The sequence below is a fragment of the Pseudophryne corroboree genome, unplaced genomic scaffold (assembly GCF_028390025.1).
Source record: "Pseudophryne corroboree isolate aPseCor3 unplaced genomic scaffold, aPseCor3.hap2 scaffold_1814, whole genome shotgun sequence".
Classification (NCBI taxonomy): Eukaryota; Metazoa; Chordata; class Amphibia; order Anura; family Myobatrachidae; genus Pseudophryne; species Pseudophryne corroboree.
In genome coordinates, this window is record NW_026968451.1 from 6,176 (window position 1) to 76,871 (window position 70,696).

The following is a 70,696-nucleotide window of genomic DNA, read 5'->3' on the forward strand; positions in this document are numbered from 1 at the left end:
TTCGAAAACCCCTGTTATGGTGTAGGGTACCTGGCCTTCTCTGATGTAATCAGAGTTAGATTTGATTCAGTGATTTTATAAAAACAGCTAGGAAGCACAATTTAGCAGTGGGTTGCAGAGAAAAAGAAATATGCTATCAAAAAAATCCAATTGAGTGATTAAACAGCTCTTCATTTTCTGGCTTTATTTTTATGCTAACAAATTTGTTCTCTGAAAAGTGTCCACAAAGCCAAGTCTCTGATTAACACCTTTGTAGGGATGGTTTTTCACCTATTACTAAATTAAACTTGCTTCATTGGAAAGGCAGCAAGATGCATCCTCATTTCAATATCTACTGAAATAATACAGGTTGACACCAGGAAACATTAACGCCACTGCATCCTTGCTGCTTTCTCATGTGGAAGTCTGTTTAATGTGAAAACAAGGTGATATCTAATTAGCAAACAGGTAAGGAATTAAGAAAATCTTTATTTAAGGGTGAAGATGTTTCTCACAAAATCGTTGCCCCAATGCATCATTGAAATTCAAGCTGGAAAGATGATTTTAATATATCACTTGTACATTTTGTATTGCTCTTCTGGTGACAATGTAGTTTGTTTTTGTCAGTTACCATTTTAATAATCGGGTAAAGAAAATTAATTGGATTTTTGAAAGAAAACAATACTGTCAATATACTATTAAAACAAATTAAAATGGTAAAAGTTATTGTACTTTAAGTAAAAATAAAAGCTAAAATATCAATCCCAGTTTTGGATTACTTTAATGAACAAAAAAAAATGCATATAGCAGAGGATAGTTTCAATCTGCCTACCTCTGGGTTATGGACCCAGCATGCTTCCATTACAGTACTCTGCTGCACATGTAAGTGCAAGAGATCCTGAAGCACTCACTCATCATGGGAAAGTACCAATGTGTTTCTTCATTGGTTGATGGAAGAAACATCTTACAAAAACTCTCCACATTATTGACTTTTTAAAATGTTTCTAGGAATCGTTCTAGATGAATGCTTATTAGCCTTTGTCAGTAAGTACTTTTGCAAAGTGTCGCTGTGGCGCAATCAGTTAGTGTGTAAGGCTATTAACCAAAAGGTTGGTGGTTCAATCCCACCCAGGGACTTAATTGACCTTGTTATCAGATTTTGGTGATCTTTAAGCAGACAAGTCAAAATTTCAAACCCCCTGTTATGGTGTAGGGCAGGCCTGGCCAACCTGTGGCTCTCCAGATGTAGTGAAACTACACATCCCAGCATGCCCTGCCACAGTTTTAGCATTCCCTAATAGCAAAACTGTGGCAAGGCATGATGGGAAGTGTAGTTTTACAACAGCTGGAGAGCCACAGGTTGGCCAGGCCTGGTGTAGGGTACCTGGCCTTCTCTGATGTAATCAGAGTTAGATTTGATTCAGTGATTTTATAAAAACAGCTAGGAAGCACAATTTAGCAGTGGGTTGCAGAGAAAAAGAAATATGCTGGCAGAAAAATCCAATTGAGTGATTAAACAGCTCTTCATTTTCTGGCTTTATTTTTATGCTAACTAATTTGTTCTCTGAAAAGTGTCCACAAAGCCAAGTATCTGATTAACATATTTGTAGGGATGGTTTTTCACCTATTACTAAATTAAACTTGCTTCATTGGAAAGGCAGCAAGATGCATCCTCATTTCAATATCTACTGAAATAATACAGGTTGACACCAGGAAACATTAACGCCACTGCATCCTTGCTGCTTTCTCATGTGGAAGTCTGTTTAATGTGAAAACAAGGTGATATCTAATTAGCACACAGGTAAGGAATTAAGAAAATCTTTATTTAAGGGTGAAGATGTTTCTCACATAATCGTTGCCCCAATGCATCATTGAAATTCAAGCTGGAAAGATGATTTTAATGTATCACTTGTACATTTTGTATTGCTCTTCTGGTGACAATGTAGTTTGTTTTTGTCAATTACCATTTTAATAATAGGGTAAAGAAAATTAAGTGGATTTTTGAAAGAAAACAATACTGTCAATATACTATTAAAACAAATTAAAATGGTAAAAGTTATTGTACTTTAAGTAAAAATAAAAGCTAAAATATCAATCCCAGTTTTGGATTACTTTAATGAACAAAAAAAAATGCATATAGCAAAGGATAGTTTCAATCTGCCTACCTCTGGGTTATGGGCCCAGCATGCTTCCATTGCAGTACTCTGCTGCACATTTAAGTGCAAGAGATCCTGAAGCACTCACTCATCATGCGAAAGTACCAATGTGTTTCTTCATTGGTTGCTGGAAGAAACATCTTACAAAAACTCTCCAGATTATTGACTTTTTAAAGTTTTTCTAGGAAACGTTCTAGATGAATGCTTATTAGTCTTTGTCAGTATGGACTTTTTGCAAAGTGTCTCTGTGGCGCAATCTGTTAGTGTGTTCAGCTATTAATCAAAAGGTTGGTGGTTCAATCCCACCCAGGGACGTAATTGACCTTGTGATCAGATTTTGGTGATATTTAAGTAGACAAGTCAAAATTGCAAACCCTCTCTTATGGTGTAGGGTACCTGGCCTTCTCTGATGTAATCAGAGTTAGATTTGATTAAGTGATTTTATAAAAAAAACAGCTAGGAAGCACAATTTAGCAGTGGGTTGCAGAGAAAAAGAAAAATGCTGGCAGAAAAATCCAATTGAGTGATTAAACAGCTCTTCATTTTCTGGCTTTATTTTTATGATAACAAATTTGTTCTCTGAAAAGTGTCCACAAAGCCAAGTATCTGATTAACATCTTTGTAGGGATGGTTTTTCACCTATTACTAAATTAAACTTGCTTCATTGGAAAGGCAGCAAGATGCATCCTCATTTCAATATCTACGGAAATAATACAGGTTGACACCAGGAAACATTAACGCCACTGCATCTTTGCTGTTTTCTCATGTGGAAGTCTGTTTAATGTGAAAACAAGGTGATATCTAATTAGCACACAGGTAAGGAATTAAGAAAATCTTTATTTAAGGGTGAAGATGTTTCTCACAAAATCGTTGCCCCAATGCATCATTGAAATTCAAGCTGGAAAGATGATTTTAATATATCACTTGTACATTTTGTATTGCTCTTCTGGTGACAATGTAGTTTGTTTTTGTCAATTACCATTTTAAAAATCGGGTAAAGAAAATTAATTGGATTTTTGAAAGAAAACAATACTGTCAATATACTATTAAAACAAATTAAAATGGTAAAAGTTATTGTACTTTAAGTAAAAATAAAAGCTAAAATATCAATCCCAGTTTTGGATTACTTTAATGAACAAAAAAAAAAATGCATATAGCAAAGGATAGTTTCAATCTGCCTACCTCTGGGTTATGGGCCCAGCATGCTTCCAGTGCAGTACTCTGCTGCACATGTAAGTGCAAGAGATCCTGAAGCACTCACTCATCATGCGAAAGTACCAATGTGTTTCTTCATTGGTTGCTGGAAGAAACATCTTACAAAAACTCTCCAGATTATTGACTTTTTAAAGTTTTTCTAGGAAACGTTCTAGATGAATGCTTATTAGTCTTTGTCAGTATGTACTTTTTGCAAAGTGTCTCTGTGGCGCAATCGGTTAGTGTGTTCAGCTATTAATCAGAAGGTTGGTGGTTCAATCCCACCCAGGGACGTAATTGACATTGTGATCAGATTTTGGTAATATTTAAGTAGACAAGTCAAAATTGCAAAACCCCTCTTATGGTGTAGGGTACCTGGCCTTCTCTGATGTAATCAGAGTTAGATTTGATTAAGTGATTTTATAAAAAAAACAGCTAGGAAGCACAATTTAGCAGTGGGTTGCAGAGAAAAAGAAAAATGCTGGCAGAAAAATCCAATTGAGTGATTAAACAGCTCTTCATTTTCTGGCTTTATTTTTATGATAACAAATTTGTTCTCTGAAAAGTGTCCACAAAGCCAAGTATCTGATTAACATCTTTGTAGGGATGGTTTTTCACCTATTACTAAATTAAACTTGCTTCATTGGAAAGGCAGCAAGATGCATCCTCATTTCAATATCTACGGAAATAATACAGGTTGACACCAGGAAACATTAACGCCACTGCATCTTTGCTGTTTTCTCATGTGGAAGTCTGTTTAATGTGAAAACAAAGTGATATCTAATTAGCACACAGGTAAGGAATTAAGAAAATCTTTATTTAAGGGTGAAGATGTTTCTCACAAAATCGTTGCCCCAATGCATCATTGAAATTCAAGCTGGAAAGATGATTTTAATATATCACTTGTACATTTTGTATTGCTCTTCTGGTGACAATGTAGTTTGTTTTTGTCAATTACCATTTTAATAATCGGGTAAAGAAAATTAATTGGATTTTTGAAAGAAAACAATACTGTCAATATACTATTAAAACAAATTAAAATGGTAAAAGTTATTGTACTTTAAGTAAAAATAAAAGAGCAAAAATATCAATCCCAGTTTTGGATTACTTTAATTAACAAAAAAAAAATGCATATAGCAGAGGATAGTTTCAATCTGCCTACCTCTGGGTTATGGACCCAGCATGCTTTCATAACAGTACTCTGCTGCACATGTAAATGCAAGAGATCCTGAAGCACTCACTCATCATGGGAAAGTACCAATGTGTTTCTTCATTGGTTGATGGAAGAAACATCTTACAAAAACTCTCCAGATTATTGACTATTTAAAGTTTTTATAGGAAACGTTCTAGATGAATGCTTATTAGCCTTTGTCAGTATGTACTTTTGCAAAGTGTCGCTGTGGCGCAATCAGTTAGTGTGTACAGCTATTAACCAAAAGGTTGGTGGTTCAATCCCACCCAGGGACATTATTGACCTTGTTATCAGATTTTGTTGATCTTTAAGTAGACAAGTCAAAATTTCGAAAACCCCTGTTATGGTGTAGGGTACCTGGCCTTCTCTGATGTAATCAGAGTTAGATTTGATTCAGTGATTTTATAAAAACAGCTAGGAAGCACAATTTAGCAGTGGGTTGCAGAGAAAAAGAAATATGCTATCAAAAAAATCCAATTGAGTGATTAAACAGCTCTTCATTTTCTGGCTTTATTTTTATGCTAACAAATTTGTTCTCTGAAAAGTGTCCACAAAGCCAAGTCTCTGATTAACACCTTTGTAGGGATGGTTTTTCACCTATTACTAAATTAAACTTGCTTCATTGGAAAGGCAGCAAGATGCATCCTCATTTCAATATCTACTGAAATAATACAGGTTGACACCAGGAAACATTAACGCCACTGCATCCTTGCTGCTTTCTCATGTGGAAGTCTGTTTAATGTGAAAACAAGGTGATATCTAATTAGCAAACAGGTAAGGAATTAAGAAAATCTTTATTTAAGGGTGAAGATGTTTCTCACAAAATCGTTGCCCCAATGCATCATTGAAATTCAAGCTGGAAAGATGATTTTAATATATCACTTGTACATTTTGTATTGCTCTTCTGGTGACAATGTAGTTTGTTTTTGTCAATTACCATTTTAATAATAGGGTAAAGAAAATTAAGTGGATTTTTGAAAGAAAACAATACTGTCAATATACTATTAAAACAAATTAAAATGGTAAAAGTTATTGTACTTTAAGTAAAAATAAAAGCTAAAATATCAATCCCAGTTTTGGATTACTTTAATGAACAAAAAAAAAATGCATATAGCAAAGGATAGTTTCAATCTGCCTACCTCTGGGTTATGGGCCCAGCATGCTTCCATTGCAGTACTCTGCTGCACATGTAAGTGCAAGAGATCCTGAAGCACTCACTCATCATGCGAAAGTACCAATGTGTTTCTTCATTGGTTGCTGGAAGAAACATCTTACAAAAACTCTCCAGATTATTGACTTTTTAAAGTTTTTCTAGGAAACGTTCTAGATGAATGCTTATTAGTCTTTGTCAGTATATTCTTTTTGCAAAGTGTCTCTGTGGCGCAATCGGTTAGTGTGTTCAGCTATTAATCAAAAGGTTGGTGGTTCAATCCCACCCAGGGATGTAATTGACCTTGTGATCAGATTTTGGTGATATTTAAGTAGACAAGTCAAAATTGCAAACCCCCTCTTATGGTGTAGGGTACCTGGCCTTCTCTGATGTAATCAGAGTTAGATTTGATTAAGTGATTTTATAAAAAAACAGCTAGGAAGCACAATTTAGCAGTGGGTTGCAGAGAAAAAGAAAAATGCTGGCAGAAAAATACAATTGAGTGATTAAACAGCTCTTCATTTTCTGGCTTTATTTTTATGATAACAAATTTGTTCTCTGAAAAGTGTCCACAAAGCCAAGTATCTGATTAACATATTTGTAGGGATGGTTTTTCACCTATTACTAAATTAAACTTGCTTCATTGGAAAGGCAGCAAGATGCATCCTCATTTCAATATCTACTGAAATAATACAGGTTGACACCAGGAAACATTAACGCCACTGCATCCTTGCTGCTTTCTCATGTGGAAGTCTGTTTAATGTGAAAACAAGGTGATATCTAATTAGCACACAGGTAAGGAATTAAGAAAATCTTTATTTAAGGGTAAAGATGTTTCTCACAAAATCATTGCCCCAATGCATCATTGAAATTCAAGCTGGAAAGATGATTTTAATATATCACTTGTACATTTTGTATTGCTCTTCTGGTGACAATGTAGTTTATTTTTGTCAATTACCATTTTAATAATAGGGTAAAGAAAATTAAGTGGATTTTTGAAAGAAAACAATACTGTCAATATACTATTAAAACAAATTAAAATGGTAAAAGTTATTGTACTTTAAGTAAAAATAAAAGCTAAAATATCAATCCCAGTTTTGGATTACTTTAATGAACAAAAAAAAAATGCATATAGCAAAGGATAGTTTCAATCTGCCTACCTCTGGGTTATGGGCCCAGCATGCTTCCATTGCAGTACTCTGCTGCACATGTAAGTGCAAGAGATCCTGAAGCACTCACTCATCATGCGGAAGTACCAATGTGTTTCTTCATTGGTTGCTGGAAGAAACATCTTACAAAAACTCTCCAGATTATTGACTTTTTAAAGTTTTTCTAGGAAACGTTCTAGATGAATGCTTATTAGTCTTTGTCAGTATATTCTTTTTGCAAAGTGTCTCTGTGGCGCAATCGGTTAGTGTGTTCAGCTATTAATCAAAAGGTTGGTGGTTCAATCCCACCCAGGGACGTAATTGACCTTGTGATCAGATTTTGGTGATATTTAAGTAGACAAGTCAAAATTGCAAACCCCCTCTTATGGTGTAGGGTACCTGGCCTTCTCTGATGTAATCAGAGTTAGATTTGATTAAGTGATTTTATAAAAAAACAGCTAGGAAGCACAATTTAGCAGTGGGTTGCAGAGAAAAAGAAAAATGCTGGCAGAAAAATACAATTGAGTGATTAAACAGCTCTTCATTTTCTGGCTTTATTTTTATGATAACAAATTTGTTCTCTGAAAAGTGTCCACAAAGCCAAGTATCTGATTAACATCTTTGTAGGGATGGTTTTTCACCTATTACTAAATTAAACTTGCTTCATTGGAAAGGCAGCAAGATGCATCCTCATTTCAATATCTACGGAAATAATACAGGTTGACACCATGAAACATTAACGCCACTGCATCTTTGCTGTTTTCTCATGTGGAAGTCTGTTTAATGTGAAAACAAGGTGATATCTAATTAGCACACATGTAAGGAATTAAGAAAATCTTTATTTAAGGGTGAAGATGTTTCTCACAAAATCGTTGCCCCAATGCATCATTGAAATCCAAGCTGGAAAGATGATTTTAATATATCACTTGTACATTTTGTATTGCTCTTCTGGTGACAATGTAGTTTGTTTTTGTCAATTACCATTTTAATAATCGGGTAAAGAAAATTAAGTGGATTTTTGAAAGAAAACAATACTGTCAATATACTATTAAAACAAATTAAAATGGTAAAAGTTATTGTACTTTAAGTAAAAATAAAAGAGCAAAAATATCAATCCCAGTTTTGGTTTACTTTAATTAACAAAAAAAAATGCATATAGCAGAGGATAGTTTCAATCTGCCTACCTCTGGGTTATGGACCCAGCGAGCTTCCATTACAGTACTCTGCTGCACATGTAATTGCAAGAGATCCTGAAGCACTCACTCATCATGGGAAAGTACCAATGTGTTTCTTCATTGGTTGATGGAAGAAACATCTTACAAAAACTCTCCAGATTATTGACTATTTAAAGTTTTTCTAGGAAACGTTCTAGATGAATGCTTATTAGCCTTTGTCAGTATGTACTTTTGCAAAGTGTCGCTGTGGCGCAATCAGTTAGTGTGTACGGCTATTAACCAAAAGGTTGGTGGTTCAATCCCACCCAGGGACGTAATTGACCTTGTTATCAGATTTTGGTGATCTTTAAGTAGACAAGTAAAAATTTCAAAAACCCCTGTTATGGTGTAGGGTACCTGGCCTTCTCTGATGTAATCAGAGTTAGATTTGATTCAGTGATTTTATAAAAACAGCTAGGAAGCACAATTTAGCAGTGGTTTGCAGAGAAAAAGAAATATGCTGGCAAAAAAATCCAATTGAGTGATTTAACAGCTCTTCATTTTCTGGCTTTATTTTTATGCTAACAAATTTGTTCTCTGAAAAGTGTCCACAAAGCCAAGTATCTGATTAACATCTTTGTAGGGATGGTTTTTCACCTATTACTAAATTAAACTTGCTTCATTGGAAAGGCAGCAAGATGCATCCTCATTTCAATATCTACTGAAATAATACAGGTTGACACCAGGAAACATTAACGCCACTGCATCCTTGCTGCTTTCTCATGTGGAAGTCTGTTTAATGTGAAAACAAGGTGATATCTAATTAGCACACAGGTAAGGAATTAAGAAAATCTTTATTTAAGGGTGAAGATGTTTCTCACAAAATCGTTGCCCCAATGCATCATTGAAATTCAAGCTGGAAAGATGATTTTAATATATCACTTGTACATTTTGTATTGCTCTTCTGGTGACAATGTAGTTTGTTTTTGTCAATTACCATTTTAATAATAGGGTAAAGAAAATTAAGTGGATTTTTGAAAGAAAACAATACTGTCAATATACTATTAAAACAAATTAAAATGGTAAAAGTTATTGTACTTTAAGTAAAAATAAAAGAGCAAAAATATCAATCCCAGTTTTGGATTACTTTAATTAACAAAAAAAAATGCATATAGCAGAGGATAGTTTCAATCTGCCTACCTCTGGGTTATGGGCCCAGCATGCTTCCATTGCAGTACTCTGCTGCACATGTAAGTGCAAGAGATCCTGAAGCACTCACTCATCATGGGAAAGTACCAATGCGTTTCTTCATTGGTTGATGGAAGAAACATCTTACAAAATCTCTCCAGATTATTGACTTTTTAAAGTTTTCTAGGAAACGTTCTAGATGAATGCTTATTAGCCTTTGTCAGTATGTACTTTTGCAAAGTGTCTCTGTGGTGCAATCGGTTAGTGTGTTTGGTTATTAACCAAAGGGTTGGTGGTTCAATCCCACCCAGGGATGTTATTGACCTTGTCATCAGATTTTGGTGATCTTTAAGTAGACAAGTCAAAATTTCAAACCCCCTCTTATGGTGTAGGGTACCTGGCCTACTCTGATGTAATCAGAGTTAGATTTGATTAAGTGATTTTATCAAAAAACAGCTAGGAAGCACAATTTAGCAGTGGGTTGCAGAGAAAATGAAATATGCTGGCAGAAAAATCCAATTGAGTGATTAAACAGCTCTTCATTTTCTGGCTTTATTTTTATGCTAACAAATTTGTTCTCTGAAAAGTGTCCACAAAGCCAAGTATCGGATTAACATCTTTGTAGGGATGGTTTTTCACCTATTACTAAATTAAACTTGCTTCATTGGAAAGGCAGCAAGATGCATCCTCATTTCAATATCTACTGAAATAATACAGGTTGACACCAGGAAACATTAACGCCACTGCATCCTTGCTGCTTTCTCATGTGGAAGTCTGTTTAATGTGAAAACAAGGTGATATCTAATTAGCACACAGGTAAGGAATTAAGAAAATCTTTATTTAAGGGTGAAGATGTTTCTCACAAAATCGTTGCCCCAATGCATCATTGAAATTCAAGCTGGAAAGATGATTTTAATATATCACTTGTACATTTTGTATTGCTCTTCTGGTGACAATGTAGTTTGTTTTTGTCAATTACCATTTTAATAATCGGGTAAAGAAAATTAAGTGGATTTTTGAAAGAAAACAATACTGTCAATATACTATTAAAACATATTAAAATGGTAAAAGTTATTGTACTTTAAGTAAAAATAAAAGAGAAAAAATATCAATCCCAGTTTTGGATTACTTTAATTAACAAAAAAAAAATGCATATAGCAGAGGATAGTTTCAATCTGCCTACCTCTGGGTTATGAACCCAGCATGCTTTCATTACAGTACTCTGCTGCACATGTAAGTGCAAGAGATCTTGAAGCACTCACTCATCATGGGAAAGTAACAATGTGTTTCTTCGTTGGTTGATGGAAGAAACATCTTACAAAAACTCTCCAGATTATTGACTTTTTAAAGTTTTTCTAGGAAACGTTCTAGATGAATGCTTATTAGCCTTTGTCAGTATGGACTTTTGCAAAGTGTCTCTGTGGCGCAATTGGTTAGTGTGATTGGTTATTAACCAAAGGGTTGGTGGTTCAATCCCACCCAGGGATGTAATTGACCTTGTTATCAGATTTTGGTGATCTTTAAGTAGACAAGTCAAAATTTCAAAAACCCCTGTTATGGTGTAGGGTACCTGGCCTTCTCTGATGTAATCAGAGTTAGATTTGATTCAGTGATTTTATAAAAACAGCTAGGAAGCACAATTTAGCAGTGGTTTGCAGAGAAAAAGAAATATGCTGGCAAAAAAATCCAATTGAGTGATTAAACAGCTCTTCATTTTCTGGCTTTATTTTTATGCTAACAAATTTGTTCTCTGAAAAGTGTCCACAAAGCCAAGTATCTGATTAACATCTTTGTAGGGATGGTTTTTCACCTATTACTAAATTAAACTTGCTTCATTGGAAAGGCAGCAAGATGCATCCTCATTTCAATATCTACTGAAATAATACAGGTTGACACCAGGAAACATTAACGCCACTGCATCCTTGCCGATGATAACCTCAAGTTGGGTCATTCGGTGCTGCAGAGTCGTACGCACTCTTCCACCCGTTCAAGAGCTTTGGTATAACCCCATGGTTCTTAATGTGACCCCAGCATCCTCTAGGTCGTATGAGAAAATAGGATTTTAATACCTACCGGTAAATCCTTTTCTCTTAGTCTGTAGAGGATGCTGGAGTTCCCTTGTGCTGCCTCAGTTGAATCTCCTTTACTTGACAGAGATGTGCCTGAGCAGCGGCCCTCCCCAGCCCTATCCCAAATCATACTTATTTTGCATAGGAGATACCATGGTCATGAAGATTATTCTCCCAGGGTGAGGTTCATTCATTGCATTCTGGGTATGCTGACCCCTGTGATTTCCCCAAATGTGGGTAACTCGACTGCATTATTTGTGGTAGTGGGGGACTGTGTTTGTGTTTTCCTCTGGTCAGCTCTGGTAAAAGTCAGATTTCTTTGTTTCAGATCTTCCTCTAGCCTTGTTCTTCTTTCGAGAGTTCCCTTGTGCTGCCTCAGTTGGATCTCCTTCACTTGACAGGGGGGTGCCCGAGCAGCGACCCTCCCCAGCTCAAGCCCAACTCCTACTTACCTGCCAGGTGAGATACTATGATCATGAAGGTGCTTCTCCCAGGGCAAGGCTCACCCATTGCACTCTGGGTGTGCTGCCCCTGCGATTTCCCCAAATGTGGGAAACTTGACTGCATAATTTGTGTTTCCCCTGGTCGGCTCTCGTATAATTCAGATCTCTTTGTCTCAGGTCTCTCTCCAGCCTAGTTTGCTGTCTGTTTCCACTTCTTTTTTCTTGAGCCCCTCCCTTTTATACCCTTGTGCACTATCCTGACTTCTCCTCCTGTCTGCTTACTTTGTGCCTTCCAATGCACAATGCAAACTACACACCCTTTTACTTGCCTTACAGAGCAGCTCTGGAGCTGTTACAGTGCCAAGCTGCTGTAAGAAATCAGCTTGAATGCTTCAGGGGCTGGGGCATTGTCAACATGAGCCCCACACCGAAGGAGGGTGGGGGTGTTTAATGCGAACTAAGGGTCATCCAAGCGCCGCAAAAGGCCGCCATGCCCTGCATACCCCTTTTCTCTTTTCATATGCAGATGAGGGTTCCAGCCAACTTTGGCCCACTGCTTGGATGACATCACCGTATGCAAATCCATCTTCTGCAGAACTTCCCCCAGGAATGCTTGTACTAGTTGTTGCATTTGGTTTGTTGTTTGGGGGTGCTTCAGTATTAGGCAGCCTTCTGCCCTCCCATGTTCATCTGAAAATATGTGTTCTCCCTGCAGTTGTTGTCTCCAGATGAGAGTTCCCTTGTGCTGCCTCAGTTGAATCTCCTTTACTTGACAGAGATGTGCCTGAGCAGCGGCCCTCCCCAGCCCTATCCCAAATCATACTTATTTTGCATAGGCGATACCATGGTCATGAAGATTGTTCTCCCAGGGTGAGGTTCATTCATTGCATTCTGGGTATGCTGACCCCTGTGATTTCCCCAAATGTGGGAAACTCGACTGCATTATTTGTGGTAGTGGGGGACTGTGTTTGTGCTTTCCTCTGGTCAGCTCTGGTAAAAGTCAGATTTCTTTGTCTCAGATCTTCCTCTAGCCTTGTTCTTCTTTCGAGAGTTCCCTTGTGCTGCCTCAGTTGGATCTCCTTCACTTGACAGGGGGTGCCCGAGCAGCAATCCTCCACAGCTCTGGCCCAACTCCTACTTACCTGCCAGGAGAGATACTATGATCTTCACTGTTAGGGCAATCAGGATGTGGAATTCCCTGCCAGGGAAGGTGGTAATGGCGGACTCTGTAATTGGATTTAAAAAAGGAATGGATACATTTCTGAATGAAAAAGCTATCCAAGGTTATAATACTTAAAATATCAACATGGTTAATCCGGGGGTAACATGAGTTGTAGTAGCTAACTAGTCATAAAACATTATTCAGCAAGTATGTAGAATCATCACAACTTAAAACAGGTTGAACACGATGGGCAATTTGCCTCTATTCAACCTCAAAAACTATGTTACTATATGTTACTATATTACTATGTTACTGTAGTATACAGAACACCACAATGCAATGAGCAGTGATAGTGAGCACTGATGAGGATACTAGAACTGACACTGAGCAGCAAGATGCAGCACTGGACTATTAGTAATGTACTGTAGTATGCTGAGCACAACAATGCAGCACAAGACAATGAGCAGTGATACTGAGCACTGATGAGGATACTACTGAGAACTGACACTGAGCAGGAGAGACACACTACTAGTATTACTGAGCAGCAATAAGTATCCACTGATACTGAGCACTGATATTGAGATTTCCACTGAGAGAACATAGCCACGTCCTCTCCGCTCTCTCTTCAATGCACGAGTAAAAATGGCGGCAACGCGCAGCTCTTTATATGGAATCCGAATCTCGCGAGAATCCGACAGCGGGATGATGACATTTTCCCTTGTTCAGGTTTTCCGAGTCAGGCGGGAACAACCGAGCCTGCCTCGTACCAGTGTAAACCACGTGGAGTTCGTGGGGAATTCGGTTCTCGGAGAACCGAACCCGCTCCTCTCTACCTTATACCCATCAATTTTTTTTATTTTCAATCTAAGCCCCTGCAGTTTTCTGTAAGCATCTGCTTTGCTATGATGATCAACAAGTCACAAGGGCAAACACTCAGGGCTTGAGGCGTAGATCTTAGGACCAGCTGCTACAAGCATGGCAGAGGTGTCACTATCACTGGTGACACCCAGAGAGGTGGCGAGGGAGATTGTAATGCAGTGCGCGCAGATAAGCAGCGCAATGGTAAAAAGGAGGCATGGTTTCATAGGTAGGGGCGTGGCCTGGTGGCCTGAATCTACATTTTGTTGCTCCGGGTGTCCCGGGGGTTGGGGGCTGCACCGGGGACTAGTGTGTGAGCGGTGCTGGCTCCTGCACAGTGACATGGCATGGCCACTAGAGATGTGCACCGGAAATTTTTCGGGTTTTGTGTTTTGGTTTTGGGTTCGGTTCCGCGGCCGTGTTTTGGGTTCGAACGCGTTTTGGCTAAACCTCACCGAATTTTTTTTGTCGGATTCGGGTGTGTTTTGGATTCGGGTGTTTTTTTCAAAAAACCCTAAAAAACAGCTTAAATCATAGAATTTGGGAGTCATTTTGATCCCAAAGTATTATTAACCTCAATAACCATAATTTCCACTCATTTTCAGTCTATTCTTAACACCTCACACCTCACAATATTATTTTTAGTCCTAAAATTTGCACCGAGGTCGCTGGATGACTAAGCTCAGTGACCCAAGTGGCCGACACAAACACCTGGCCCATCTAGGAGTGGCACTGCAGTGTCACGCATGATGGCCCTTCCAAAAAACACTCCCCAAACAGCACATGACGCAAAGAAAAAAAGAGGCGCAATGAGGTAGCTGTGTGACTAAGCTCAGCGACCCAAGTGGCCGACACAAACACCTGGCCCATCTAGGAGTGGCACTGCAGTGTCACGCAGGATGGCCCTTCCAAAAAACACTCCCCAAACAGCACATGACGCAAAGAAAAAAAGAGGCGCAATGAGGTAGCTGTGTGACTAAGCTCAGCGACCCAAGTGGACGACACAAACACCTGGCCCATCTAGGAGTGTCACTGCAGTGTCACACAGGATGGCCCTTCCAAAAAACACTCCCCAAACAGCACATGACGCAAAGAAAAAAAGAGGCGCAATGAGGTAGCTGTGTGACTAAGCTCAGCGACCCAAGTGGCCGACACAAACACCTGGCCCATCTAGGAGTGGCACTGCAGTGTCACGCAGGATGGCCCTTCCAAAAAACACTCCCCAAACAGCACATGACGCAAAGAAAAATAAAAGAAAAAAGAGGTGCAAGGTGGAATTGCCTTGGGCCCTCCCACCCACCCTTATGTTGTATAAACAGGACATGCACACTTTAACCAACCCATCATTTCAGTGACAGGGTCTGCCACACGACTGTGACTGAAATGACGGGTTGGTTTGGACCCCCACCAAAAAAGAAGCAATTAATCTCTCCTTGCACAAACTGGCTCTATAGAGGCAAGATGTCCACCTCATCATCCTCCGATTCATCACCGTGTACATCCCCCTCCTTACAGATTATCAATTCGTCCCCACTGGAATCCACCATCTCAGCTCCCTGTATACTTTGTGGAGGCAATTGCTGCTGGTCAATGTCTCCACGGAGAAATTGATTATAATTCATTTTAATGAACATCATCTTCTCCACATTTTCTGGAAGTAACCTCGTACGCCGATTGCTGACAAGGTGAGCGGCGGCACTAAACACTCTTTCGGAGTACACACTTGTGGGAGGGCAACTTAGGTAGAATAAAGCCAGTTTGTGCAAGGGCCTCCAAATTGCCTCTTTTTCCTGCCAGTATACGTACGGACTGTCTGACGTGCCTACTTGGATGCGGTCACTCATATAATCCTCCACCATTCTTTCAATGGTGAGAGAATCATATGCAGTGACAGTAGACGACATGTCCGTAATCGTTGGCAGGTCCTTCAGTCCGGACCAGATGTCAGCATCAGCAGTCGCTCCAGACTGCCCTGCATCACCGCCAGCGGGTGGGCTCGGAATTCTGAGCCTTTTCCTCGCACCCCCAATTGCGGGAGAATGTGAAGGAGGAGCTGTTGACCGATCAAGTTCCGCTTGACTTGATAATTTTCTCACCAGCAGGTCTTTGAACCCCTGCAGACTTGTGTCTGCCGGAAAGAGAGATACAACGTAGGTTTTAAATCTAGGATCGAGCACGGTGGCCAAAATGTAGTGCTCTGATTTCAACAGATTGACCACCCGTGAATCCTGGTTAAGCGAATGAAGGGCTCCATCCACAAGTCCCACATGCCTAGCGGAATCGCTCTGTCTTAGCTCCTCCTTCAATGTCTCCAGCTTCTTCTGCAAAAGCCTGATGACGGGAATGACCTGACTCAGGCTGGCAGTGTCTGAACTGACTTCACGTGTGGCAAGTTCAAAAGGTTGCAGAACCTTGCACAACGTTGAAATCATTCTCCACTGCGCTTGAGACAGGTGCATTCCACCTCCTATATCGTGGTCAGATGTATAGGCTTGAATGGCCTTTTGCTGCTCCTCCATCCTCTGAAGCATATAGAGGGTTGAATTCCACCTCGTTACCACTTCTTGCTTCAGATGATGGCAGGGCAGGTTCAGGCGTTTTTGGTGTTGCTCCAGTCTTCTGTACGTGGTGCCTGTACGCCGAAAGTGTCCCGCAATTCTTGTGGCCACCGACAGCATCTCTTGCACGCCCCTGTCGTTTTTTAAATAATTCTGCACCACCAAATTCAAGGTATGTGCAAAACATGGGACGTGCTGGAATTTGCCCAGATATAATGCACGCACAATATTGCTGGCGTTGTCCGATGCCACAAATCCACAGGAGAGTCCAATTGGGGTAAGCCATTCTGTGATGATCTTCCTTAGTTGCCGTAAGAGGTTTTCAGCTGTGTGCGTATTCTGGAAAGCGGTGATACAAAGCGTAGCCTGCCTAGGAAAGAGTTGGCGTTTGCGAGATGCTGCTACTGGTGCCGCCGCTGCTGTTCTTGCGGCGGGAGTCAATACATCTACCCAGTGGGCTGTCACAGTCATATAGTCCTGAGTCTGCCCTGCTCCACTTGTCCACATGTCCGTGGTTAAGTGGACATTGGGTACAACTGCATTTTTTAGGACACTGGTGAGTCTTTTTCTGAGGTCTGTGTACATTTTCGGTATCGCCTGCCTAGAGAAATGGAACCTAGATGGTATTTGGTACCGGGGACACAGTACCTCAATCAAGTCTATAGTTGGCTCTGAAGTAATGATGGATACCGGAACCACGTTTCTCACTGCCCAGGATGCCAAGGCCTCAGTTATCCGCTTTGCAGCAGGATGACTGCTGTGATATTTCATCTTCCTTGCAAAAGACTGTTGGACAGTCAATTGCTTGGTGGAAGTAGTAAAAGTGGTCTTACGACTTCCCCTCTGGGATGACCATCGACTCCCAGCAGCAACAACAGCAGCGCCAGCAGCAGTAGGCGTTACACTCAAGGATGCATCGGAGGAATCCCAGGCAGGAGAGAACTCGTCAGAATTGTCAGTGACATGGCCTGCAGGACTATTGGCATTCCTGGGGAAGGAGGAAATTGACACTGAGGGAGTTGGTGGGGTGGTTTGCGTGAGCTTGGTTACAAGAGGAAGGGATTTACTGGTCAGTGGACTGCTTCCGCTGTCGCCCAAAGTTTTTGAACTTGTCACTGACTTATGATGAATGCGCTGCAGGTGACGTATAAGGGAGGATGTTCCGAGGTGGTTAACGTCCTTACCCCTACTTATTACAGCTTGACAAAGGCAACACACGGCTTGACACCTGTTGTCCGCATTTCTGTTGAAATACTTCCACACCGAAGAGCTGATTTTTTTGGTATTTTCACCAGGCATGTCAATGGCCATATTCCTCCCACGGACAACAGGTGTCTCGCCGGGTGCCTGACTTAAACAAACCACCTCACCATCAGAATCCTCCTTGTCAATTTCCTCCCCAGCGCCAGCAACACCCATATCCTCCTCATCCTGGTGTACTTCAACACTGACATCTTCAATCTGACTATCAGGAACTGGACTGCGGGTGCTCCTTCCAGCACTTGCAGGGGGCGTGCAAATGGTGGAAGGTGCATGCTCTTCACGTCCAGTGTTGGGAAGGTCAGGCATCGCAACCGACACAATTGGACTCTCCTTGTGGATTTGTGATTTTGAAGAACGCACAGTTCTTTGCTGTGCTTTTGCCAGCTTAAGTCTTTTCATTTTTCTAGCGAGAGGCTGAGTGCTTCCATCCTCATGTGAAGCTGAACCACTAGCCATGAACATAGGCCAGGGCCTCAGCCGTTCCTTGCCACTCCGTGTGGTAAATGGCATATTGGCAAGTTTACGCTTCTCCTCTGACGATTTTTATTTAGATTTTTGAGTCCTTTTTTTACTGATCTTTTGTGTTTTGGATTTTACATGCTCTGTACTATGACATTGGGCATCGGCCTTGGCAGACGACGTTGATGGAATTTCATCGTCTCGGCCATGACTAGTGGCAGCAGCTTCAGCACGAGGTGGAAGTGGATCTTGATCTTTCCCTATTTTTGGAACCTCAACATTTTTGTTCTCCATATTTTAATAGGCACAACTAAAAGGCACCTCAGGTAAACAATGGAGATGGATGGATACTAGTATACTTATGGATGACGAGTGACTGACGACACAGAGGTAGCTACAGCCGTGGACTACCGTACTGCGTCTGCTAGTATAGAGATGATAATTAATGATATAAAAAAAAAATATATATAACTACTGTAGGTATATATAATATAATGACGGACCTGGTGGACACTGTCAGCAGACTGCTAAACTACTAGTATGAAGAAGATAGAAAAAAACTTCCACCACAGGTAGGTAGGTATACAATTATGGACGAGCACTGACGACACAGAGATAGCCACAGCCGTGGACTACCGTACTGCGTCTGCTAGTATAGAGATGATAATTAATGATATAAAAAAAAATATATATAACTACTGTTGGTATATATAATATAATGACGGACCTGGTGTAATTCAGATCTCTTTGTCTCAGGTCTCTCTCCAGCCTAGTTTGCTGTCTGTTTCCACTTCTCTTTTCTTGAGCCGCTGCCTTCTATGCCCTTGTGCACTCTCCTGACTTCTCCTGTCTGCTTACTTTGTGCCTTCCAACGCACAATGCAAACTACAGGTAGTGCTGCAGGGCCCACACCCTTTTACCTTGCCTTACAGAGCAGCTCTGGAGCTGTTACAGTGCCCAGCTGCAGCAAGAAATCAGCTTGAATGCTTCAGGTGCTGGGGCATAGCCAACAAGAGCCCCACACCGACGGAGGGTGGAGGTGTTTAATGCAAACTAGGGGTCAGCCAAGCGCCGCAAAAGGCCGCCATGCCCTGCATGCCCCTTTTCTCTTTTCATATGCAGACGAGGGTTGAAGCCAACTTTGACCCACTGCTTGGATGACATCACCATATGCAAATCCATCTGCGGCAGGCCTTCCCCCAGGAATGCTTGCACTAGTTGTTGCATTTGGTTTGTTGTTTGGGGGTGCTTCAGTATTAGGCAGCCTTCTGCCCTCCCATGTTCATCTGAAAATATGTGTTCTCCCTGCAGTTGTTGTCCCCAGATGAGAGTTCCCTTGTGCTGCCTCAGTTGAATCTCCTTTACTTGACAGAGATGTGCCTGAGCAGCGGCCCTCCCCAGCCCTATCCCAAATCATACTTATTTTGCATAGGAGATAACATGGTCATGAAGATTGTTCTCCCAGGGTTAGGTTCATTCATTGCATTCTGGGTATGCTGACCTCTGTGATTTCCCCAAATGTGGGAAACTCAACTGCATTATTTGTGGTAGTGGGGGACTGTGTTTGTGCTTTCCTCTGGTCAGCTCTGGTAAAAGTCAGATTTCTTTGTCTCAGATCTTCCTCTAGCCTTGTTCTTCTTTCAAGAGTTCCCTTGTGCTGCCTCAGTTGGATCTCCTTCACTTGACAGGGGGGTGCCCGAGCAGCGACCCTCCCCAGCTCTAGCCCAACTCCTACTTACCTGCCAGGTTAGATACTATGATCATGAAGTTGCTTCTCCCAGGGCAAGGCTCACCCATTGCACTCTGGGTGTGCTGCCCCTGCGATTTCCCCAAATGTGGGAAACTTGACTGCATAATTTGTGTTTCCCCTAGTCGGCTCTCATATAATTCAGATCTCTTTGTCTCAGGTCTCTCTCCAGCCTAGTTTGCTGTCTGTTTCCACTTCTTTTTTCTTGAGCCCCTCCCTTCTACACCCTTGTGCACTATCCTGACTTCTCCTCCTGTCTGCTTACTTTGTGCCTTCCGATGCACAATGCAAACTACAGGTAGTGCTGCAGGGCCCACACCCTTTTACTTGCCTTACAGAGCAGCTCTGGAGCTGTTACAGTGCCAAGCTGCTGAAAGAAATCAGCTTGAATGCTTCAGGGGCTGGGGCATGGCCAACATGAGCCCCACACCGAAGGAGGGTGGGGGTGTTTAATGCGAACTAAGGGTCATCCAAGCGCCGCAAAAGGCCGCCCTGCCCTGCATACCCCTTTTCTCTTTTCATATGCAGATGAGGGTTCCAGCCAACTTTGGCCCACTGCTTGGATGACATCACTGTATGCAAATCCGTCTTCTGCAGACCTTCCCCCAGGAATGCTTGAACTAGTTGTTGCATTTGGTTTGTTGTTTGGGGGTGCTTCAGTATTAGGCAGCCTTCTGCCCTCCCATGTTCATCTGAAAATATGTGTTCTCCCGGCAGTTGTTGTCCCCAGATGAGAGTTCCTTTGTGCTGCCTCAGTTGAATCTCCTTTACTTGACAGAGATGTGCCTGAGCAGCGGCCCTCCCCAGCCCTTTCCCAAATCATACTTATTTTGCATAGGAGATACCATGGTCATAAAGATTGTTCTCCCAGGGTGAGGTTCATTCATTGCATTCTGGGTATGCTGACCCCTGTGATTTCCCCAAATGTGGGAAACTCAACTGCATTATTTGTGGTAGTGGGGGACTGTGTTTGTGTTTTCCTCTGGTCAGCTCTGGTAAAAGTCAGATTTCTTTGTCTCAGATCTTCCTCTAGCCTTGTTCTTCTTTCGAGAGTTCCATTGTGCTGCCTCAGTTTGATCTCCTTCACTTGACAGGGGGGTACCCAAGCAGCGACCCTCCCCAGCTCTAGCCCAACTCCTACATACCTGCCAGGTGAGATACTATGATCATGAAGGTGCTTCTCCCAGGGCAAGGCTCACCCATTGCACTCTGGGTGTGCTGCTCCTGCGATTTCCCCAAATGTGGGAAACTTGACTGCATAATTTGTGTTTCCCCTGGTCGGCTCTCGTATAATTCAGATCTCTTTGTCTCAGGTCTCTCTCCAGCCTAGTTTGCTGTCTGTTTCCACTTCTCTTTTCTTGAGCCGCTGCCTTCTATGCCCTTGTGCACTCTCCTGACTTCTCCTGTCTGCTTACTTTGTGCCTTCCAACGCACAATGCATACTACAGGTAGTGCTGCAGGGCCCACACCCTTTTACTTGCCTTTCAGAGCAGCTCTGGAGCTGTTACAGTGCCCAGCTGCTGCAAGAAATCAGCTTGAATGCTTCAGGGGCTGGGGCATAGCCAACATGAGCCCCACACCGACGGAGGGTGGAGGTGTTTAATGCGAACTAAGGGTCATCCAAGCGCCGCAAAAGGCCGCCATGCCCTGCATACCCCTTTTCTCTTTTCATATGCAGATGAGGGTTCCAGCCAACTTTGGCCCACTGCTTGGATGACATCACCGTATGCAAATCCGTCTTCTGCAGACCTTTTCCCAGGAATGCTTGTACTAGTTGTTGCATTTGGTTTGTTGTTTGGGGGTGCTTCAGTATTAGGCAGCCTTCTGCTCTCCCATGTTCATCTGAAAATATGTGTTCTCCCTGCAGTTGTTGTCCCCAGATGAGAGTTCCCTTGTGCTGCCTCAGTTGAATCTCCTTTACTTGACAGAGATGTGCCTGAGCAGCGGCCCTCCCCAGCCCTATCCCAAATCATACTTATTTTGCATAGGAGATACCATTGTCATGAAGATTGTTCTCCCAGGGTGAGGTTCATTCATTGCATTCTGGGTATACTGACCCCTGTGATTTCCCCAAATGTGGGAAACTCGACTGCATTATTTGTGGTAGTGGGGGACTGTGTTTGTGCTTTCCTCTGGTCAGCTCTGGTAAAAGTCAGATTTCTTTGTCTCAGATCTTCCTCTAGCCTTGTTCTTTTTTCGAGAGTTTCCTTGTGCTGCCTCAGTTGGAGCTCCTTCACTTGACAGGGGGGTGCCCGAACAGCGACCCTCCCCAGCTCTAGCCCAACTCCTACTTACCTGCCAGGTGAGATACTATGATCAGGAAGGTGCTTCTCCCAGGGCAAGGCTCACCCAATGCACTCTGGGTGTGCTGCTCCTACGATTTCCCCAAATGTGGGACACTTGATTACATAATTTGTGTTTCCTCTGGTCGGCTCTCGTATAATTCAGATCTCTTTGTCTCAGGTCTCTCTCCAGCCTAGTTTGCTGTCTGTTTCCACTTCTCTTTTCTTGAGCCGCTCCCTTCTATGCCCTTGTGCACTATCCTGACTTCTCCCGTCTGCTTACTTTGTGCCTTCCAAAGCACAATGCAAACTACAGGTAGTGCTGCAGGGCCCACACCCTTTTACTTGCTTTACAGAGCAGCTCTGGAGCTGTTACAGTGCCCAGCTGCTGCAAGAAATCAGCTTGAATGCTTCAGGGGCTGGGGCATAGCCAACATGAGCCCCACACCGAAGGAAGGTGGAGGTGTTTAATGCGAACTAGGGGTCATCCAAGCGCCGCAAAAGGCCGCCATGCCCTGCACACCCCATTTTTATTTTCATATGCAGACGAGGGTTGAAGCCAACTTTGACCCACTGCTTGGATGACATCACCATATGCAAATCCATCTGCTGCAGGCCTTCCCCCAGGAATGCTTGCACTAGTAGTTGCATTTGGTTTGTTGTTTGGGGGTGCTTCAGTATTAGGCAGCCTTCTGCCCTCCCATGTTCATCTGAAAATATGTGTTCTCCCTGCAGTTGTTGTCCCCAGATGAGAGTTCCCTTGTGTTGCCTCAGTTGAATCTCCTTTACTTGACAGAGATGTGCCTGAGCAGCGGCCCTCCCCAGCCCTATCCCAAATCATACTTATTTTGCATAGGAGATACCATGGTCATGAAGATTGTTCTCCCAGGGTGAGGTTCATTCATTGCACTCTGGGTATGCTGACCCCTGTGATTTCCCCAAATGTGGGAAACTCGACTGCATTATTTGTGGTAGTGGGGGACTGTGTTTGTGCTTTCCTCTGGTCAGCTCTGGTAAAAGTCAGATTTCTTTGTCTCAGATCTTCCTCTAGCCTTGTTCTTCTTTCGAGAGTTCCCTTGTGCTGCCTCAGTTGGATCTCCTTCACTTGACAGGGGGTGCCCGAGCAGCAATCCTCCACAGCTCTAGCCCAACTCCTACTTACTTGCCAGGTGAGATACTATGATCTTCACTGTTAGGGCAATCAGGATGTGGAATTCCCTGCCAGGGAAGGTGGTAATGGCGGACTCTGTAATTGGATTTAAAAAAGGAATGGATACATTTCTGAATGAAAAAGCTATCCAAGGTTATAATACTTAAAATATCAACATGGTTATTCCGGGGGTAACATGAGTTATAGTAGTTAACTAGTCATAAAACATTATTCAGCAAGTATGTAGAATCATCACAACTTAAAACAGGTTGAACACGATGGGCAATTTGCCTCTATTCAACCTCAAAAACTATGTTACTATATGTTACTATATTACTATGTTACTGTAGTATACAGAACACCACAATGTAATGAGCAGTGATAGTGAGCACTGATGAGGATACTAGAACTGACACTGAGCAGCAAGATGCAGCACTGGACTATTAGTAATGTACTGTAGTATGCTGAGCACCACAATGCAGCACAAGACAATGAGCAGTGATACTGAGCACTGATGAGGATACTACTGAGAACTGACACTGAGCAGGAGAGACACACTACTAGTATTACTGAGCAGCAATAAGTAACCACTGATACTGAGCACTGATATTGAGATTTCCACTGAGAGAACATAGCCACGTCCTCTCCGCTCTCTCTTCAATGCACGAGTAAAAATGGCGGCAACGCGCAGCTCTTTATATGGAATCCGAATCTCGCGAGAATCCGACAGCGGGATGATGACATTTTCCCTTGTTCAGGTTTTCCGAGTCAGGCGGGAACAACCGAGCCTGCCTCGGACCAGTGTAAACCACGTGGAGTTCGTCGGGAATTCGGTTCTCGGAGAACCGAACCCGCTCCTCTCTACCTTATACCCATCAATTTTTTTATTTTCAATCTAAGCCCCTGCAGTTTTCTGTAAGCATCTGCTTCGCTATGATGATCAACAAGTCACAAGGGCAAACACTCAGGGCTTGAGGCGTAGATCTTAGGACCAGCTGCTACAAGCATGGCAGAGGTGTCACTATCACTGGTGACACCCAGAGAGGTGGCGAGGGAGATTGTAATGCAGTGCGCGCAGATAAGCAGTGCAATGGTAAAAAAGAGGCATGGTTTCATAGGTAGGGACGTGGCCTGGTGGCCTGAATCTACATTTTGTTGCTCCGGGTGTCCCGGGGGTTGGGGGCTGCACCCGGGGACTAGTGTGTGTGCGGTGCTGGCTCCTGCACAGTGACAGTGCATGGCCACCGAGCATGACGCCTCCATTCTTGACCATGCTGTAATTGCAGTCGCACTGCAGTTCAGCGTGATCATATAAAATGGTGTAGCCTCCTGCTGGTGCAGACTGTATGTGCGCGCAGGAAGCCGCCACCATTTTTGTGATCACAGCGGCTGAATGTGATGTCATACAGCCGCTGTGACCACGCCCCCTGTGTCTCCTCCGTTGCAGACCCCATTTTGAAGCCTTGCCCCCGCACCGCTCCATCCCTGACTTGGAAATGGAGTGTTGCTGACCCCCCTCTCCCCCCCCCCCCGCCCCGATTGACAGGCAGAGGCGATCGCATTCTCTGCGGGGTGCCGCAGAAAATGTAGGCACATGCGTATGCTCTTAGCAATTTTTGCAGTTGGATCGCTTATTGTGATTGCAATCCAACCTGAATCAGGCCCTATTACCTATCACAATGCGCTGCGGGCAGTACAAAATTGGGTTAATATAGGAGTAAAACTCCCAGACCTGTGCTCCTTAACTGTACCTGGTGGCTAGTGGAGCGGCTGCCCAGTAATCAGTGTCCACGCCAGTGCGCACACGGTCCACCCCCTACGGCCACGCTCCCCTTCATCAGCGGCCTCGTGATCCGGAAGGGCGGTGTGTGTGTGACTGACCTTAGGAAGAAACTGGAGCCTCCGCTGCAGTGACCCAGCAACCAGGGCACGGGAGTATACAGCGCCGCTGGGAGTGATGAAGCTGCAGTAAAGATGTCTATTAGACCTAGCCTGCTGCAGCCCTTGTAGATTCTCATAAAACAAGTTCTTCTTTTCTTGTCAAAATTAATAGCTAAGAATAGGCTGCTTGAGGCAGGCCCCTGTTAAGAGGCCTGCTACTGAAGGCACCAACTACAAACTGAGCTCCCTGTTCATGGAAGCGGGGTTATAGAGGAGAATGCACTGAGCATCTTGGGAACAGTCAAAAGCTTTGAGCCGGTTGGTGCCTCAGATCAAGATCCTACTCTACACCCCAATGTGAATCCTTGTGGAGTCCAGTGTACCCCACAGAAGAAATTAATGTGTCACACCCATTGGCAGCAACCTTAGAATAGCTGCTGACGGGCACAATTGAGAAAGGAAGGGGGGGGGGGACATTTGAATCCAGCACATAGATGCAATTCAAATATGTAATTTGTACCTTCCTATTTTAAAATATAATGGATGAACCTCACCCTGTGAGAACAATCTTCATGATCAAGAGATCTCATATGCAAAATAAGTATGAGTTGGGATAGGGCTGGGGAGGGTGGCTGCTCGGGCAGCCCCTCCCCCGTCAAGTTAAGGAGATTCAACTGAGGACGCACAAGGGAACTCTCGTCTGGGGACAACAACTGCAGGGAGACCACATCTGTTCAGATGAACATGGGAGGGTGGAAGGCTGCCTAATATTGAAGCACCATCAAATATCAAACCATATGCAACAACTAGTACAAGCATTCCAGGGGGAAGGTCTGCAGAAGACGGATTTGCATACGGTGATGTCATCCAAGCAGTGGACCAAAGTTGGCTGGAACCCTCATCTGCATATGAAAAGAGAAAAGGGGCATGCAGGGCATGGCGGCCTTTTGCGGTGCTTGGATGACCCCTAGTTCGCATTAAACACCCCCACCCTCCTTTGGTGTGGGGCTCATGTTGGCCATGCCCCATCCCCTGAAGCATTCAAGCTGATTTCTTGCAGCAGCTGGGCACTGTAACAGCTCCAGAGCTGTTCTGTAAGGCAAGTAAAAGGGTGTGGGCCCTGCAGCACCACCTGTAGTTCGCATTGTGCGTTGGAAGGCACAAAGTAAGCAGACGGGAGGAGAAGTCAGGATAGTGCGCAAGGGCATCCTTTTCTCTTAGTCCGTAGAGGATGCTGGGGTCACATTAAGAACCATGGGGTATAGACGGGATCCGCAAGAGACATGGGCACTTTAAGACTTTCAAAGGGTGTGAACTGGCTCCTCCCTCTATGCCCCTCCTCCAGACTCCAGTTATAGGAACTGAGCCCAGGGAGACGGACATTTCGAGGAAAGGATTTATTGTTAAACTAAGGTGAGCATCTTACCAGCTCACACCTTAAGCATGCCGCAGAATGTGGCATTCAACAGAACACAAGCCAACGGCATGAACAATTGCAGCAAAAAGCTGACCAGAACCATAACACAACATGTGTATAACCACAAGTAATAACTGCAGACACAGTATGGACTGGGACGGGTGCCCAGCATCCTCTACGGACTAAGAGAAAAGGATTTACCGGTAGGTATTAAAATCCTATTTTCTCATACGACCTAGAGGATGCTGGGGTCACATTAAGAACCATGGGGTTATACCAAAGCTCTTGAACGGGTGGGAGAGTGCGTACGACTCTGCAGCACCGAATGACCCAACTTGAGGTTATCATCAGCCAAGGTATCAAACTTGTAAAACTTAGCAAAAGTGTTTACTAAATAGCTGCTCGGCAAAATTGCAATGCCGAGACTCCCCGACCAGCTGCCCAGGATGAACCCACCTTTCTAGTAGAATGGGTCTTCACCTATTTCAGTAACGGCAATCCTGCCGTGGAATGAGCATGCTGAATCTTACCACAGATCCAGCGCATAATGGTCTACATGGAAGCAGGACACCCAATCCTGTTGGGAGCATACAGGACAAACAGAGCCTCTGTTTTCCTAATCTGAACCGTTCTGGTGACATAAATTTTCAAAGTTCTGACCACAGCCAGAGACTTTGACTCAACGAAGGTGTCAGTGGCCAAAGGCACCATGTGGAAAGATGAACCACCTTCGGCAGAAATTGTTGACGTGTCCTCAATTCTGCTCTATCTTCATGAAAGATCAAATAAAGGATCTTGTGATACTGCATGGTTTGTACTGTTTTCCATGTGCTCCCAGATCTTTCAAGCAAGTAGCATGGTCAAGAAAGTTCTGTTTGAAAAGTAACAACATTTACTGTCATTGTTATAGAATTTGGGAGAAAAAACAAGAAGAAATCTGCACTGTTGACGCACTGGACAGAATGAATGAATCATAAAATATAACCTTTATTAAGTATGTATTAAAATTGGATAAATATTAATATTATTATCCCAAACTGCAGTGAAACATAAAGGTTAAAATCACAGAACTAACATACATGTGCATAAGAAGAATAAAGAGATGTGAAAAAAAGGTTTAAAAAGCGTGTCCGTGTGTGATTATTTTTGAAGGCACAACCCTGGCGGGGTTGTTTATATAGATATATATGTTGCTAATAATCACTTTCTAGCGTAATGTTATTAAATAGCTGTTAGTATCTATGTCGTCAGGTACCACTGGGTCGTATCCTATATACTCCCTTCACTCAATAGGGGTTACCTCCCGGGAAGCCATCCCCATTGGCGAATTTGTGGGGGTGATTGAGTATAACCGGTAAGCTAACCTCCAATTTGTGGGGTGCTTAGGTAGATGGGGATCACTTATTTCTCTGTGTCCCCTAAGACTATATTCCTAAATTCAATACCATAGGGGGATAGCTTTCTATATCGGATAAGAAATCACTTGATAGGGAAATCTCTATGCATCATGGAAAGATCATATTTATTAATATCCAAACTAAAAAAATGATGAATAGCTTTAATTTAGCTGTTTAGATATAGTTAATTGGCGAGATATACCAACAGGTGCGGTTGCCTTAAGGAATATGGCAATTCCAATATAAATAGCAGCCCTCCTTCATATAATCAGCCAGATCTTATTAAATCTGGTCCAGATATAGCCGTTCAGATATACTTAATTGACAACATATATCAATCGGTGGGGTTGCCTTAAGGAATATAGCAATTCCAATTCTCATATAAATAGCAACCTTCCTTCATATATTCAGCCAGATCTTATTTAATCTGATCTAGGCGTAGGCAATAATGCTTTCCTTAGAGGTATAGCCACCTCAATTCTTATTAGGAAGCAAAGTGTCTGTCATAATGGTTTATCCAATTCATCTAAGAAATAATATATTCCATGTGTCAGAGATTCATTACTCTCTATTTACACTGTTAAAGAGTTAATTCTTATTATGTTACAGTGTAATGAAATTATCATATAGGGAGATGTGGCAATTCCATGTGCTATATATATAATAACCCTTAGTGGTCCAGATTCCACAATGAGGAATTTTCTTATAAACCGCTGAAACACACAGCTGTTTGACTGACTTCCAAATATATCTATCTCACTTTGTAACAGTCTTATGATAGAGAAACTGTTACATATTCGGTCACTTAGTTATCTAAAGGTAAACAGACTCAGTGTGAGGGTAATATAATATATCAAATGCGCTGTCAATAATCGTGGTAACTGGTGTAATAATGTGGTATATTGAGTATGCTAGTAAGGCATATAACTGCTCTCCAGCCTTTAAGTGTTACCAATCAATTTGTTACACTGTAAAGGATTTATGGTGTCCTGTTAGGACATGCAGCTGCTAGGCTGACTCAAAGATTTATCCATTTGTAACAATTATGTAACAGTTATATACATGTTACTGGTATTACATAGAAATAGTATGACACAGGCCAGCAGTCCCATGTGTCTAGATTCCACAATAGGAGATTTTCTTTGTCTTATAAACTGCTGAAACACACAGCTGCTAGACTGACTTCAAATATATATATTACTTTGTAACAGTCTTATAGTAAAGAGACTGTTACACACTGTCATTTAGTTATCTCAAGGTTAGCAGATTCTGTGTGAGGATAGTGTTCTGTTAGAACATGCAGCTGCTAGGCTGACTCATAGAAAATGTATCCATTTGTAACAAATGACACATACAGCATTAAATTAATATCTATAGCAGCCCATGTGACATCTCTACTCTTATCATAATTGTCTGGTTATTGCCAATCTGGACAGCAGGAGTGATATATATTCACTAGTCCCAATATCCCATCATATAAATATACCCACACTGATATACTTTCTTATCAAGAGTTATTAGTAGCTATCTGTATGCACTTTAGACATTGTAATTGCTAAGTGACATCATATCTAGTGTATTCCTTTCTTATAGCTCAGCTTCTATTCCCTATTAGTGGAGACTAACAGCTAACATCATAATCATATATTTTTGTTTTATAACATTTCACATGAGTCAAATACACGAGGACACGCCGTGCCCTACACGCGTGTTTCACTGCATCTATGGCAACTTACATTAAAGCTAACAAGAAAGCACACTCGTTCTGTCTTTAAACAGATAAAAGAAACCCCAATAATATGGGGCATGCAAAAATTTAGATAAAACTCAGTTTTGCTCCTCTCCACGGAAATCTTTAGTAAAAGGCGAAAGATTTGTTCGTTCTGAAGAGAAACCAGAGCATGACCAAGATTCCACCTGTCGCCTGAGTGCCATGCCAGCAGTCCTCATTCAGCTCAAAGTGAGCACCCAATATGAAAGAAAGAAAGCAGATTTCTCACCAGGCTTCCCCTTGCTATAAGCATGGTTTGTACTCTTTTCCATGTGCTCCCAGATCTTTCAAGCAATTAGTATGGTCAAGAAAGTTCTGCTTGAAAAGAAACAGACATTTACTGTCATTGTTATACAAATAAACTTACATTAAAGCCAACAAGAAAGCTCACTCGTTCTGTCTTTAAACTGATAAAAGAAACCCCAATAATATGGGGCATGCAAAAATTGAGATAAAACTCAGTTTTGCTCCTCTCCACGGATAATCTTTAATAAAAGGCGAAAGATTTGTTCATTCTGAAGAGAAACCAGAGCATGACCAAGATTCCACCTGTCGCCTGAGTGCCATGCCAGCAGTCCTCATTCAGATCAAAGTGAGCGCCCAATTTGAAAGAAAGCAGATTTCTCACCTGGCTTCTCCTTGCTATAAGCATGGTTTGTACTGTATTCCATGTGCTCCCAGATCTTTCAAGTAAGTAGCATGGTCAAGAAAGTTCTGTTTGAAAAGAAACAAACATTTACTGTAATTTCTATGCAAATGAGCTTTCATTAAAGCACACTCATTCTATCTTTAAACCGATAAAAGAAACCCCAAAAAGATGGGGCATGCAAAAATTGAGGTAAAACTCAGTTTTGCTCCTCTCCACGGAAATCTTTAGTAAAAGGCGAAAGATTTGTTCGTTCTGAAGAGAAACCAGAGCATGACCAAGATTTTCATCTGAAAATATGTGTTCTCCCTGCAGTTGTTGTCCCCAGATGAGAGTTCCCTTGTGCTGCCTCAGTTGAATCTCCTTTACTTGACAGAGATGTGCCTGAGCAGCGGCCCTCCCCAGCCCTATCCCAAATCATACTTATTTTGCATAGGAGATACCATGGTCATGAAGATTGTTCTCCCAGGGTGAGGTTCATTCATTGCATTCTGGGTATGCTGACCCCTGTGATTTCCCCAAATGTGGGAAACTCGACTGCATTATTTGTGGTAGTGGGGGACTGTGTTTGTGCTTTCCTCTGGTCAGCTCTGGTAAAAGTCAGATTTCTTTGTCTCAGATCTTCCTCTAGCCTTGTTCTTCTTTCGAGAGTTCCCTTGTGCTGCCTCAGTTGGATCTCCTTCACTTGACAGGGGGTGCCCGAGCAGCAATCCTCCACAGCTCTAGCCCAACTCCTACTTACCTGCCAGGTGAGATACTATGATCTTCACTGTTAGGGCAATCAGGATGTGGAATTCCCTGCCAGGGAAGGTGGTAATGGCGGACTCTGTAATTGGATTTAAAAAAGGAATGGATACATTTCTGAATGAAAAAGCTATCCAAGGTTATAATACTTAAAATATCAACATGGTTAATCCGGGGGTAACATGAGTTATAGTAGCTAACTAGTCATAAAACATTATTCAGCAAGTATGTAGAATCATCACAACTTAAAACAGGTTGAACACGATGGGCAATTTGCCTCTATTCAACCTCAAAAACTATGTTACTATATGTTACTATATTACTATGTTACTGTAGTATACAGAAAACCAAAATGCAATGAACAGTGATAGTGAGCACTGATGAGGATACTAGAACTGACACTGAGCAGCAAGATGCAGCACTGGACTATTAGTAATGTACTGTAGTATGCTGAGCACCACAATGCAGCACAAGACAATGAGCAGTGATCTGAGCACTGATGAGGATACTACTGAGAACTGACACTGAGCAGGAGAGACACACTACTAGTATTACTGAGCAGCAATAAGTAACCACTGATACTGAGCACTGCTATTGAGATTTCCACTGAGAGAACATAGCCACGTCCATTCCGCTCTCTCTTCAATGCACGAGTAAAAATGGCGGCAACGCGCAGCTCTTTATATGGAATCCGAATCTCGCGAGAATCCGACAGCGGGATGATGACATTTTCCCTTGTTCAGGTTTTCCGAGTCAGGCGGGAACAACCGAGCCTGCCTCGGACCAGTGTAAACCACGTGGAGTTCGTGGGGAATTCGGTTCTCGGAGAACCGAACCCGCTCCTCTCTACCTTATACCCATCAATTTTTTTATTTTCAATCTAAGCCCCTGCAGTTTTCTGTAAGCATCTGCTTCGCTATGATGATCAACAAGTCACAAGGGCAAACACTCAGGGCTTGAGGCGTAGATCTTAGGACCAGCTGCTACAAGCATGGCAGAGGTGTCACTATTACTGGTGACACCCAGAGAGGTGGCGAGGGAGATTGTAATGCAGTGCGCGCAGATAAGCAGCGCAATGGTAAAAAGGAGGCATGGTTTCATAGGTAGGGACGTGGCCTGGTGGCCTGAATCTACATTTTGTTGCTCCGGGTGTCCCGGGGGTTGGGGACTGCACCCGGGGACTAGTGTGTGAGCGGTGCTGGCTCCTGCACAGTGAAAAGGCATGGCCACCCAGCATGACGCCTCCCTTCTTGACCATGCTGTAATTGCAGTCGCACTGCAGTTCAGCGTGATCATAAAAAATGGTGTAGCCTCCTGCTGGTGCAGACTGTATGTGCGCGCAGGAAGCCGCCACCATTTTTGTGATCACAGCGGCTGAATGTGATGTCATACAGCCGCTGTGACCACGCCCCCTGTGTCTCCTCCATTGCAGACCCCATTTTGAAGCCTTGCACCCGCACCGCTCCATCCCTCACTTGGAAATGGAGTGTTGCTGACCCACCTATCCCCCCCCCCCGCCCCGATTGACAGGCAGAGGCGATCGCATTCTCTGCGGGGTGCCGCAGAAAATGCAGGCACATGCGTATGCTCTTAGCAATTTTTGCAGTTGGATCGCTTATTGTGATTGCAATCCAACCTGAATCAGGCCCTATTACCTATCACAATGCGCTGCGGGCAGTACAAAATTGGGTTAATATAGGAGAAAAACCCCCAGACCTGTGCTCCTTAACTGTACCTGGTGGCTAGTGGAGCGGCTGCCCAGTAATCAGTGTCCACGCCAGTGCGCACACGGTCCACCCCCTACGGCCACGCTCCCCTTCAACAGCGGCCTCGTGATCCGGAAGGGTGGTGTGTGTGTGACTGACCTTAGGATGAAACCGGAGCCTCCGCTGCAGTGACCCAGCAACCAGGGCACGGGAGTATACAGCGTCGCTGGGAGTGATGAAGCTGCAGTAAAGATGTCTATTAGACCTAGCCTGCTGCAGCCCTTGTAGATTCTCATAAAACAAGTTCTTCTTTTCTTGTCAAAATTTATAGCTAAGAATAGGCTGCCTGAGGCAGGCCCCTGTTAAGTGGCCTGCTACTGAAGGCACCAACTACAAACTGAGCTCCCTGTTCATGGAAGCGGGGTTATAGAGGAGAATGCACTGAGCATCTTGGGAACAGTCAAAAGCTTTGAGCCGGTTGGTGCCTCAGATCAAGATCCTACTCTACACCCCAATGTGAATCCTTGTGGAGTCCAGTGTACCCCACAGAAGAAATTAATGTGTCACACCCATTGGCAGCAACCTTAGAATAGCTGCTGACGGGCACAATTGAGAATGGAAGGGGGGGGGGGACATTTGAATCCAGCACATAAATGCAATTCAAATATGTAATTTGTACCTTCCTATTTTAAAATATAATGGATGAACCTCACCCTGTGAGAACAATCTTCATGATCAAGAAATCTCATATGCAAAATAAGTATGAGTTGGGATAGGGCTGGGGAGGGTGTCTGCTCTGGCAGCCCCTCCCCCGTCAAGTTAAGGAGATTCAACTGAGGAAGCACAAGGGAACTCTCGTCTGGGGACAACAACTGCAGGGAGACCACATCTTTTCAGATGAACATGGGAGGGCGGAAGGCTGCCTAATACTGAAGCACCATCAAATATCAAACCATATGCAACATCTAGTACAAGCATTCCTGGGGGAAGGTCTGCAGCAGACGGATTTGCATACAGTGATGTTATCCAAGCAGTGGGCCAAAGTTGGCTGGAACCCTCATCTGCATATGAAAAGAGAAAAGGGGCGTGCAGGGCATGGCGGCCTTTTGCAGTGCTTGGATGACCCCTAGTTCTCATTAAACACCCCCACCCTCCTTTGGTGTGGGGCTCATGTTGGCCATGCCCCATCCCCTGAAGCATTCAAGCTGATTTCTTGCAGCAGCTGGGCACTGTAACAGCTCCAGAGCTGTTCTGTAAGGCAAGTAAAAGGGTGTGGGCCCTGCAGCACCACCTGTAGTTCGCATTGTGCGTTGGAAGGCACAAAGTAAGCAGACGGGAGGAGAAGTCAGGATAGTGCGCAAGGGCATCCTTTTCTCTTAGTCCGTAGAGGATGCTGGGGTCACATTAAGAACCATGGGGTATAGACGGGATCCGCAAGAGACATGGGCACTTTAAGACTATCAAAGGGTGTGAACTGGCTCCTCCCTCTATGCCCCTCCTCCAGACTCCAGTTATAGGAACTGTGCCCAGGGAGACGGACATTTCGAGGAAAGGATTTATTGTTAAACTAAGGTGAGCATCTTACCAGCTCACACCTTAAGCATGCCGCAGAACGTGGCATTCAACAGAACACAAGCCAACGGCATGAACAATTGCAGCGTGGCCTAAGTAAAAGGGGGTGTGACTTCGCGGGAGGACCCGCGATCGCGAGTCACGCCCCCGTTTTCGGCACTGAGGGGGCATGCCCAGCGCTCTGTGAGCCGCTGGCATGCCACCTCTCCCTCTGACTTCAGTGAATAGACGCTGTGCGCATGCGCACAGCGTCTATTCACCGCTGCTCTGCTAAGCAGGGCAGCGACAGACAGAGCCTCCCAACTGTCCTCCCCACCGCGGGACACTGCGGCCCGCAGGTGGGACAGCGGGACAGTCCCCAAAAAACGGGACTGTCCCGCGAAAATCGGGACAGTTGGGAGGTATGATATGGGGCATGCAAAAATTGAGATAAAACTCAGTTTTGCTCCTCTCCACGGAAATCTTTAATAAAAGGCGAAATATTTGTTAGTTCTGAAGAGAATCCAGAGCATGACCAAGATTCCACCTGTCGCCTGAGTGCCATGCCAGCAGTTCTCATTCAGCTGAAAGTGAGCACCCAATTTGAATGAAAGAAAGCAGATTTCTCACCAGGCTTACCCTTGCTATAAACATGGTTTGTACTCTTTTCCATGTGCTCCCAGATCTTTCAAGCAATTAGTGTGGTCAAGAAAGTTCTGTTTGAAAAGAAACAAACATTTACTGTAATTTCTATGCAAATGAGCTTACATTAAAGCACACTCGTTCTATCTTTAAACAGATAAAATAAAACCCCAATAAGATGGGGCAAGGAAAAAATGAGATAAAACTCAGTTTTGCTCCTCTCCACGGAAATCTTTAGTAAAAGGCGAAAGATTTGTTCGTTCTGAAGAGAAACCAGAGCATGACCAAGATTCCACCTGTCGCCTGAGTGCCATGCCAGCAGTTCTTATTCAGCTCAAAGTGAGCACCCAATTTGAAAGAAAGAAAGCAGATTTCTCACCAGGCTTCCCCTAGCTATAAACATGGTTTGTATTTTTTTCCATGTGTTCCCAGATCTTTCAAGCAATTAGTATAGTCAAGAAAGTTCTGTTTGAAAAGAAACAAACATTTACTGTCATTTCTATGCAAATGAGCTTACATTAAAGCACACTCGTTCTATCTTTAAACCGATAAAATAAAACCCCAATAAGATGGGGCATGCAAAATTTGAGATAAAACTCAGTTTTGCTCCTCTCCATGGAAATCTTTAGTAAAAGGCGAAAGATTTGTTCGTTCTGAAGAGAAACCAGAGCATGACCAAGATTCCACCTGTCGCCTGAGTGCCATGCCAGCCAGGGCCGGCTCCAGGCCTACTAGCACCCTGAGCGAGAAAATGTAAAAGTGCCCCCCCCCCATGCGCGCGCCGAAGGCGCGCGCGCCCTTGGAAAAGTGGGTGTGGCCTCTTGAAAAAGTGGGCGTGGTCTCGTCCCCCAGCAGTGCCAGCTACACATGACATGCCCTCCAGCAGTGCCAGCTACACGTGCTAGTGTTCACTTTTTAGGGCAGGTTGCTGATCACAGGGAGGGCACATTTTTAAGTTAGGTGGGCAAAATGATGTACATACTGTAATGCTTGTTGTTCCCATTTCCACACGCTAAAGCATGGACAGTGCGCGCCGAAGGCGCGCAGCAAAAATTTAGGGGAGTTACTTCGTGGGGAAGGTGCGTAGCCACATTATAGTGGCAATTCACATTACACCACACAGTAGTGCAGCTAATACACATTGCACCAGGTAGAACCTCCTATAAGAGCACGTTAGACACATTGCGCCAGGTAGAGCACTGAGACACACTGCCCAGCCACAGACGCCTAGCGGGAACACTACATGATATGCCCCCCAGCAGTGCCAGCTACACATGACATGCCCCCCAGCAGTGCCAGCTACACGTGACATGCCCCCCAGCAGTGCCAGCTACATAAATGGCCACACAGTTCCAGATGGATAAATGCCCCCACAGCGCAGATATGCCCCCACAGTGCCACATACATTAATGCCCTCACAGTGCAAGATATGCCCCCACAGTGCAAGAAATGTCCCCACAGTGCAAGAAATGCCCCCACAGTGCAAGAAATGCCCCCACGGTGCCAGATACATAAATGCCCCCACGGTGCCAGATACATAAATGCCCCCACGGTGCCAGATACATAAATGCCCCCACGGTGCCTGATACATAAATGCCCCCACGGTGCCAGATACATAAATGCCCCCACGGTGCCAGATACATAAATGCCCCCACGGTGCCAGATACATAAATGTCCCCACGGTGCCTGATACATAAATGCCCCCACGGTGCATGATACATAAATGCCCCCACGGTGCCTGATACATAAATGCCCCCACGGTGCCTGATACATAAATGCCCCCACAGAGCCAGATAAATGCCCCCACAGTGCCAGATATGTCCCCACAGTGCCAGATATGCCCCCACAGTGCCAGATATGCCCCCACGGTGCCAGAAATGCCCCCACAGTGCCAGATAAATGCCCCCAGTGCCAGATAAATGCCCCCACAGTGCCAGATAAATGCCCCCACAGAGCCAGATAAATGCCCCCACAGTGCCAGAAATGCCCCCACAGTGCCAGAAATGCCCCCACAGTGCCAGATATGCCCCCACAGTGCCAGATATGCCCCCACAGTGCCAGATATGCCCCCACAGTGCCTGATATGTCCCCACAGTGCCAGAAATGCCCCCACAGTGCCAGAAATGCCCCCACAGTGCCAGATAAATGCCCCCACAGAGCCAGATAAATGCCCCCACAGAGCCAGATAAATGCCCCCACAGTGCCAGAAATGCCCCCACGGTGCCAGAAATGCCCACACAGTGCCAGAAATGCCCCCACAGTGCCAGAAATGTCCCCACAGTGCCTGATATGTCCCCACAGTGCCAAATATGCCCCCACAGAGCTAGATATGCAATGCCCCCACAGTGCCAGAAATGCCCCCACAGTGCCAGAAATGCCCCCCACAGAGCCAGAAATGCCCCCACAATGCCAGAAATGCCCCCACATAACCAAAAATGCCCCCTGTGTGCCAGAAATGCCCCCACAGTGCGGATCTCCCCCCCCAAAAAAAAAAAAAAATACCTGCGGCGCTGGGGAGGAGTACTGCTGTCCGCCTGTGTGGGAGCGCTGGCGGGCGGGCGGGAGGCCGGGCGAGTGAGCCTGAGCCTGGGTCCGGGCTGGCGGGCGGGTGGGCGGCCACTTGTGCAGGCGGGCTATGCGCGGCGCCGGCGTCTGACGTTAGATACCGGCGCCGCGCAGCGCGCATACACAGCGCGACCGCCAAATGCTGCAGCAGCACACACACAGGGCCGGCTCCAGCATCGAATATGGCGGCGCCAGCGCGTGGCGCCCATTAAGGGTGGCGCCCTGCGCGGCCGCTCTATTCGAACATGCCTAGAGCCGGCCCTGATGCCAGCAGTCCTCATTCAGCTCAAAGTGAGCACCCAATTTGAAAGAAAGAAAGCAGATTTCTCACCAGGCTTCCCCTTGCTATAAGCATGGTTTGTACTCTTTTCCATGTGCTCCCAGATCTTTCAAGCAATTAGTATGGTCAAGAAAGTTCTGCTTGAAAAGAAACAGACATTTACTGTCATTGTTATACAAATAAACTTACATTAAAGCTAACAAGAAAGCACACTCGTTCTGTCTTTAAACTGATAAAAGAAACCCCAATAATATGGGGCATGCAAAAATTGAGATAAAACTCAGTTTTGCTCCTCTCCACGGAAATCTTTAATAAAAGGCGAAATATTTGTTAGTTCTGAAGAGAAACCAGAGCATGACCAAGATTCCACCTGTCGCCTGAGTGCCATGCCAGCAGTCCTCATTCAGATCAAAGTGAGCGCCCAATTTGAAAGAAAGCAGATTTCTCACCTGGCTTCTCCTTGCTATAAGCATGGTTTGTACTGTATTCCATGTGCTCCCAGATCTTTCAAGCAAGTAGCATGGTCAAGAAAGTTCTGTTTGAAAAGAAACAAACATTTACTGTCATTTCTATGCAAATGAGCTTTCATTAAAGCACACTCATTCTATCTTTAAACCGATAAAAGAAACCCCAAAAAGATGGGGCATGCAAAAATTGAGGTAAAACTCAGTTTTGCTCCTCTCCACGGAAATCTTTAGTAAAAGGCGAAAGATTTGTTCGTTCTGAAGAGAAACCAGAGCATGACCAAGATTTTCATCTGAAAATATGTGTTCTCCCTGCAGTTGTTGTCCCCAGATGAGAGTTCCCTTGTGCTGCCTCAGTTGAATCTCCTTTACTTGACAGAGATGTGCCTGAGCAGCGGCCCTCCCCAGCCCTATCCCAAATCATACTTATTTTGCATAGGAGATACCATGGTCATGAAGATTGTTCTCCCAGGGTGAGGTTCATTCATTGCATTCTGGGTATGCTGACCCCTGTGATTTCCCCAAATGTGGGAAACTCGACTGCATTATTTGTGGTAGTGGGGGACTGTGTTTGTGCTTTCCTCTGGTCAGCTCTGGTAAAAGTCAGATTTCTTTGTCTCAGATCTTCCTCTAGCCTTGTTCTTCTTTCGAGAGTTCCCTTGTGCTGCCTCAGTTGGATCTCCTTCACTTGACAGGGGGTGCCCGAGCAGCAATCCTCCACAGCTCTAGCCCAACTCCTACTTACCTGCCAGGTGAGATACTATGATCTTCACTGTTAGGGCAATCAGGATGTGGAATTCCCTGCCAGGGAAGGTGGTAATGGTGGACTCTGTAATTGGATTTAAAAAAGGAATGGATACATTTCTGAATGAAAAAGCTATCCAAGGTTATAATACTTAAAATATCAACATGGTTAATCCGGGGGTAACATGAGTTATAGTAGCTAACTAGTCATAAAACATTATTCAGCAAGTATGTAGAATCATCACAACTTAAAACAGGTTGAACACGATGGGCAATTTGCCTCTATTCAACCTCAAAAACTATGTTACTATATGTTACTATATTACTATGTTACTGTAGTATACAGAAAACCAAAATGCAATGAACAGTGATAGTGAGCACTGATGAGGATACTAGAACTGACACTGAGCAGCAAGATGCAGCACTGGACTATTAGTAATGTACTGTAGTATGCTGAGCACCACAATGCAGCACAAGACAATGAGCAGTGATACTGAGCACTGATGAGGATACTACTGAGAACTGACACTGAGCAGGAGAGACACACTACTAGTATTACTGAGCAGCAATAAGTAACCACTGATACTGAGCACTGATATTGAGATTTCCACTGAGAGAACATAGCCACGTCCATTCCGCTCTATCTTCAATGCACGAGTAAAAATGGCGGCAACGCGCAGCTCTTTATATGGAATCCGAATCTCGCGAGAATCCGACAGCGGGATGATGACATTTTCCCTTTTTCAGGTTTTCCGAGTCAGGCGGGAACAACCGAGCCTGCCTCGGACCAGTGTAAACAACGTGGAGTTCGTGGGGAATTCGGTTCTCGGAGAACCGAACCCGCTCCTCTCTACCTTATACCTATCAATTTTTTTATTTTCAATCTAAGCCCCTGCAGTTTTCTGTAAGCATCTGCTTCGCTATGATGATCAACAAGTCACAAGGGCAAACACTCAGGGCTTGAGGCGTAGATCTTAGGACCAGCTGCTACAAGCATGGCAGAGGTGTCACTATCACTGGTGACACCCAGAGAGGTGGCGAGGGAGATTGTAATGCAGTGCGCGCAGATAAGCAGCGCAATGGTAAAAAGGAGGCATGGTTTCATAGGTAGGGGCGTGGCCTGGTGGCCTGAATCTACATTTTGTTGCTCCGGGTGTCCCGGGGGTTGGGGGCTGCACCCGGGGACTAGTGTGTGAGCGGTGCTGGCTCCTGCACAGTGAAAGGGCATGGCCACCCAGCATGACGCCTCCCTTCTTGTCCATGCTGTAATTGCAGTCGCACTGCAGTTCAGCGTGATCATAAAAAATGATGTAGCCTCCTGCTGGTGCAGACTGTATGTGCGCGCAGGAAGCCGCCACCATTTTTGTGATCACAGCGGCTGAATGTGATGTCATACAGCCGCTGTGACCACGCCCCCTGTGTCTCCTCCGTTGCAGACCCCATTTTGAAGCCTTGCCCCCGCACCGCTCCATCCCTGACTTGGAAATGGAGTGTTGCTGACCCACCTATCCCCCCCCCCCCGCCCCGATTGACAGGCAGAGGCGATCGCATTCTCTGCGGGGTGCCACAGAAAATGCAGGCACATGCGTATGCTCTTAGCAATTTTTGCAGTTGGATCGCTTATTGTGATTGCAATCCAACCTGAATCAGGCCCTATTACCTATCACAATGCGCTGCGGGCAGTACAAAATTGGGTTAATATAGGAGAAAAACCCCCAGACCTGTGCTCCTTAACTGTACCTGGTGGCTAGTGGAGCGGCTGCCCAGTAATCAGTGTCCACGCCAGTGCGCACACGGTCCACCCCCTACGGCCACGCTCCCCTTCATCAGCGGCCTCGTGATCCGGAAGGGTGGTGTGTGTGTGACTGACCTTAGGATGAAACCGGAGCCTCCGCTGCAGTGACCCAGCAACCAGGGCATGGGAGTATACAGCGCCGCTGGGAGTGATGAAGCTGCAGTAAAGATGTCTATTAGACCTAGCCTGCTGCAGCCCTTGTAGATTCTCATAAAACAAGTTCTTCTTTTCTTGTCAAAATTTATAGCTAAGAATAGGCTGCCTGAGGCAGGCCCCTGTTAAGTGGCCTGCTACTGAAGGCACCAACTACAAACTGAGCTCCCTGTTCATGGAAGCGGGGTTATAGAGGAGAATGCACTGAGCATCTTGGGAACAGTCAAAAGCTTTGAGCCGGTTGGTGCCTCAGATCAAGATCCTACTCTACACCCCAATGTGAATCCTTGTGGAGTCCAGTGTACCCCACAGAAGAAATTAATGTGTCACACCCATTGGCAGCAACCTTAGAATAGCTGCTGACGGGCACAATTGAGAATGGAAGGGGGGGGGGGGACATTTGAATCAAGCACATAAATGCAATTCAAATATGTAATTTGTACCTTCCTATTTTAAAATATAATGGATGAACCTCACCCTGTGAGAACAATCTTCATGATCAAGAGATCTCATATGCAAAATAAGTATGAGTTGGGATAGGGCTGGGGAGGGTGGCTGCTCGGGCAGCCCCTCCCCCGTCAAGTTAAGGAGATTCAACTGAGGAAGCACAAGGGAACTCTCGTCTGGGGACAACAACTGCAGGGAGACCACATCTTTTCAGATGAACATGGGAGGGCGGAAGGCTGCCTAATACTGAAGCACCATCAAATATCAAACCATATGCAACATCAAGTACAAGCATTCCTGGGGGAAGGTCTGCAGCAGACGGATTTGCATACAGTGATGTTATCCAAGCAGTGGGCCAAAGTTGGCTGGAACCCTCATCTGCATATGAAAAGAGAAAAGGGGCGTGCAGGGCATGGCGGCCTTTTGCAGTGCTTGGATGACCCCTAGTTCTCATTAAACACCCACACCCTCCTTTGGTGTGGGGCTCATGTTGGCCATGCCCCATCCCCTGAAGCATTCAAGCTGATTTCTTGCAGCAGCTGGGCACTGTAACAGCTCCAGAGCTGTTCTGTAAGGCAAGTAAAAGGGTGTGGGCCCTGCAGCACCACCTGTAGTTCGCATTGTGCGTTGGAAGGCACAAAGTAAGCAGACGGGAGGAGAAGTCAGGATAGTGCGCAAGGGCATCCTTTTCTCTTAGTCCGTAGAGGATGCTGGGGTCACATTAAGAACCATGGGGTATAGACGGGATCCGCAAGAGACATGGGCACTTTAAGACTATCAAAGGGTGTGAACTGGCTCCTCCCTCTATGCCCCTCCTCCAGACTCCAGTTATAGGAACTGTGCCCAGGGAGACGGACATTTCGAGGAAAGGATTTATTGTTAAACTAAGGTGAGCATCTTACCAGCTCACACCTTAAGCATGCCGCAGAACGTGGCATTCAACAGAACACAAGCCAACGGCATGAACAATTGCAGCAAAAAGCTGACCAGAACCATAACACAACATGTGTATAACCACAAGTAATAACTGCAGACACAGTATGGACTGGGACGGGTGCCCAGCATCCTCTACAGACTAAGAGAAAAGGATTTACCGGTAGGTATTAAAATCCTATTTTCTCATACGACCTAGAGGATGCTGGGGTCACATTAAGAACCATGGGGTTATACCAAAGCTCTTGAACGGGTGGAAGAGTGCGTACGACTCTGCAGCACCGAATGACCCAACTTGAGGTTATCATCGGCAAGGATGCAGTGGCGTTAATGTTTCCTGGTGTCAACCTGTATTATTTCAGTAGATATTGAAATGAGGATGCATCTTGCTGCCTTTCCAATGAAGCAAGTTTAATTTAGTAATAGGTGAAAAACCATCCCTACAAAGATGTTAATCAGATACTTGGCTTTGTGGACACTTTTCAGAGAACAAATTTGTTAGCATAAAAATAAAGCCAGAAAATGAAGAGCTGTTTAATCACTCAATTGGATTTTTTTGCCAGCATATTTCTTTTTCTCTGCAAACCACTGCTAAATTGTGCTTCCTAGCTGTTTTTATAAAATCACTGAATCAAATCTAACTCTGATTACATCAGAGAAGGCCAGGTACCCTACACCATAACAGGGGTTTTTGAAATTTTGACTTGTCTACTTAAAGATCACCAAAATCTGATAACAAGGTCAATTACATCCCTGGGTGGGATTGAACCACCAACCCTTTGGTTAATAACCAATCACACTAACCAATTGCGCCACAGAGACACTTTGCAAAAGTCCATACTGACAAAGGCTAATAAGCATTCATCTAGAACGTTTCCTAGAAAAACTTTTAAAAGTCAATAATCTGGAGAGTTTTTGTAAGATGTTTCTTCCATCAACCAACGAAGAAACACATTGTTACTTTCCCATGATGAGTGAGTGCTTCAAGATCTCTTGCACTTACATGTGCAGCAGAGTACTGTAATGAAAGCATGCTGGGTTCATAACCCAGAGGTAGGCAGATTGAAACTATCCTCTGCTATATGCATTTTTTTTTGTTAATTAAAGTAATCCAAAACTGGGATTGATATTTTTTCTCTTTTATTTTTACTTAAAGTACAATAACTTTTACCATTTTAATATGTTTTAATAGTATATTGACAGTATTGTTTTCTTTCAAAAATCCACTTAATTTTCTTTACCCGATTATTAAAATGGTAATTGACAAAAACAAACTACATTGTCACCAGAAGAGCAATACAAAATGTACAAGTGATATATTAAAATCATCTTTCCAGCTTGAATTTCAATGATGCATTGGGGCAACGATTTTGTGAGAAACATCTTCACCCTTAAATAAAGATTTTCTTAATTCCTTACCTGTGTGCTAATTAGATATCACCTTGTTTTCACATTAAACAGACTTCCACATGAGAAAGCAGCAAGGATGCAGTGGCGTTAATGTTTCCTGGTGTCAACCTGTATTATTTCAGTAGATATTGAAATGAGGATGCATCTTGCTGCCTTTCCAATGAAGCAAGTTTAATTTAGTAATAGGTGAAAAACCATCCCTACAAAGATGTTAATCCGATACTTGGCTTTGTGGACACTTTTCAGAGAACAAATTTGTTAGCATAAAAATAAAGCCAGAAAATGAAGAGCTGTTTAATCACTCAATTGGATTTTTCTGCCAGCATATTTCATTTTCTCTGCAACCCACTGCTAAATTGTGCTTCCTAGCTGTTTTTTGATAAAATCACTTAATCAAATCTAACTCTGATTACATCAGAGTAGGCCAGGTACCCTACACCATAAGACGGGGTTTGAAATTTTGACTTGTCTACTTAAAGATCACCAAAATCTGATGACAAGGTCAATAACATCCCTGGGTGGGATTGAACCACCAACCCTTTGGTTAATAACCAAACACACTAACCGATTGCACCACAGAGACACTTTGCAAACGTACATACTGACAAAGGCTAATAAGCATTCATCTAGAACAATTCCTAGAAAACTTTAAAAAATCAATAATCTGGAGAGATTTTGTAAGATGTTTCTTCCATCAACCAATGAAGAAACGCATTGGTACTTTCCCATGATGAGTGAGTGCTTCAGGATCTCTTGCACTTACATGTGCAGCAGAGTACTGCAATGGAAGCATGCTGGGCCCATAACCCAGAGGTAGGCAGATTGAAACTATCCTCTGCTATATGCATTTTTTTTTGTTAATTAAAGTAATCCAAAACTGGGATTGATATTTTTGCTCTTTTATTTTTACTTAAAGTACAATAACTTTTACCATTTTAATTTGTTTTAATAGTATATTGACAGTATTGTTTTCTTTCAAAAATCCACTTAATTTTCTTTACCCTATTATTAAAATGGTAATTGACAAAAACAAACTACATTGTCACCAGAAGAGCAATACAAAATGTACAAGTGATATATTAAAATCATCTTTCCAGCTTGAATTTCAATGATGCATTGGGGCAACGATTTTGTGAGAAACATCTTCACCCTTAAATAAAGATTTTCTTAATTCCTTACCTGTGTGCTAATTAGATATCACCTTGTTTTCACATTAAACAGACTTCCACATGAGAAAGCAGCAAGGATGCAGTGGCGTTAATGTTTCCTGGTGTCAACCTGTATTATTTCAGTAGATATTGAAATGAGGATGCATCTTGCTGCCTTTCCAATGAAGCAAGTTTAATTTAGTAATAGGTGAAAAACCATCCCTACAAAGATGTTAATCAGATACTTGGCTTTGTGGACACTTTTCAGAGAACAAATTTGTTAGCATAAAAATAAAGCCAGAAAATGAAGAGCTGTTTAATCACTCAATTGGATTTTTTTGCCAGCATATTTCTTTTTCTTTGCAAACCACTGCTAAATTGTGCTTCCTAGCTGTTTTTATAAAATCACTGAATCAAATCTAACTCTGATTACATCAGAGAAGGCCAGGTACCCTACACCATAACAGGGGTTTTTGAAATTTTGACTTGTCTACTTAAATATCACCAAAATCTGATCACAAGGTCAATTACGTCCCTGGGTGGGATTGAACCACCAACCTTTTGATTAATAGCTGAACACACTAACCGATTGCGCCACAGAGACACTTTGCAAAAAGAATATACTGACAAAGACTAATAAGCATTCATCTAGAACGTTTCCTAGAAAAACTTTAAAAAGTCAATAATCTGGAGAGTTTTTGTAAGATGTTTCTTCCAGCAACCAATGAAGAAACACATTGGTACTTTCGCATGATGAGTGAGTGCTTCAGGATCTCTTGCACTTACATGTGCAGCAGAGTACTGCAATGGAAGCATGCTGGGCCCATAACCCAGAGGTAGGCAGATTGAAACTATCCTTTGCTATATGCATTTTTTTTTTGTTCATTAAAGTAATCCAAAACTGGGATTGATATTTTAGCTTTTATTTTTACTTAAAGTACAATAACTTTTACCATTTTAATTTGTTTTAATAGTATATTGACAGTATTGTTTTCTTTCAAAAATCCACTTAATTTTCTTTACCCTATTATTAAAATGGTAATTGACAAAAACAAACTACATTGTCACCAGAAGAGCAATACAAAATGTACAAGTGATATATTAAAATCATCTTTCCAGCTTGAATTTCAATGATGCATTGGGGCAATGATTTTGTGAGAAACATCTTTACCCTTAAATAAAGATTTTCTTAATTCCTTACCTGTGTGCTAATTAGATATCACCTTGTTTTCACATTAAACAGACTTCCACATGAGAAAGCAGCAAGGATGCAGTGGCGTTAATGTTTCCTGGTGTCAACCTGTATTATTTTAGTAGATATTGAAATGAGGATGCATCTTGCTGCCTTTCCAATGAAGCAAGTTTAATTTAGTAATAGGTGAAAAACCATCCCTACAAATATGTTAATCAGATACTTGGCTTTGTGGACACTTTTCAGAGAACAAATTTGTTATCATAAAAATAAAGCCAGAAAATGAAGAGCTGTTTAATCACTCAATTGTATTTTTCTGCCAGCATTTTTCTTTTTCTCTGCAACCCACTGCTAAATTGTGCTTCCTAGCTGTTTTTTTATAAAATCACTTAATCAAATCTAACTCTGATTACATCAGAGAAGGCCAGGTACCCTACACTATAAGAGGGGGTTTGCAATTTTGACTTGTCTACTTAAATATCACCAAAATCTGATCACAAGGTCAATTACGTCCCTGGGTGGGATTGAACCACCAACCTTTTGATTAATAGCTGAACACACTAACCGATTGCGCCACAGAGACACTTTGCAAAAAGAATATACTGACAAAGACTAATAAGCTTTCATCTAGAACGTTTCCTAGAAAAACTTTAAAAAGTCAATAATCTGGAGAGTTTTTGTAAGATGTTTCTTCCAGCAACCAATGAAGAAACACATTGGTACTTTCGCATGATGAGTGAGTGCTTCAGGATCTCTTGCACTTACATGTGCAGCAGAGTACTGCAATGGAAGCATGCTGGGCCCATAACCCAGAGGTAGGCAGATTGAAACTATCCTTTGCTATATGCATTTTTTTTTTGTTCATTAAAGTAATCCAAAACTGGGATTGATATTTTAGCTTTTATTTTTACTTAAAGTACAATAACTTTTACCATTTTAATTTGTTTTAATAGTATATTGACAGTATTGTTTTCTTTCAAAAATCCACTTAATTTTCTTTACCCTATTATTAAAATGGTAATTGACAAAAACAAACTACATTGTCACCAGAAGAGCAATACAAAATGTACAAGTGATATATTAAAATCATCTTTCCAGCTTGAATTTCAATGATGCATTGGGGCAATGATTTTGTGAGAAACATCTTCACCCTTAAATAAAGATTTTCTTAATTCCTTACCTGTGTGCTAATTAGATATCACCTTGTTTTCACATTAAACAGACTTCCACATGAGAAAGCAGCAAGGATGCAGTGGCGTTAATGTTTCCTGGTGTCAACCTGTATTATTTCAGTAGATATTGAAATGAGGATGCATCTTGCTGCCTTTCCAATGAAGCAAGTTTAATTTAGTAATAGGTGAAAAACCATCCCTACAAATATGTTAATCAGATACTTGGCTTTGTGGACACTTTTCAGAGAACAAATTAGTTAGCATAAAAATAAAGCCAGAAAATGAAGAGCTGTTTAATCACTCAATTGGATTTTTCTGCCAGCATATTTCTTTTTCTCTGCAACCCACTGCTAAATTGTGCTTCCTAGCTGTTTTTATAAAATCACTGAATCAAATCTAACTCTGATTACATCAGAGAAGGCCAGGTACCCTACACCATAACAGGGGGTTTGAAATTTTGACTTGTCTGCTTAAAGATCACCAAAATCTGATAACAAGGTCAATTATGTCCCTGGGTGGGATTGAACCACCAACCTTTTGGTTAATAGCCTTACACAATAACTGATTGCGCCACAGCGACACTTTGCAAAAGTACTTACTGACAAAGGCTAATAAGCATTCATCTAGAACGATTCCTAGAAACATTTTAAAAAGTCAATAATGTGGAGAGTTTTTGTAAGATGTTTCTTCCATCAACCAATGAAGAAACACATTGGTACTTTCCCATGATGAGTGAGTGCTTCAGGATCTCTTGCACTTACATGTGCAGCAGAGTACTGTTATGAAAGCATGCTGGGTCCATAACCCAGAGGTAGGCAGATTGAAACTATCCTCTGCTATATGCATTTTTTTTTGTTAATTAAAGTAATCCAAAACTGGGATTGATATTTTTGCTCTTTTATTTTTACTTAAAGTACAATAACTTTTACCATTTTAATTTGTTTTAATAGTATATTGACAGTATTGTTTTCTTTCAAAAATCCAATTACTTTTCTTTACCCGATTATTAAAATGGTAATTGACAAAAACAAACTACATTGTCACCAGAAGAGCAATACAAAATGTACAAGTGATATATTAAAATCATCTTTCCAGCTTGAATTTCAATGATGCATTGGGGCAACGATTTTGTGAGAAACATCTTCACCCTTAAATAAAGATTTTCTTAATTCCTTACCTGTGTGCTAATTAGATATCACTTTGTTTTCACATTAAACAGACTTCCACATGAGAAAACAGCAAAGATGCAGTGGCGTTAATGTTTCCTGGTGTCAACCTGTATTATTTCCGTAGATATTGAAATGAGGATGCATCTTGCTGCCTTTCCAATGAAGCAAGTTTAATTTAGTAATAGGTGAAAAACCATCCCTACAAAGATGTTAATCAGATACTTGGCTTTGTGGACACTTTTCAGAGAACAAATTTGTTATCATAAAAATAAAGCCAGAAAATGAAGAGCTGTTTAATCACTCAATTGGATTTTTCTGCCAGCATTTTTCTTTTTCTCTGCAACCCACTGCTAAATTGTGCTTCCTAGCTGTTTTTTTTATAAAATCACTTAATCAAATCTAACTCTGATTACATCAGAGAAGGCCAGGTACCCTACACCATAAGAGGGGTTTTGCAATTTTGACTTGTCTACTTAAATATTACCAAAATCTGATCACAAGGTCAATTACGTCCCTGGGTGGGATTGAACCACCAACCTTCTGATTAATAGCTGAACACACTAACCGATTGCGCCACAGAGACACTTTGCAAAAAGTACATACTGACAAAGACTAATAAGCATTCATCTAGAACGTTTCCTAGAAAAACTTTAAAAAGTCAATAATCTGGAGAGTTTTTGTAAGATGTTTCTTCCAGCAACCAATGAAGAAACACATTGGTACTTTCGCATGATGAGTGAGTGCTTCAGGATCTCTTGCACTTACATGTGCAGCAGAGTACTGCACTGGAAGCATGCTGGGCCCATAACCCAGAGGTAGGCAGATTGAAACTATCCTTTGCTATATGCATTTTTTTTTTGTTCATTAAAGTAATCCAAAACTGGGATTGATATTTTAGCTTTTATTTTTACTTAAAGTACAATAACTTTTACCATTTTAATTTGTTTTAATAGTATATTGACAGTATTGTTTTCTTTCAAAAATCCAATTAATTTTCTTTACCCGATTTTTAAAATGGTAATTGACAAAAACAAACTACATTGTCACCAGAAGAGCAATACAAAATGTACAAGTGATATATTAAAATCATCTTTCCAGCTTGAATTTCAATGATGCATTGGGGCAACGATTTTGTGAGAAACATCTTCACCCTTAAATAAAGATTTTCTTAATTCCTTACCTGTGTGCTAATTAGATATCACCTTGTTTTCACATTAAACAGACTTCCACATGAGAAAACAGCAAAGATGCAGTGGCGTTAATGTTTCCTGGTGTCAACCTGTATTATTTCCGTAGATATTGAAATGAGGATGCATCTTGCTGCCTTTCCAATGAAGCAAGTTTAATTTAGTAATAGGTGAAAAACCATCCCTACAAAAATGTTAATCAGATACTTGGCTTTGTGGACACTTTTCAGAGAACAAATTTGTTATCATAAAAATAAAGCCAGAAAATGAAGAGCTGTTTAATCACTCAATTGGATTTTTCTGCCAGCATTTTTCTTTTTCTCTGCAACCCACTGCTAAATTGTGCTTCCTAGCTGTTTTTTTTATAAAATCACTTAATCAAATCTAACTCTGATTACATCAGAGAAGGCCAGGTACCCTACACCATAAGAGGGGGTTTGCAATTTTGACTTGTCTACTTAAATATCACCAAAATCTGATCACAAGGTCAATTATGTCCCTGGGTGGGATTGAACCACCAACTTTTTGATTAATAGCTGAACACACTAACCAATTGCGCCACAGAGACACTTTGCAAAAAGTACATACTGACAAAGACTAATAAGCATTCATCTAGAACGTTTCCTAAAAAAACTTTAAAAAGTCAATAATCTGGAGAGTTTTTGTAAGATGTTTCTTCCAGCAACCAACGAAGAAACACATTGGTACTTTCGCATGATGAGTGAGTGCTTCAGGATCTCTTGCACTTACATGTGCAGCAGAGTACTGCAATGGAAGCATGCTGGGCCCATAACCCAGAGGTAGGCAGATTGAAACTATCCTTTGCTATATGCATTTTTTTTTGTTCATAAAAGTAATCCAAAACTGGGATTGATATTTTAGCTTTTATTTTTACTTAAAGTACAATAACTTTTACCATTTTAATTTGTTTTAATAGTATATTGACAGTATTGTTTTCTTTAAAAAATCCAATTAATTTTCTTTACCCGATTATTAAAATGGTAATTGACAAAAACAAACTACATTGTCACCAGAAGAGCAATACAAAATGTACAAGTGATACATTAAAATCATCTTTCCAGCTTGAATTTCAATGATGCATTGGGGCAACGATTATGTGAGAAACATCTTCACCCTTAAATAAAGATTTTCTTAATTCCTTACCTGTGTGCTAATTAGATATCACCTTGTTTTCACATTAAACAGACTTCCACATGAGAAAGCAGCAAGGATGCAGTGGCGTTAATGTTTCCTGGTGTCAACCTGTACTATTTCAGTAGATATTGAAATGAGGATGCATCTTGCTGCCTTTCCAATGAAGCAAGTTTAATTTAGTAATAGATGAAAAACCATCCCTACAAATATGTTAATCAGATACTTGGCTTTGTGGACACTTTTCAGAGAACAAATTAGTTAGCATAAAAATAAAGCCAGAAAATGAAGAGCTGTTTAATCACTCAATTGGATTTTTCTGCCAGCATATTTCTTTTTCTCTGCAACCCACTGCTAAATTGTGCTTCCTAGCTGTTTTTATAAAATCACTGAATCAAATCTAACTACATCAGAGAAGGCCAGGTACCCTACACCATAACAGGGGGTTTGAAATTTTGACTTGTCTACTTAAAGATCACCAAAATCTGATAACAAGGTCAATTAAGTCCCTGGGTGGGATTGAACCACCAACCTTTTGGTTAATAGCCTTACACACTAACTGATTGCGCCACAGTGACACTTTGCAAAAGTACTTACTGACAAAGGCTAATAAGCATTCATCTAGAACGATTCCTAGAAACATTTTAAAAAGTCAATAATGTGGAGAGTTTTTGTAAGATGTTTCTTCCATCAACCAATGAAGAAACACATTGGTACTTTCCCATGATGAGTGAGTGCTTCAGGATCTCTTGCACTTACATGTGCAGCAGAGTACTGTAATGGAAGCATGCTGGGTTCATAACCCAGAGGTAGGCAGATTGAAACTATCCTCTGCTATATGCATTTTTTTTTGTTAATTAAAGTAATCCAAAACTGGGATTGATATTTTTGCTCTTTTATTTTTACTTAAAGTACATTAACTTTTACCATTTTAATTTGTTTTAATAGTATATTGACAGTATTGTTTTCTTTCAAAAATCCAATTAATTTTCTTTACCCGATTATTAAAATGGTAATTGACAAAAGCAAACTACATTGTCACCAGAAGAGCAATACAAAATGTACAAGTGATATATTAAAATCATCTTTCCAGCTTGAATTTCAATGATGCATTGGGGCAACGATTTTGTGAGAAACATCTTCACCCTTAAATAAAGATTTTCTTAATTCCTTACCTGTGTGCTAATTAGATATCACCTTGTTTTCACATTAAACAGACTTCCACATGAGAAAGCAGCAAGGATGCAGTGGCGTTAATGTTTCCTGGTGTCAACCTGTATTATTTCAGTAGATATTGAAATGAGGATGCATCTTGCTGCCTTTCCAATGAAGCAAGTTTAATTTAGTAATAGGTGAAAAACCATCCCTACAAAGATGTTAATTAGATACTTGGCTTTGTGGACACTTTTCAGAGAACAAATTTGTTAGCATAAAAATAAAGCCAGAAAATGAAGAGCTGTTTAATCACTCAATTGGATTTTTTTGCCAGCATATTTCTTTTTCTCTGCAACCCACTGCTAAATTGTGCTTCCTAGCTGTTTTTATAAAATCACTGAATCAAATCTAACTCTGATTACATCAGAGAAGGCCAGGTACCCTACACCATAACAGGGGGTTTGAAATTTTGACTTGTCTACTTAAAGATCAACAAAATCTGATAACAAGGTCAATTACGTCCCTGGGTGGGATTGAACCACCAACCTTTTGGTTAATAGCCGTACACACTAACTGATTGCGCCACAGCGACACTTTGCAAAAGTACTTACTGACAAAGGCTAATAAGCATTCATCTAGAATGTTTCCTAGAAAAACTTTAAAAAGTCAATAATCTGGAGAGTTTTTGTAAGATGTTTCTTCCATCAACCAACGAAGAAACACATTGGTACTTTCCCATGATGAGTGAGTGCTTCAGGATCTCTTGCACTTACATGTGCAGCAGAGTACTGCATTGGAAACATGCTGGGCCCATAACCCAGAGGTAGGCAGAATGAAACTATCCTCTGCTATATGCATTTTTTATTGTTAATTAAAGTAATCCAAAACTGGGATTGATATTTTTGCTCTTTTATTTTTACTTAAAGTACAATAACTTTTACCATTTTAATTTGTTTTAATAGTATATTGACAGTATTGTTTTCTTTCAAAAATCCACTTAATTTTCTTTACCCTATTATTATAATGGTAATTGACAAAAACAAACTACATTGTCACCAGAAGAGCAATACAAAATGTACAAGTGATATATTAAAATCATCTTTCCAGCTTGTATTTCAATGATGCATTGGGGCAACGATTTTGTGAGAAACATCTTCACCCTTAAATAAAGATTTTCTTAATTCCTTACCTGTGTGCTAATTAGATATCACCTTGTTTTCACATTAAACAGACTTCCACATGAGAAAACAGCAAAGATGCAGTGGCGTTAATGTTTCCTGGTGTCAACCTGTATTATTTCCGTAGATATTGAAATGAGGATGCATCTTGCTGCCTTTCCAATGAAGCAAGTTTAATTTAGTAATAGGTTAAAAACCATCCCTACAAAGATGTTAATCAGACACTTGGCTTTGTGGACACTTTTCAGAGAACAAATTAGTTAGCATAAAAATAAAGCCAGAAAATGAAGAGCTGTTTAATCACTCAATTGGATTTTTCTGCCAGCATATTTCTTTTTCTCTGCAACCCACTGCTAAATTGTGCTTCCTAGCTGTTTTTTTATAAAATCACTTAATCAAATCTAACTCTGATTACATCAGAGAAGGCCAGGTACCCTACACCATAAGAGGGGGTTTGAAATTTTGACTTGTCTACTTAAAGATCACCAAAATCTGATAACAAGGTCAATTACATCCCTGGGTGGTATTGAACCACCAACCCTTTGATTAATAACCAAACACACTAACCGATTGCGCCACAGAGACACTTTGCAAACTTACATACTGACAAAGGCTAATAAGCATTCATCTAGAACGTTTCCTAGAAAAACTTTAAAAAGTCAATAATCTGGAGAGTTTTTGTAAGATGTTTCTTCCATCAACCAACGAAGAAACACATTGGTACTTTCCCATGATGAGTGAGTGCTTCAGGATCTCTTGCACTTACATGTTCAGCAGAGTACTGCATTGGAAACATGCTGGGCCCATAACCCAGAGGTAGGCAGATTGAAACTATCCTCTGCTATATGCATTTTTTATTGTTAATTAAAGTAATCCAAAACTGGGATTGATATTTTTGCTCTTTTATTTTTACTTAAAGTACAATAACTTTTACCATTTTAATTTGTTTTAATAGTATATTGACAGTATTGTTTTCTTTCAAAAATCCACTTAATTTTCTTTACCCTATTATTATAATGGTAATTGACAAAAACAAACTACATTGTCACCAGAAGAGCAATACAAAATGTACAAGTGATATATTAAAATCATCTTTCCAGCTTGAATTTCAATGATGCATTGGGGCAACGATTTTGTGAGAAACACCTTCACCCTTAAATAAAGATTTTCTTAATTCCTTACCTGTGTGCTAATTAGATATCACCTTGTTTTCACATTAAACAGACTTCCACATGCGAAAGCAGCAAGGATGCAGTGGCGTTAATGTTTCCTGGTGTCAACCTGTATTATTTCAGTAGACATTGAAATGAGGATGCATCTTGCTGCCTTTCCAATGAAGCAAGTTTAATTTAGTAATAGGTGAAAAACCATCCCTACAAAGATGTTAATCAGAGACTTGGCTTTGTGGACACTTTTCAGAGAACAAATTTGTTAGCATAAAAATAAAGCCAGAAAATGAAGAGCTGTTTAATCACTCAATTGGATTTTTTTGCCAGCATATTTCTTTTTCTCTGCAACTCACTGCTAAATTGTGCTTCCTAGCTGTTTTTATAAAATCACTAAATCAAATCTAACTCTGATTACATCAGAGAAGGCCAGGTACCCTACACCATAACAGGGGGTTTGAAATTTTGACTTGTCTACTTAAAGATCACCAAAATCTGATAACAAGGTCAATTAAGTCCCTGGGTGGGATTGAACCACCAACCTTTTGGTTAATAGCCTCACACACTAACTGATTGCGCCACAGCGACACTTTGCAAAAGTACTTACTGACAAAGACTAATACGCATTCATCTAGAACGATTTCTAGAAACATTTTAAAAAGTCAATAATGTGGAGAGTTTTTGTAAGATGTTTCTTCCATCAACCAATGAAGAAACACATTGGTACTTTCCCATGATGAGTGAGTGCTTCAGGATCTCTTGCACTTACATGTGCAGCAGAGTACTGTAATGGAAGCATGCTGGGTCCATAACCCAGAGGTAGGCAGATTGAAACTATCCTCTGCTATATGCATTTTTTTTGTTAATTAAAGTAATCCAAAACTGGGATTGATATTTTTGCTCTTTTATTTTTACTTAAAGTACAATAACTTTTACCATTTTAATTTGTTTTAATAGTATATTGACAGTATTGTTTTCTTTCAAAAATCCAATTAATTTTCTTTACCCGATTATTAAAATGGTAATTGACAAAAGCAAACTACATTGTCACCAGAAGAGCAATACAAAATGTACAAGTGATATATTAAAATCATCTTTCCAGCTTGAATTTCAATGATGCATTGGGGCAACGATTTTGTGAGAAAAATCTTCACCCTTAAATAAAGATTTTCTTAATTCCTTACCTGTGTGCTAATTAGATATCACCTTGTTTTCACATTAAACAGACTTCCACATGAGAAAGCAGCAAGGATGCAGTGGCGTTAATGTTTCCTGGTGTCAACCTGTATTATTTCAGTAGATATTGAAATGAGGATGCATCTTGCTGCCTTTCCAATGAAGCAAGTTTAATTTAGTAATAGGTGAAAAACCATCAATACAAAGATGTTAATCAGATACTTGGCTTTGTGGACACTTTTCAGAGAACAAATTTGTTAGCATAAAAATAAAGCCAGAAAATGAAGAGCTGTTTAATCACTCAATTGGATTTTTTTGCCAGCATATTTCTTTTTCTCTGCAACCCACTGCTAAATTGTGCTTCCTAGCTGTTTTTATAAAATCACTGAATCAAATCTAACTCTGATTACATCAGAGAAGGCCAGGTACCCTACACCATAACAGGGGTTTTCGAAATTTTGACTTGTCTACTTAAAGATCAACAAAATCTGATAACAAGGTCAATTATGTCCCTGGGTGGGGTTGAACCACCAACCTTTTGGTTAATAGCCATACACACTAACTGATTGAGCCACAGCGACACTTTGCAAAAGTACTTACTGACAAAGGCTAATAAGCATTCATCTAGAACGTTTCCTATAAAAACTTTAAATAGTCAATAATCTGGAGAGTTTTTGTAAGATGTTTCTTCCATCAACCAATGAAGAAACACATTGGTACTTTCCCATGATGAGTGAGTGCTTCAGGATCTCTTGCACTTACATGTGCAGCAGAGTACTGTAATGGAAGCATGCTGGGTCCATAACCCAGAGGTAGGCAGATTGAAACTATCCTCTGCTATATGCATTTTTTTTGTTAATTAAAGTAATCCAAAACTGGGATTGATATTTGTGCTCTTTTATTTTTACTTAAAGTACAATAACTTTTACCATTTTAATTTGTTTTAATAGTATATTGACAGTATTGTTTTCTTTCAAAAATCCAATTAATTTTCTTTACCCGATTATTAAAATGGTAATTGACAAAAACAAACTACATTGTCACCAGAAGAGCAATACAAAATGTACAAGTGATATATTAAAATCATCTTTCCAGCTTGAATTTCAATGATGCATTGGGGCAACGATTTTGTGAGAAACATCTTCACCCTTAAATAAAGATTTTCTTAATTCCTTACCTGTGTGCTAATTAGATATCACCTTGTTTTCACATTAAACAGACTTCCACATGAGAAAACAGCAAAGATGCAGTGGCGTTAATGTTTCCTGGTGTCAACCTGTATTATTTCCGTAGATATTGAAATGAGGATGCATCTTGCTGCCTTTCCAATGAAGCAAGTTTAATTTAGTAATAGGTGAAAAACCATCCCTACAAAGATGTTAATCAGACACTTGGCTTTGTGGACACTTTTCAGAGAACAAATTAGTTAGCATAAAAATAAAGCCAGAAAATGAAGAGCAGTTTAATCACTCAATTGGATTTTTCTGCCAGCATATTTCTTTTTCTCTGCAACCCACTGCTAAATTGTGCTTCCTAGCTGTTTTTTTATAAAATCACTTAATCAAATCTAACTCTGATTACATCAGAGAAGGCCAGGTACCCTACACCATAAGAGGGGGTTTGAAATTTTGACTAGTCTACTTAAAGATCACCAAAATCTGATAACAAGGTCAATTACATCCCTGGGTGGGATTGAACCACCAACCCTTTGATTAATAACCAAACACACTAACCGATTGCGCCACAGAGACACTTTGCAAACTTACATACTGACAAAGGCTAATAAGCATTCATCTAGAACGTTTCCTAGAAAAACTTTAAAAAGTCAATAATCTGGAGAGTTTTTGTAAGATGTTTCTTCCATCAACCAACGAAGAAACACATTGGTACTTTCCCATGATGAGTGAGTGCTTCAGGATCTCTTGCACTTATATGTGCAGCAGAGTACTGCATTGGAAACATGCTGGGCCCATAACCCAGAGGTAGGCAGATTGAAACTATCCTCTGCTATATGCATTTTTTATTGTTAATTAAAGTAATCCAAAACTGGGATTGATATTTTTGCTCTTTTATTTTTACTTTAAAGTACAATAACTTTTACCATTTTAATTTGTTTTAATAGTATATTGACAGTATTGTTTTCTTTCAAAAATCCACTTAATTTTCTTTACCCTATTTTTATAATGGTAATTGACAAAAACAAACTACATTGTCACCAGAAGAGCAATACAAAATGTACAAGTGATATATTAAAATCATCTTTCCAGCTTGAATTTCAATGATGCATTGGGGCAACGATTTTGTGAGAAACATCTTCACCCTTAAATAAAGATTTTCTTAATTCCTTACCTGTGTGCTAATTAGATATCACCTTGTTTTCACATTAAACAGACTTCCACATGCGAAAGCAGCAAGGATGCAGTGGCGTTAATGTTTCCTGGTGTCAACCTGTATTATTTCAGTAGACATTGAAATGAGGATGCATCTTGCTGCCTTTCCAATGAAGCAAGTTTAATTTAGTAATAGGTGAAAAACCATCCCTACAAAGGTGTTAATCAGAGACTTGGCTTTGTGGACACTTTTCAGAGAACAAATTTGTTAGCATAAAAATAAAGCCAGAAAATGAAGAGCTGTTTAATCACTCAATTGGATTTTTTTGCCAGCATATTTCTTTTTCTCTGCAACTCACTGCTAAATTGTGCTTCCTAGCTGTTTTTATAAAATCACTGAATCAAATCTAACTCTGATTACATCAGAGAAGGCCAGGTACCCTACACCATAACAGGGGGTTTGAAATTTTGACTTGTCTACTTAAAGATCACCAAAATCTGATAACAAGGTCAATTACGTCCCTGGGTGGGATTGAACCACCAACCTTTTGGTTAATAACCATACACACAGACTGATTGCGCCACAGCGACACTTTGCAAAAGTACATACTGACAAATGCTAATAAGCATTCATCTAGAACGTTTCCTAGAAACATTTTAAAAAGTCAATAAAGTGGAGAGTTTTTGTAAGATGTTTCTTCCATCAACCAATGAAGAAACACATTGGAACTTTCCCATGATAAGTGAGTGCTTCAGGACCTCTTGCACTTACATGTGCAGCAGAGTACTGTAATGGAAGCATGCTGGGTCCATAACCCAGAGGTAGGCAGATTGAAACTATCCTCTGCTATATGCATTTTTTTTTGTTAATTAAAGTAATCCAAAACTGGGATTGATATTTTTGCTCTTTTATTTTTACTTAAAGTACAATAACTTTTACCATTTTAATTTGTTTTAATAGTATATTGACAGTATTGTTTTCTTTCAAAAATCCAATTAATTTTCTTTACCCGATTATTAAAATGGTAATTGACAAAAACAAACTACATTGTCACCAGAAGAGCAATACAAAATGTACAAGTGATATATTAAAATCATCTTTCCAGCTTGAATTTCAATGATGCATTGGGGCAACGATTTTGTGAGAAACATCTTCACCCTTTAATAAAGATTTTCTTAATTCCTTACCTGTGTGCTAATTAGATATCACCTTGTTTTCACATTAAACAGACTTCCACATGAGAAAGCAGCAAGGATGCAGTGGCGTTAATGTTTCCTGGTGTCAACCTGTATTATTTCAGTAGATATTGAAATGAGGATGCATCTTGCTGCCTTTCCAATGAAGCAAGTTTAATTTAGTAATAGGTGAAAAACCATCCAAGAGCTGTTTAATCACTCAATTGGATTTTTTTGCCAGCATATTTCTTTTTCTCTGCAACCCACTGCTAAATTGTGCTTCCTAGCTGTTTTTATAAAATCACTGAATCAAATCTAACTCTGATTACATCAGAGAAGTCTAAATACCTAACACCATAACAGGGGGTTTGAAATTTTGACTTGTCTACTTAAAGATCACCAAAATCTGATAACAAAGTCAATTACATCCCTGGGTGGGATTGAACCACCAACCTTTTGGTTAATAGCCATACACACTAACTGATTGCGCCACAGCGACACTTTGCAAAATTACATACTGACAAAGGCTAATAAACAATCATCTAGAACGTTTCCTAGAAAAACTTTAAAAAGTCAATAATCTGGAGTGTTTTTGTAAGATGTTTCTGCCATCAACCAATGAAGAAACACATTGGTACTTTCCCATGATGAGTGAGTGCTTCAGGATCTCTTGCACTTACATGTGCAGCAGAGTACTGCAATGGAAGCATGCTGGGCCCATAACCCAGAGGTAGAAAGATTGAAACTATCCTCTGCTATATGCATTTTTTTTGTTAATTAAAGTAATCCAAAACTGGGATTGATATTTTTGCTCTTTTATTTTTACTTAAAGTACAATAACTTTTACCATTTTAATTTGTTTTAATAGTATATTGACAGTATTGTTTTCTTTCAAAAATTCACTTAATTTTATTTTCTGTGTGCTAATTAGATATCACCTTGTTTTCACATTAAATAGACTTCCACATGAGAAAGCAGCAAGGATGCAGTGGCGTTAATGTTTCCTGGTGGTAGTGGGGTACTGTGTTTGTGCTTTCCTCTGGTCAGCTCTGGTAAAAGTCAGATTTATTTGTCTCAGATCTTCCTCTAGCCTTGTTCTTCTTTCGAGAGTTCCCTTGTGCTGCCTCAGTTGGATCTCCTTCACTTGACAGGGGGGTACCCGAGCAGCGACCCTCCCCAGCACTAGCCCAACTCCTACTTACCTGCCAGGTGAGATACTATGATCAGGAAGGTGCTTCTCCCAGGGAAAGGCTCACCCATTGCACTCTGGGTGTGCTGCTCCTGCGATTTCCCCAAATGTGGGAAACTTGACTGCATAATTTGTGTTTCCCCTGGTCGGCTCTCGTATATCAGATCTCTTTGTCTCAGGTCTCTCTCCAGCCTAGTTTGCTGTCTGTTTCCACTTCTCTTTTCTTAAACCGCTCCCTTCTATTCCCTTGTGCACCTTAATTAAATCTAACTCTGATTACGTCAGAGAAGGCCAGGTACCCTACACCATAAGAGGGGGTTTGAAATTTTGACTTGTCTACTTAAAGATCACCAAAATCTGATCACAAGGTCAATTACATCACTGGGTGGGAACCTTTTGGTTAATAGCCCATGTAAGTGCAAGAGATCCTGAAGCACTCACTCATCATGGGAATGTACCAATGTGTTTCTTACAAAAATTCTCCAGATTATTGACTTTTTAAAGTTTTTCTAGGAAACGTTCTAGATGAATGCTTATTAGCCTTCGTCAGTATGTACTTTTGCAAAGTGTCGCTGTGGCGCAATCAGTTAGTGTGTATGGCTATTAACCTAAAGGTTGGTGATTCAATCCCACCCAGGGACGTAATAGACCTTGTTATCAGATTTTGGTGATCTTTAAGTAGACAAGTCAAAATTTCAAACCCCCTCTTATGGTGTAGGGTACCCGGCCTTCTCTGATGTAATCAGAATTAGATTTGATTAAGTGATTTTATAAAAAACAGCTAGGAAGCACAATTTAGCAGTGGGTTGCAGAGAAAAAAAATTATGCTGGCAGAAAAGTCCAATTGAGTGATTAAACAGCTCTTCATTTTCTGATTTTATGTTTATGCTAACAAATTTGCTCTCTGAAAAGTGTCCACAAAGCCAAGTCTCTGATTAACACCTTTGTAGGAATGGTTTTTCACCTATTACTGAATTAAACTTGCTTCATTGGAAAGGCAGCAAGATGCATCCTCATTTCAATGTCTACTGAAATAATACAGGTTGACACCAGGAAACATAAACGTCACTGCATCCTTGCTGCTTCCTCATGGGGAAGTCTGTTTAATGTGAAAACAAGGTGATATCTAATCAGCACACAGGTAAGGAATTAAGAAAATCTTTCTTTATGGGTGAAGATGTTTCTCACAAAATTGTTGCACCAAGGCATCATTGAAATTCAAGCTGGAAAGATGATTTTAATATATCACTTGTACATTTTGTACTGCTCTTCTGGTGACAATGTAGATTGTTTTTGTCAATTACCATTTTAATAATCGGGTAAAGAAAATTAATTGGATTTTTGAAAGAAAACAATACTGTCAATATACTATTAAAACAAATTAAAATGGTAAAAGTTATTGTACTTTAAGTAAAAATAAAAGAGCAAAAATATCAATCCCAGTTTTGGATTACTTTAATTAATAAAAACAATGCATATAGCAGAGGATAGTTTCAATCTGCCTACCTCTGGGTTATGGACCCAGCATGCTTCCATTACAGTACTCTGCTGCACATGTAAGTGCAAGAGATCCTGAAGCACTCACTCATCATAGGAAAGTACCAATGTGTTTCTTCATTGGTTGATGGAAGAAACATCTTACAAAAACTCTCCACATTATTGACTTTTTAAAATGTTTCTAGGAAACGTTCTAGATGAATGCTTATTAGCCTTTGTCAGTATGTACTTTTGAAAAGTGTCGCTGTGGCGCAATCAGTTAGTGTATAAGGCTATTAACCAAAAGGTTGGTGGTTCAATCCCACCCAGGGACGTAATTGACCTTGTTATCAGATTTCGGTGATCTTTAAGTAGACAAGTCAAAATTTCAAACCCCCACTTATGGTGTAGGGTACCTGGCCTTCTCTGATGTAATCAGAGTTAGATTTGATTAAGTGATTTTATAAAAAAAACAGCTAGGAAGCACAATTTAGCAGTGGGTTGCAGAGAAAAAGAAAAATGCTGGCAGAAAAATCCAATTGAGTGATTAAACAGCTCTTCATTTTCTGGCTTTATTTTTATGCTAACAAATTTGTTCTCTGAAAAGTGTCCACAAAGCCAAGTCTCTGATTAACACCTTTGTAGGGATGGTTTTTAACCTATTACTAAATTAAACTTGCTTCATTGGAAAGGCAGCAAGATGCATCCTCATTTCAATGTCTACTGAAATAATACAGGTTGACACCAGGAAACATTAACGCCACTGCATCCTTGCTGCTTTCTCATGTGAAAGTCTGTTTAATGTGAAAACAAGGTGATATCTAATTAGCACACAGGTAGGGAATTAAGAAAATCTTTATTTAAGGGTGAAGATGTTTCTCACAAAATCGTTACCTCAATGCATCATTGAAATTCAAGCTGAAAAGATGATTTTAATATATCACTTGTACATTTTGTATTGCTCTTCTGGTGACAATGTAGTTTGTTTTTGTCAATTACCATTTTAATAATAGGGTAAAGAAAATTAAGTGGATTTTTGAAAGAAAACAATACTGTCAATATACTATTAAAACAAATTAAAACAGTAAAAGTTATTGTACTTTAAGTAAAAATAAAAGAGCCAAAATATCAATCCCAGTTTTGGATTACTTTAATTAACAAAAAAAATGCATATAGCAGAGGACAGTTGCAATCTGCCTACCTCTGGGTTATAGGCCCAGCATGCTTCCATTGTAGTCCTTTGCTGCACATGTAAGTGCAAGAGATCCTGAAGCACTCACTCATCATGGGAAAGTACCAATGTGTTTCTTCATTGGTTGATGGAAGGAACATCTTACAAAAACTCTCCAGATTATTGACTTTTTAAAGTTTTTCTAGGAAACGTTCTAGATGAATGCTTATTAACCTTTGTCAGTATGTACTTTTGCAAAGTGTCTCTGAGGCGCAAACAGTTAGCGTGTTCAGTTGTTAACCAAAAGGTTGGTGGTTCAATCCCACCTAGGGACGTAATTGACCTCGTTATCAGATTTTGGTGATCTTTAAGTAGACAAGTAAAAATTTCAAACCACCTCTTATGGTGTAGGGTACCTGGCCTTCTCTGATGTAATCAGAGTTAGATTTGATTAAGTGATTTTATAAAAAAAACAGCCACGAAGCACAATTTAGCAGTGGGTTGCAGAGAAAAAGAAATATGCTGGCAGAAAAATCCAATTGAGTGATTAAACAGCTCTTCATTTTCTGGCTTTATTTTTATGCTAACAAATTTGTGCTCTGAAAAGTGTCCACAAAGCCAAGTATCTGATTAACACCTTTGTAGGGATGGTTTTTCACCTATTATTAAATTAAACTTGCTTCATTGGAAAGGCAGCAAGTGATGTCATCCAAGCAGTGGGTCAAAGTTGGCTTCAAACCTCGTCTGCTTATGAAAAGAGAAAAGGGGTATGCAGGGCATGGCGGCCTTTTGCGGTGCTTGGATGACCCCTAGTTCGCATTAAATAATGCAGTCGAGTTTCCCACATTTGGGGAAATCACAGGGGTCAGCATACCCAGAATGCAATGAATGAACCGCACCCTGGGAGAACAGTCTTCATGACCATGGTATCTCCTATGCAAAATAAGTATGATTTGGGATAGGGCTGGGGAGGGCCGCTGCTCAGGCACATCTCTGTCAAGTAAAGGAGATTCAACTGAGGCAGCACAAGGGAACTCTCATCTGGGGACAACAACTGCAGGGAGAACACATATTTTCAGATGAACATGGGAGGGCAGAAGGCTGCCTAATACTGAAGCACCCCCAAACAACAAACCAAATGCAACAACTAGTGCAAGCATTCCTGGGGGAAGGCCTGCAGCAGATGGATTTGCATATGGCGATGTCATCCAAGCAGTGGGTCAAAGTTGGCTTCAACCCTCGTCTGCATATGAAAAGAGAAAAGGGGCGTGCAGGGCATGGCGGCCTTTTGCGGCACTTGGATGACCCCTAGTTTGCATTAAACACCTCCACCCTCCGTCGGTGTGGGGCTCATGTTGGCTATGCCCCAGCCCCTGAAGCATTCAAGCTGATTTCTTGCAGCAGCTGGGCACTGTAACAGCTCCAGAGCTGCTCTGTAAGGCAAGTAAAAGGGTGTGGGCCCTGCAGCACTACCTGTAGTTCGCATTGTGCGAGACCCCTAGTTCGCATTAAACACCCCCACCCTCCTTCGGTGTGGGGCTCATGTTGGCCATGCCCCAGCCCCTGAAGCATTCACGCTGATTTCTTGCAGCAGCTGGGCACTGTAACAGCTCAAGAGCTGCTCTATAAGGCAAGTAAAAGGGTGTGGGCCCTGCAGCACTACCTGTAGTTTGCATTGTGCATTGGAAGGCACAAAGTAAGCAGACGGGAGGAGAAGTCAGGATAGTGCACAAGGGTATAGACGGGAGGGGCTCAAGAAAAAAGAAGTGGAAACAGACAGCAAACTAGGCTTCCAATGCACAATGCAAACTACAGGTAGTGCTGCAGGGCCCACACCCTTTTACTTGCCTTACAGAGCAGCTCTGGAGCTGTTTAATCACTCAATTGGATTTTTCTGCCAGCATAATTTTTCTCTTACGTCCTAGAGGATGCTGGGGACTCCGTAAGGACCATGGGGGATAGACGGGCTCCGCAGGAGACATGGGCACTTAAAGAAAGACTTTAGATCTGGGTGTGCACTGGCTCCTCCCTCTATGCCCCTCCTCCAGACCTCAGTTTACTACTGTGCCCAGAGGAGACTGGGTGCTTTTCAGGGAGCTCTCCTGAGTTTCCTGACAGAAAGTATATTTGTTAGATTTTTTTATTTTCAGGGAGCCTGCTGGCAACAGACTCCCTGCATCGAGGGGCGGATTGGAGAGATGCACACCTACTTCTGTGAGTTGATAGGCTCTGCTTCTTAGGCTACTGTACAGCATTAGCTCCAGAGGGATCGGTACGCAGGTCTCACCCTCGCCGTCCGTCCCAGAGCCGCGCCGCCGTCCCCCTCGCAGAGCCGGAAGATAGAAGCCGGGTGAGTATGAGAAGAAAAGAAGACTTCAGAGGCGGCGGAAGACTTCATGATCTTCACTGAGGTAACGCACAGTAGTAAAGCTGTGCTCCATTGCTCCCATACACCTCACACACGGCAGTCAGTGTAAGGGTGAAGGGCTCAGGGGGGACGCCCTGGGCAGCAATATAGACCTCTCTTTGGCAAAATAAATATATATGCAGCTAGGCACTGTATATATATATATAAGAGCCCCCGCCATTTTTTTACTATATTTGAGCGGGACAGAAGCCCGTCGCTGAGGGGGTGGGGCTTCTCCCTCAGCACTCACCAGCACCATTTTCTCCACAGCACCGCTGAGGGGAAGCTCCACGGACTCTCCCCTGCTTATACCACGGTAGAAAGAGGGTCTTAAAGAAGAGGGGGGCACATAATTAGGCGCATATATATATGGAAATACAGCGCTACTGGGTAAACATAAAATTATTGTGTTTTTTTCCTGGGTCATATAGCGCTGGGGTGTGTGCTGGCATACTCTCTCTCTCTGTCTCTCCAAAGGGCCTTGTTGGGGAACTGTCCTCAGATAAGAGGATTCCCTGAGTGTATGGTGTGTCGGTACACGTGTGTCGACATGTCTGAGGTAGAAGGCTCTCCTAGAGAGGAGCAGGAGCAAATTAATGTGGTGTCTCCATCGACAACGCCGACACCTGACTGAATGGATATGTGAAATGTTTTAAGTGCTAATGTAAACTTATTACACAAGAGATTAGACAAAGCTGAAGCTAGGGAACAGTCAGGGAGTCAACCCATGCCTGTCCCTATGTCGCAGGGACCTTCGGGGTCTCAAAAGCGCCCACTATCCCAAATAGTTGACACAGATACCGACACGGATTCTGACTCCAGTGTCGACTACGATGATGCAAAGTTACAGCCAAAATTGGCTAAATGTATTCGATATATGATTATTGCAATAAAAGATGTTTTGCACATCACAGAGTCCCCTGTCCCTGACACGAGGGTACACATCTATAAGGGAAAGAAACCTGAGATAACCTTTCCCCCCTCACATGAGTTGAACGAATTATGTGAAAAAGCTTGGGAATCTCCAGACAAAAAGCTGCAGATTCCCAAAAGGATTCTTATGGCGTATCCTTTCCCGCCAATGGACAGGATACGGTGGGAATCCTCCCCTAGGGTGGATAAAGCATTGACACGCTTATCCAAAAAGGTAGCGCTGCCATCCCAGGATACGGCTACCATCAGGGACCATGCTGACCGCAAGCAGGAGGTTACCCTAAAGTCCATTTACACACATTCTGGTACCTTACTCAGACCGGCAATTGCGTCGGCCGGGGTTGTAGCGCGGTGGCAGCATGGACAGATACCTTATCAGCAGAGATTGAGACCCTAGATAAGGATGCTATGTTATTGACCATAGGGCATATAAAAGATGCTGTCCTATATATAAGAGATGCTCAAAGTGACATTAGTCTACTGGGTTCTAGAATAAACGCTATGTCAATTTCTGCTAGACGAGTCCTATGGACCCGGCAATGGACAGGTGATGCCGACTCAAAAAGGTATATGGAGGTTTTACCTTACAGGGGTGAGGAATTGTTTGGGGAAGGTCTCTCGGACCTAGTCTCCACAGCTACAGCTGGTAAATCAAATTTTTTGCCTTATATTCCCTCACAGCCTAAGAAAGCACCACATTATCAAATGCAGTCCTTTCGATCACAGAGAAACAAGAAAGTACGAGGTGTGTCCTTTCTTGCCAGAGGTAAGGGCAGAGGGAAGAAGCTGCACAACACAGCTAGTTCCCAGGAACAGAAGTCCTCCCCGGCCTCTACAAAATCCACCGCATGACGCTGGGGCTCCGCTAAAGGAGTCCGCCCAGTTGGGGGCACGTCTTCGAGTTTTCAGCCACATCTGGGTTCATTCGCAGGTGGATCCCTAGGCAATAGAAATTGTTTCTCAGGGTTACAAGCTGAAATTCGAAGAGGTGCCTCCTCGCCGGTTTTTCAAATCGGCCCTACCATCTTCTCCCCAGGAAAGGGAGATAGTGTTAAATGCAATTCACAAATTGTATCTTCAACAGGTGGTGGTCAAGGTTCCCCTGCTTCAACAAGGAAATGGAAATTATTCGACCCTGTTTGTAGTCCCAAAACCGGACGGTTTGGTCAGACCCATATTAAATTTAAAATCCCTGAACCTATACTTGAAAAGGTTCAAGTTCAAGATGGAATCGCTAAGAGCGGTCATCGCCAGCCTAGAAGGGGGGGATTTTATGATATCTCTGGACATAAAGGATGCATACCTTCATGTACTCATTTATCCACCTCATCAGGCGTACCTAAGATTTGCGGTACAGTATTGTCATTACCAATTTCAGACGTTGCCGTTTGGTCTCTCCAGAATTTTCTCCGAGAATTTTCACCAAGGTAATGACGGAAATTATGGTGCTCCTGCGAAAGCAAGGTGTCACAATTATCCCGTACTTGAACGATCTCCTCATAAAAGCGAGATCAAGAGAGCAGTTGCTGAACAGCGTATAACTTTCACTGAAGGTGTTACAGCAACACGGCTGGATTCTCAATATCCCGAAGTCGCAGTTGGTTCCTACGACTCGTCTGACTTTGCTTGGGCATTATTCTGGATACGGACCAGAAAAGGGTTTATCTTCCGATAGAAAAGGCCCAGGAACTCATGACTCTGGTCAGGAACCTATTGAAACCAAAACAGGTGTCAGTGCATCACTGCACTCGAGTCCTGGGAATGATGGTGGCATCATACGAGGCCATTCCCTTCGGCAGGTTCCATGCGAGGATCTTGCAATGGGACCTACTGGACAAGTGGTCCGGGTCACATCTACAGATTCATCAGTTGATCACCCTGTCCCCCAGGGCGAGGGTATCTCTCCTGTGGTGGCTGCAGAGTGCTCACCTTCTAGAGGGCCGCAGGTTCGGCATTCAGGACTGGATCCTGGTGACCACGAACGCGAGCCTCCGAGGTTGGGGAGCAGCCACACAGGGAAGAAATTTCCAAGGTCTTTGGTCAAGTCAGGAGACTTGTCTTCACATCAACATCCTGGAGCTAAGGGCCATATACAACGCCCTATGTCAAGCGGAGACCTTACTTCGCGACCAACCAGTTCTGATCCAGTCAGACAACGTCACCGCACTAGTTCATGTAAACCGCCAAGGCGGCACAAGGAGCAGAGTGGCGATGGCGGAAGCCACCAGAATTCTTCGCTGGGCGGAGAATCATGTAAGCTGTCAAAGTCAGAAAAATATCACGATGCACACTGCCATATTTGCACCTCATATGTGTCCCTGCTGCGCATGCGTGCGCTCTCCCGTGCGTGCGCATACTCGCTGTTGCGGGCACCCGCAGGCGCACGGTATGCGCATTTACGGTAGAGATTGTGTGCGTCTAGCGGGCAACTCTTTCGTTACATATTTTCACCATATAATGCATTTTGTAGATTATGGTCCCTTTGATAGAGTCTGAAAGTTTAGTTAATGTAGTATGTTCCTGGACAGAGAGATCCCTCATTGTTTGATACGAAGGGTCAGACAGGAGTAATACAGTGGTGTTTAGTATCCATCGGAAGAGTATTTAATTAGCAATATTCCGGTGTTGGTTTGAAGCGGATCAATCGCTCGTGCGAATAGTTATGGACATAAGAAGTTTATGAACATTTACTGTATTTGCATTTACTTATCCATGCGGCGGGAAACCCAGTTTCCCTCCCACCTGAGCTGTTGGAAATAGTCACAGCCCACCTGTATGAATCAACCTATGACCTTTTGTTATAATGCGAAGACGAATTCCTGTGTCCAATGAACAATGAGATTGTAGGGACCATTGAATTGTATTGTGTGTGGGGCATAAATAGACAGGCCGATCACATCCAGCACTCACTCTTCATCGGTTATCATTGCTGAAAATCGGGAGCTGGATGTCCAGAGGCGCATGCGATCGTTTCCTTTGTGCGTAAGTTTTCTCCGTAATCATATTGTCTTTTCTTGTTATTATGGGCCATATCTTTCTCTCTCTCTCTTCTCTTTCTCTCATTTTCTCTTAAACGTACTTGTATTGTATTTACTGTGTAGTTACCTGGTTAGTTAGTCTATGTTATATTGTAGTGTATGACTTGTATTGTATTAATTCTTTTGCAAGTATAACATTCATAATATATATATTAGGCGTTGGACCCTAAGCACGGTATTTGTGTATTTCTTATAGTGTTAAGTATTCTCAGAGCGTCGGTGACGCTCGAACAGCTTTTGAGTTAATAAGGTTATACAGTGTTGCATTTACACCCTATCTCTACACTAAGGTTTTACAGCAAATTACATTGTTTGTGGTTTAGACATAAAGGTTTAACATTGTGAGCGTCAGCGCCGCTCGTGATCTCCTCGTGGTCTCGAGCGTCCGCTACGCTGATAGCGTAGCATTACGGTAGTCGCTCACCTATAAGTGTGCCCGATACCAACAGCGTATTCTCGTGAGCGTCTGTATCGCTTGAGCAGCCCGCTCCCGATACAGCGTCCGTTACGCTATAGCGAACCATTACGTTAGTCAGCAGCCAATAGCGTGCCTGCCTGTGATCTCTTGGCCGTGAGCGAACGTGACGCTTGAGCGTCTCGACCACGGCTAAGCGATTGTTACGCAACGAGCGTACCCTTACGGTACTCCATACGCAAATAGCGTACAGTGTTCTTAGACCTCACAAAGGGTTTTAAATAAGATAAATATTTAGCTTTATCAATTGGCGGCTCGTCCTGTCCTTCACATATCTCTGCTAGGTAATTTCAGCAGACATTATCCATCAGCAAAGGGCGGGAGATCATATTCTTCGCAGTGCTGACGGGATAAGCGTCTGTTTCGCTTAGTAAAGGGTGCTGAAGGAATCCGGGAACCGGAGGTAAGAACAACACACTAGTGTCTTTTAAAACTGTTTATTTCTATCTTGCGTACGCACACACGCATATCTGCATTTCTTTTTCATTCGTGTATTTTCATATATCACTCTCCTGTTTGCCATTTTATAATTGATAAAACGTGCTAAGAGAGATTTGTCGCTATTTCATAGTTAAAGTGTAAAAGTAATGCGTTAAGGGATAAAGTGTAAAGCACACACGCAGCTCTACCTAAAGGTAAAAGGAGAGATTGGTGTGTTGCACGGTAGACGACTGAGGATCATCTACATTGATAAAACGTGTTAGTTGTGTTACGGTGGACATTGGTTTTGTATACACGTGTCTCTAACAAAAGGCTGAGACTCGCGTACGCAAAGGCCGACGCACGCAGCGTAAATTATGCAACGGAGCGTCTGGGTACGCCCACGTAACTCAAATCACACGATAGTGTTGATTTTTAAATAGCACAATAAGCGATAAATAGCGCAATAAGCGATAAATATCGCAACAGGCGATAAATAGCGCAACAAGCGATAAATAGCGCAACAGGCGATAAATAGCGCAAATCTATTTTAAATCCGAAATTTAAATTAACAGATCCTTCTCCAAATTTACAACACATCTGGTCTAAAGAAAAATTTCTGCGCAGAAATAGAAATAGAAACAAAAGTGTGTATGTGGTGAGTGAGTGTTTGTTTTTACAATTTTGG

At 41.8% G+C, this 70,696-nt stretch overlaps 20 non-coding genes and 2 pseudogenes across 20 annotated transcripts; 13 read left to right on the top strand and 9 right to left on the bottom strand.

The window, feature by feature from the left end:
* The first annotated feature begins 11,358 nt into the window (after positions 1 to 11,358).
* LOC135002928 (U1 spliceosomal RNA) lies at positions 11,359 to 11,522 on the top strand. The gene has a single exon (XR_010204030.1). It is a non-coding gene; the product is annotated as a U1 spliceosomal RNA (small nuclear RNA).
* A 152-nt stretch (positions 11,523 to 11,674) lies between these two features.
* Positions 11,675 to 11,837, top strand: LOC135002929 (U1 spliceosomal RNA). The gene has a single exon (XR_010204031.1). It is a non-coding gene; the product is annotated as a U1 spliceosomal RNA (small nuclear RNA).
* A 655-nt stretch (positions 11,838 to 12,492) lies between these two features.
* LOC135002926 (U1 spliceosomal RNA) lies at positions 12,493 to 12,656 on the top strand. The gene has a single exon (XR_010204028.1). It is a non-coding gene; the product is annotated as a U1 spliceosomal RNA (small nuclear RNA).
* Positions 12,657 to 19,388: 6,732 nt separating this feature from the next.
* Positions 19,389 to 19,552, top strand: LOC135002927 (U1 spliceosomal RNA). Its single transcript, XR_010204029.1, has one exon. It is a non-coding gene; the product is annotated as a U1 spliceosomal RNA (small nuclear RNA).
* Positions 19,553 to 19,704: 152 nt separating this feature from the next.
* On the top strand, positions 19,705 to 19,839 carry LOC135002933 (U1 spliceosomal RNA; annotated as a pseudogene).
* Positions 19,840 to 20,541: 702 nt separating this feature from the next.
* LOC135002946 (U1 spliceosomal RNA) lies at positions 20,542 to 20,705 on the top strand. The gene has a single exon (XR_010204046.1). It is a non-coding gene; the product is annotated as a U1 spliceosomal RNA (small nuclear RNA).
* Positions 20,706 to 20,857: 152 nt separating this feature from the next.
* Positions 20,858 to 21,020, top strand: LOC135002932 (U1 spliceosomal RNA). The gene has a single exon (XR_010204033.1). It is a non-coding gene; the product is annotated as a U1 spliceosomal RNA (small nuclear RNA).
* Positions 21,021 to 21,691: 671 nt separating this feature from the next.
* On the top strand, positions 21,692 to 21,855 carry LOC135002949 (U1 spliceosomal RNA). Its single transcript, XR_010204047.1, has one exon. It is a non-coding gene; the product is annotated as a U1 spliceosomal RNA (small nuclear RNA).
* A 152-nt stretch (positions 21,856 to 22,007) lies between these two features.
* On the top strand, positions 22,008 to 22,170 carry LOC135002934 (U1 spliceosomal RNA). Its single transcript, XR_010204034.1, has one exon. It is a non-coding gene; the product is annotated as a U1 spliceosomal RNA (small nuclear RNA).
* Positions 22,171 to 22,841: 671 nt separating this feature from the next.
* On the top strand, positions 22,842 to 23,005 carry LOC135002925 (U1 spliceosomal RNA). The gene has a single exon (XR_010204027.1). It is a non-coding gene; the product is annotated as a U1 spliceosomal RNA (small nuclear RNA).
* Positions 23,006 to 29,634: 6,629 nt separating this feature from the next.
* LOC135002939 (U5 spliceosomal RNA) lies at positions 29,635 to 29,750 on the bottom strand. Its single transcript, XR_010204039.1, has one exon. It is a non-coding gene; the product is annotated as a U5 spliceosomal RNA (small nuclear RNA).
* Positions 29,751 to 30,036: 286 nt separating this feature from the next.
* LOC135002943 (U5 spliceosomal RNA) lies at positions 30,037 to 30,153 on the bottom strand. Its single transcript, XR_010204043.1, has one exon. It is a non-coding gene; the product is annotated as a U5 spliceosomal RNA (small nuclear RNA).
* A 270-nt stretch (positions 30,154 to 30,423) lies between these two features.
* On the bottom strand, positions 30,424 to 30,539 carry LOC135002936 (U5 spliceosomal RNA). Its single transcript, XR_010204035.1, has one exon. It is a non-coding gene; the product is annotated as a U5 spliceosomal RNA (small nuclear RNA).
* A 144-nt stretch (positions 30,540 to 30,683) lies between these two features.
* LOC135002937 (U1 spliceosomal RNA) lies at positions 30,684 to 30,847 on the top strand. Its single transcript, XR_010204037.1, has one exon. It is a non-coding gene; the product is annotated as a U1 spliceosomal RNA (small nuclear RNA).
* Positions 30,848 to 34,685: 3,838 nt separating this feature from the next.
* LOC135002944 (U5 spliceosomal RNA) lies at positions 34,686 to 34,798 on the bottom strand. Its single transcript, XR_010204044.1, has one exon. It is a non-coding gene; the product is annotated as a U5 spliceosomal RNA (small nuclear RNA).
* A 275-nt stretch (positions 34,799 to 35,073) lies between these two features.
* On the bottom strand, positions 35,074 to 35,189 carry LOC135002940 (U5 spliceosomal RNA). The gene has a single exon (XR_010204040.1). It is a non-coding gene; the product is annotated as a U5 spliceosomal RNA (small nuclear RNA).
* A 275-nt stretch (positions 35,190 to 35,464) lies between these two features.
* LOC135002941 (U5 spliceosomal RNA) lies at positions 35,465 to 35,580 on the bottom strand. Its single transcript, XR_010204041.1, has one exon. It is a non-coding gene; the product is annotated as a U5 spliceosomal RNA (small nuclear RNA).
* Positions 35,581 to 37,992: 2,412 nt separating this feature from the next.
* LOC135002942 (U5 spliceosomal RNA) lies at positions 37,993 to 38,108 on the bottom strand. Its single transcript, XR_010204042.1, has one exon. It is a non-coding gene; the product is annotated as a U5 spliceosomal RNA (small nuclear RNA).
* Positions 38,109 to 38,378: 270 nt separating this feature from the next.
* On the bottom strand, positions 38,379 to 38,494 carry LOC135002938 (U5 spliceosomal RNA). The gene has a single exon (XR_010204038.1). It is a non-coding gene; the product is annotated as a U5 spliceosomal RNA (small nuclear RNA).
* Positions 38,495 to 38,638: 144 nt separating this feature from the next.
* LOC135002945 (U1 spliceosomal RNA) lies at positions 38,639 to 38,802 on the top strand. The gene has a single exon (XR_010204045.1). It is a non-coding gene; the product is annotated as a U1 spliceosomal RNA (small nuclear RNA).
* Positions 38,803 to 60,093: 21,291 nt separating this feature from the next.
* LOC135002930 (U1 spliceosomal RNA) lies at positions 60,094 to 60,254 on the top strand. Its single transcript, XR_010204032.1, has one exon. It is a non-coding gene; the product is annotated as a U1 spliceosomal RNA (small nuclear RNA).
* Positions 60,255 to 63,506: 3,252 nt separating this feature from the next.
* LOC135002935 (U1 spliceosomal RNA) lies at positions 63,507 to 63,685 on the bottom strand (annotated as a pseudogene).
* Between the last annotated feature and the right edge of the window lie 7,011 nt (positions 63,686 to 70,696).